The sequence below is a fragment of the Oncorhynchus keta genome, chromosome 33 (genome assembly GCF_023373465.1).
Source record: "Oncorhynchus keta strain PuntledgeMale-10-30-2019 chromosome 33, Oket_V2, whole genome shotgun sequence".
Taxonomy (NCBI): Eukaryota; Metazoa; Chordata; class Actinopteri; order Salmoniformes; family Salmonidae; genus Oncorhynchus; species Oncorhynchus keta.
Window position 1 is genome coordinate 22824654 of NC_068453.1, and position 69537 is coordinate 22894190.

The window sequence follows — 69537 nt, forward strand, 5'->3', positions numbered from 1 at the left end:
TCACTTTTACCCCTACCTACATATACATATTACCTCGTACCCCTGCACATTGAGTCGGTACAGGTACTCTCCTTGTATATAGCCTTGTTATTTTATTGTCACTGTTTCCTTCATTTTTCCCCTATTTTTTCCTACTTTTTAACTCCGTATTGTTGGGAAAGGGCTTGTAAATAAGCACAGTAAAGCCTACACCTGTTGTATTCGGCGCATTTGACAAATACAATTTGATTTGAAATGCACTTGATTCTATGAAGTTCAGTCAACACAGAGCCACAGATGATCCACAACCAGGACCAACCCAAAACCCAGCACAGAGGTCCTCAGTGAATGTGGTCTGGACTCTGTGGAGGAGGGTCATTGTATCCGAGACGCTGTAGAAGGCCAGAGTCCCTGCCCTGCTGTCCAGATACACTCCTACTCTGGTGGAGCAGGGGACAGGGATATCAGTCCTATTCTTATTGTGCCAATAGGAACAACTCGAGTTGCGACACACCAAACTCCAGGACTGATCATTGGAACCAAAGCAACATTCCAATCCGCCCTTCCTGCTGATGCTTCTGTATGTGATGGCTACCTCACACTCCCCCCTCCTATCCACCTCACAGTAGCGGGTTCCAGACAGATCCTCTTTACACAACACCTGGTAGTGGTCTGTGAATCTGTCTGGGTGGTCAGAATAAGACAGAGCCTTGTCACTCCATGACACTTCTCTATTGCACTCAGACAGACGCAGGTGTTGATACGCCGAGTTGGGATCCAACGTGAGATGGCAGTAGTCTAAGAAAGTGAAAAAATTAAATGAAGGTGAAATATGCATAAGGTGTGTGTGTGTGTGTGTGTGTGTGTGTGTGTGTGTGTGTGTGTGTGTGTGTGTGTGTGTGTGTGTGTGTGTGTGTGTGTGTGTGTGTGTGTGTGTGTGTGTGTGTGTGTGTGTGTGTGTGTGTGTGTATTACTTACTCTCCAAGAACTCCACTCTGGTCTTGGGCTCGTGATGGAAATGTACTTCAGCAGCATCCATTACTATATAGAGTAGGGAGGTATATTAATTAATTCATGTTTAATTAAGAAGCATTCAACACAAATATATACAAAATTAAACCAAGATTAAATATTCATTCATTGTGTGTGTGTATTACTCACATTCTGGTCTTGGCCTGAGGTCACAGACTTCGGAGGCAGCCGTTACTATACAGGATAGGCAGACAAATGGATGTATTCATTTATAATCAAGAAGCATTTAACAGAAAGTTAACCAAATATTTTATCTTCACTATATCTGTAACACTTACCTTTTCCAGGTATCTGGACCATTTCCTCCTTCAATACATCCTCCAGTCGCTCCATCATTCCAGAGATGGAGCTCTTCACTTCCTCAAAGGAGAAGTGCTGGTTGGCAGTGATATAGGGTAAGAGCTCAGATGCAGGAGCCACACAAAGAGACTGGAAAGTCTACAGCGGGAGAGAGAGAGAGATGAAAATATGAAGAATTCTGGAGCTCAGAGGTTATATGTTGTGTAGAAGTAAGGAATCCTGGGTCATGCTTGATGGGCACAAACGGGGAACATATTATGACACAAAAATAAACATTCTTATTGAACAAGCTCGGGTAGTTTCGTGCCTAGCTCTGAACACCGCCCTGGCACTGTGGATAGAAAGACGTCACCTAAATTAATGTTATCCTCTGTTTGTGCGAGCTGCTCCAGATCCTTGTCTCTCCTCTTCAGCTCAGCTATCTCCTGCTCCATTCGCACCAGGAGTCCTTCAGCCTGGCTTACTGACGCCCTCTGGTGGGCACTGATCTGCTCCTTCACCTCACCGCACCTTCTCTCATTGGAGCGGATCAGCTCAGCAAAGACCAGCTCACAGTGCTCCACTGCTGCCTGTGCTGAAAGCTGTTACGAGAGAAGAAGAGAGAGAAGGATGGGGGGGGGGGGCATTTTAACCAGCACATTCACTCTGCTCTCACCTAGACCCATAGAGATAGATAGAGCACTCCTCTTTGCATCGGTGTCAATGTAGTGTCTGTGACAGCATAGGCAGTGCAATTGAGTCAGTCTCCATTTTGAAGTAGTACATTTTCTTCCTCACAATTGGCTAATCCCTCCTGATGACACAGTTGGACATGACTCCAACAAAGTCACCAGGAAGGATCAGCTAATGAAGTTAGAAGTCCCACCCAGTTAACTACATTAAAATAGTGCAAGCCCTTAACGGCGCTGCCCACACTAATTCGGCCTTCTGGCCACTAGAGGCCTCTATCATTCTCTATGCCTAGACCCCAGACAATCTGTCTGTTCCCTATAGTGTGTCCCAGTGGTATTTGGCTCCTCCCTGGTTTTAGTTCAGGAATAGTATGTAACTTTCTGCAAAATAAATGTACATACTCTAAATGGTTAATAAATACTCACTGAAAGGGACATCGCCGCCTGTCTTATGTCCTGCATCTCCTTCCCTCTCACAGATTCTCAGCCCAACTTGCTGCCGTTTCTCCCCCAACTGCCCCCGTAGAGAATAACCATTTCAAATGATTACCAAAATTAAAACAGTTTTCATAATAGACCACGTTATGTTATTGAGTGGGGAAATAGTTATGGAACCACACTTGTCATATTGCAACAAAATTATTATGCTAAACTAATCACTTAGACTAATTTAACTGATAATATATAATACTGATAAATGAGAGCCTTCAAGACTAAAAGGTTACAATAGTTCAGAGTTCATGCCTCTGCAGTGTATGTAAATGAGTGACCTTTGACTTTTGAGGATACGGTCTGGGTGTTATCTGGCCCATCATGCTGTTTTCTGTAATCTACTCCATCCTTCGTTTGTTTTAAAGTGATTTTGTTGTGACAGCCTAGTTTGTCTAACATAGTTGGTTTTTGACTCTATCATCAGTCAATTTGAAAGCAGAATAGAGAATTTACAAATAAGAACCTAATTGTGGATTATGTGATACTGACCCCTGAGTGTATGTCACTGGAACAACTCAACTTTGGAGTTGGCTGGAATTTCCTGCTCTTCCAGTTCCTGGCAAAACAGTAAGCAATAACGAAGCTGATCTCTAAATATAAAACATTATAGATGGCAATATTATGTTCCAGATCCAAAGGCCTACCTGTTTCTCAGTCATCTCTGCATCTCAACAGCAGAATGTTTCAATTCAGAGCAGGTCTTGGGGTGAAGGTCTGTCGGCACTGGGGGCAGCTGTGAATTCTATTTTGGTCATCAAGAGACCAATATTCCTTGATACAGCCTTTGCAGTAGCTGTGTCCACAGGGAATAGTCACTGGATCCTTCAGTAGATCGAACAACTGATCGAGTCCATGGTCTCGACTATTCTGGTGCACACACCAACCAACTGAGTCCCAAGTGGTGAATGCTGAGGATTCGAAGAGAAGGGCTATCACGTGCGCTGCTGTTACGTTCGAAGTGTTTACACTTCCTGTTTGGGTTGGGTCGTGGGTAATCTCGGAAAACACAGATTTGTGTCCGCTTTGACGGAACATTGAGGGGGTTCGATTCATCCTGTCCGGGCGCCCGTGTAGGCGATGCCTTGACAAAATGACCGAGTGGTGGAGATTACTATTCAATTCGAGAATGGAACGCCTCCCTCCCCGCTTTCGCCCAATTACGTTACTGGTTCATACCCGGTGCTCCGCGTTTCAGCATAATCGAATCTGCCCATTGGTAACATTGTAGAATAAGAAACCATGTCTATCTGCGACGTTCGTGGCTCTGTTAGATTGATTGACCCCCCCAAAAAATATCCATGATTATGGACATTTTTAATAGACCAACAGGTAGTAATTTAGTATAGTTTACAACCAACTATGTTAACATCAAAACTATATTTTACAACTTCAGTTAGTTACTTCAGTTATAATATTAATTCATAACATACAGTAGATAATGTTACCCTTATCTTGTCTTCCACTTCTATGCGGATTCATTTTCTTCCTCAAAATCCTTCCTACAAATGGAATTCAAGTCATTACTGATCCTCCATTTTAGTTTTTAATCATTGTTTTTCCCCATCCTAGACAGCTTGGTCTGCTACCAAGAGCTTTCAGCAATTGTTGTTACTGGAACACACTCACACACAGTGGAGAAGTCAACACACAAAACAAGTATTTTATAAAAGCAGTGAATTGAGTCATCCAAGTCCACACAGAAGAGAAACTACACTATTGCCTCAATCAGCACAATGCTTTGTGATCGTCCACTTAGTCCCATATTTAATGTACAGCCTTTGATGTCCTGCTGTTGACGAAGTCTGCTTTTCTAGATCCAGCCTACCAAATGATGAGAGGAAAAGCAACACAGATTCATTAAAAACCATTGTCACCACACAAAATGTTTCTTATCCTTTGAGGTTCTACTGTGTATGGGGCCTTATCTTCCTATAGGCCCTGTGGAGCTCTGAGTGGCTCCACATGCTGTGTAGTAGGATGCAGGCTGCCTGGCCAGCCCTGGGTGGACCAAACCTAAAGGGACACAAGGTTACGGTCATTGGACATAAAATGAACAGCATAAAGCAAGGAGAAGAGGTTTAACAGATTCAAATAAATTCCCTCCAATCCAACTCATAATGTTCAGGAATAACACAGTGCATTTTAAGGCCATCTGCAGTCTTTGCATAGCATCAACCAACAGTGCCACATCGACTGTGCATTCGGGCATCAGATTACTACGTGCAGTATATCATGATGTGGTTAGTGGACATGTTAAATCCAGGCAATGTAGTCAGCCTGGAAGGCAGCCGTGGTCTTCAGAAGCTACCCACTGACCCGTTGTCCTTTGCGCTGATGTTGATGATCTTGGGCAGCGCCCCGTGGTTGACGATGGCCCTGACGTGCTGCATCTCATCCTGGCTCAGGTTGATGAGGATGTGGCACAGGGACACAGTCACCTCTGTAGGCAGGTCTGCGCTCGTGTCGGAGTTGGATAACATGACCACCAGCTGTGGCAACAACTGTTTGACTACAGAGAGAGTGGAAAGCTTCGTGAGTGATTGATTTTCTACAGCAGCAGGTTTATGCTGCTGTGCTTTTACATACACTTACAAGTCCAAAGACAAATACTTTGTGGGACTTATGTAGGACTAAAACAATGCAGTTGATGAGTCAATTCACAGCTCACCAATGTCAGCGTGAAGCTCTCTGTAGCGTGAGATGTTACATAGCAGTGACACAGCAGTCTTCTTAACAACCATCCCTCCTTCCTGGAGCATCTTCATGGCCTGGAGTAGACCATTCTCCCGCTGTACTATGGTGTGGGTGATGGCCTGGGATACCTGCCCAAACAGAGCCATGAGCCCAACATCACCAACTGACAGTCCATATAGTAATGCATAATATAGTAGTCACATCAATTTAATACTTACTATACAGTCAAGTCATGGCAACATAATAGATGTGTGGCTGTATTGTAGTTATTCCAAATCAAACCCATGGGCAAATCAATTCCACACTCCCAGAAGTGTACATAGCCCATAGAAATAGGATCAAAGATCTGTGATATAGCCTTACCAGGCCGTTCCCAGCTGTGATGTTCTGTAGGGCTCCGATGGCAGCCTCCTGGGTGTAGGGACAGATGCTGTGTGCCATGATTGACAGGTACATGCGCACTGTGATGGCGCTCCACAGCCACTATCCCACAGGGACTACCCTTCTCCTCCAGCAGAGCGCACTTTGGTTCAAGACGCTATAGGACCAAAACAACCAAAAAACTTTGAATTAAAGGGCTTCCTGTTAACTCCCAGATACCAGGTTTCACATTCATTTTCAATGAACGTGTATAAGGCTTTTAATAAATACATTTGTCAAAGAAAACCGGGCTTAAAGAGTTAGTTCAAAACATATGCTTTACCACTTACCAAGGCGGATTATCCATAACATAGGAATTGCTCATTTTCTTTAGTGGTAATAACTTATTTATAACCAGATATAAACAGTGCATGTCAAGTACATAAGGGCCACAAAGATGATAACAGCCACGACATAGAGGTCATGGGAGCCTACCTGGGTGATTTTGGCACTGCGGGAGCCGAAACAGCCGGGGGTTTTGGTCTTTGGAGCCAGGTGGAGTCGAGACTCATGGAGGTCGCTGGCATACTTCTGTGGAAGCTCCACCTGGTAGGAGAGATTGTGTAGGATGCACACACAGTTCTCTGTGGACTGTGGGAGGAAAGAAGTGGTTCTGTTCAGGGGACTATGATTTTAAGATCAAACATTCTGCAAATGTCTGTTGCACAAAAATTAAATTGGAGAACAGAGCTGGTTCATGATGTTCTCAATATTTAACACTAAAAGGAGAGATTAATAAGTTGTTTTAGAGACATAAATTAATAAAATATAGGCAAAAACAGTCTTATTTAATTTCCCTGTGTCAATATTTATTCCACCTACAAATGTTCAGTAATGCTTGTACGAAAATAAACAAGTGAACACTTTGCACAAAAGCTTAGTAAATGTTAGTCCTTCACATGCAGTACCTTGTCATCAGGCTTGTAGTCAGCTATGGTCCCGCGGATGTAGTACACCAGGGAGTCAATAAGGTTCTCACACTGCCGCATGGCTTTTCCCCCTTCTGGACCAGTCGAGCTTATGTTTCTGACAACAACAATGACAGGTTGTCATTATCGCCACGAGGCAACAACAAAAGCATTCTTTACCTTCCAGACATTGGCCAAACTGGCTAAACATCTATCCTAGCTGTTGGCCGGATGAGCCAAATGTTTATGTAACGGAGAGATTATTTGGAGTACTTTAAAAAGGTTTTCTGTTGTCTGCAGTTAAAGCCATTAGAATACGTCATTGTAATAAAACGTCTCTATGCGTTGAGAGATAGCAACATGCATTTCAAGCACAAAGGAAACGTAAGAAAAAGAGTAACAAGAGTTCATCTTTCACTTTAATTTCAACCACTTGTAAATGAGTCAACTGTTCCACTTCCTTTTAGATGAAGTCAGCACGTAGAGAAAACAAACATGACAGTTGCCTCAATACATGTGACCAAATGGTCATTATTTATTCCTAAAAATTCTGCAGTGTTTTTGTTAACGTCAAGCCAAATACAGTAACATTAGTGATGACCCAAGGTTATGGCTGTGAGTTGGAGTGTTGGAGCGTTGGACTAGTAACCGGAAGGTTGCAAGTTCAAACCCCCGAGCTGACAAGGTACAAATCTGTCGTTCTGCCCCTGAACGTTAACCCACTGTTCCTAGGCTGTCATTGAAAATAAGAATTTGTTCTTAATGACTTGCCTAGTTAAATAAAAAAAGTTTTTGTTTTAAATCATGCCAAAGACTGAGGAATTCCTCAGTGTTACACAAGTCAATGGTTGCCAGGGCTTGATAGCACCAGCCAAAATGGATTCAGAGGTTTCAACTCTACTAGAGCCACTAAGAGGGAGAGGGCTCCATTAATAATTTAGTCCCGGACTGTTTTCAGTTGTATCAGTTGCTAGGCAAAAGCAAAACACTCCTTGTTGTACCATGTTGTGTTTGTCAGGTGGTATACTTGTGCCAAAATAAAATCAATGGCAGTTGGTTCAACAGGAACACAAGGTATGCAGGATATTGTTTCCAGAGCATTGGTGCTCCATCGAGGTGATGCTGCCAAGGCAGAAGTCCTCATGCCTGTTTTGCCAGGTAGAAAGGAGTAACAGGATGACGATGGCCTTGGAGGAACCTCACAGTTCTCACTCATGGCGAGGAGGCTGTCAGAGATAAATATAATCATCTTCACAAAGCCTTGTGAGATGTAACACTGTGGTGAGAGATGGATTGGACATGAACCACCTGGGTCACCGTATAATAATCAGCGCCTTAAGTATTCACACCCCTTGACTCTTCCCACATTTTGTTGAGTTTGAATTCATTTTAAATTTAGTCTATTGAGATTGTCACTGATCTACACACAATACCCTGTAATGTTAAAGTGGAATTATGTTTTTAGCAATGTTTATAAATGAATTCAAAATGAAAAGCTGAAATGTCTTGAGTCAATAAGTATTCAACCCTTTAACGGCAAGCCTAAATAAGTTCAAGAGTACAATGTGCTTAAGTCACATAATAAAGTAGCATGGACTCACTGTGTGCAATAATATTGATTAACATGATTTTTTGAATGACTACACCTTCTCTGTACCCCACACATACAACTATCTGTATGGTCCCGCAGTTGAACAGAGAATTTCAAAGATTGAACGAAAAAGACCAGGAAAGTTGCTTTTTGTTGCCAATGCCTCGCGAAGAGCACCTATTGGTAGATGGGTAAAAAAAGACATTGAATATCACTTTGAGCATGTTGAAGTTATTAATTACACTATGGATGGTTCTTGAGTGGCCTAGTTACAGTTTTGACTTAAATCAGCTTGAAAATCTATGGCGAGACTAGAAAATGGCTGTCTAGCAATCATCAACAACCAATTTGACAGAGCTTGAAGATTTTTTTTCCATTAATAAGTAGGCAAATATTGTACAATGCAGGTGTGCAAAGCTCTTAAGAGATTTACAGACACCTTCCGGAGACACCTGAAACCCCACCTCTTTAAGGAATACCTAGGATAGGATGAGTAATCCTTCTCACCCCCCTTTAAGATTTAGATGCACTATTGTAAAGTGGCTGTTCCACTGGATGTCATAAGGTGAATGCACCAATTTGTAAGTCGCTCTGGATAAGAGCGTCTGCTAAATGACTTAAATGTAAATGTAAATGTAATTTGATTGTCTCAGATTTACATTTACTATGTTACATATAGCCTGAGACCAGGCTGCTCTATTGAAGAAAATGAGCAGAATTGCATTAAATGAGTTATACAATTGCAAAATCTTCTCTCTGGCCCATGGCAAAATGTGTAGAATTGCAGGAAATGAATTCAAACTTCAATTTTCTCTTTGCTGTCAAGAGGGGGGGCTGATAAAATGTTTTGCTTGCAAGGTGGGGGGGAGGGGCAACTTCACATAAGACCCCCAAAATGCTAGAGCCGGCACTGACTGCACTTGTAGGTTAACAAACCAGCGAGCCACTGCGGCCCCTCATGAGTGCCAAATGTATTCATTCTGTTTTTTGTGACGGCCCCACCCCCATCAACATTGCCCATCCCTGTTGTAGATCAGTGGTTCCCAACCTTTTTCGGTCAGTATACCACCAACTGAATTTTGCTGTGCCCGAAGTACCCCTGAAATACCCCCTCATGCATTTTAACAGTAGGCCTATGGTTTCTGTGTATTCTCAAGTACCCCCTGTGGATAGGCCAAGTACCTCCAGGGCTCCTAGTACCCCTGATTGGGAACCACTGTTGTAAATTATGCAACATTTCTGGATGAGGTATTTTTTTTGCCATTGTTTCCATTTATTATCCAATCATTTCTGATATGCAACACCTGTATCACACCTGTCAATTACTAATACCATTTGAATCTCACAAAGTCACACTTTATGATTTCTATACCAAAGTTGGGTAGTTCTGTGTCATAATCAAGCAAAAGTTTTGTTTATGCCTGAAGAGCAAGCAGGCAGGCATGTACCCGAAAAGGAATGTAATGCTCCTGAGCATGTGATGTGTCTGTTGTGTGTCAAGTTGGGTACTGTGACAAATATCAAGAATATTAGTGCAAATGGATAAAACAAGTATTTTATTAAACTAATGCACATTAGTAGTAACAAGTGTTAGAGGCAAGACCATTCACCTCACTGTGTAATGGCTCTCTACATTTTCATTAAAGGAGGTGTTCCCAGTGCAGTATGGTACTAAGTATGACACAGCACTGCAGATTCTGGTGTGGGAGTTCTTCTCCAGGCTGGAAGAGTTGCTGACAGGGCCCAGTTTTACACAGGTTCTGATATGACTGCATCTTCATCCTATCAATTCAAATGTGAAAAATGTTGCGTTTACAGTTATGAATGAATGAACCCCCTTTAATAAATGAATCAATGGATTGAACATTCACACATTTCCAGTGGGTAGGAGCTAGGGGTTGATTTGGTATTGGACTGCACTCTCCTTTTCCATTTTAACTTGAAGTTTGCCTCTCTCACCCTCAGACAGCATCTTGTCTCAGCCTTGCCTTCTCTGACCTGGATGATTGTGTTCAGTCTGTCTCTGACCCTGAGCACCTGAAGACACTGCTACAGCATCAAAGACACCTGGGACACCTAAACAGAGGTAGGTAGTCTTCAGGTTATCCATCCTGAACAAAAATATAAATGCAACAATTTCACAGATTTACAGTTCATATCAGGATATCAGTCAATTGAAATAAATTCATTAGGCACTACATCTATGAATTTCACATGACTGGGAATACAGATATGAATCTGTTGGTCACAGATACCTTCAAAAAAAAGTAGGGGCGTGGATCAGAAAACCAGACCACCATTTGCCTCATGCAGTGTGACATCTCCTTTGCATAAAGTTGATCAGACTGTTGATTGTGGCCTGTGGAATGGTGTCTCACTCCTCTTCAATGGCTGTGTGAAGTGGCTGGATATTGGCGGAAACTGGAATACGCTGCCATACATGTCGATCCAGAGCATCCCAAACATGCTCAATGGGTGACATGTCTGATGAAGATGCAGGCCATGGAAGAACTGGGCTATGTTCAGCTTCCAGGAATTGAGTACAGATCCTTGCGACATAGGGCTGTGTATTATAATTCTGAAGCATGAGATGAATGGCGATAAAATGCTATTTTATTTATTGCCTGTAGCTTATGCCTGCCCATACCCTAACACAAGGGGAGCCAACGTACTTTAATCCGTCCCGCAAAACATAAAAAAAAATATATATATATATATATATACACTGCTCCAAAAAATAAAGGGAACACTAAAATAACACATCCTAGATCTGAATGAATGAAATATTCTTATTAAATACTTTTTTCTTTACATAGTTGAATGTGCTGACAACAAAATCAAACAAAAATGATCAATGGAAATCAAATTTATCAACCCATGGAGGTCTGGATTTGGAGTCACACTCAAAATTAAAGTGGAAAACTACACTACAGGCTGATCCAACTTTGATGTAATGTCCTTAAAACAAGTCAAAATGAGGCTCAGTAGTGTGTGTGGCCTCCACGTGCCTGTATGACCTCCCTACAATGCCTGGGCATGCTCCTGATGAGGTGGCGGATGGTCTCCTGAGGGATCTCCTCCCAGACCTGGACTAAAGCATCCGCCAACTCCTGGACAGTCTGTGGCGCAACGTGGCGTTGGTAGATGGAGCGAGACATGATGTCCCAGATGTGCTCAATTGGATTCATGTCTGGGGAACGGGCGGGCCAGTCCATAGCATCAATTCCTTCCTCTTGCAGGAACTGCTGACACACTCCAGCCACATGAGGTCTAGCATTGTCTTGCATTAGGAGGAACCCAGGGCCAACCGCACCAGCATATGGTCTCACAAGGGGTCTGAGGATCTCATCTCGGTACCTAATGACAGTCAGGCTACCTCTGGCAAGCACATGGAGGGCTATGCGGCCCCCCAAAGAAATGCCACAATTTTGTTTCTGGTGTCCTTTGACAGCTCTTTGGTCTTGGCCATAGTGGAGTTTGGAGTGTGACTGTTTGAGGTTGTGGACAGGTGTCTTTTATACTGATAACAAGTTCAAACAGGTGCCGTTAATACAGGTAACGAGTGGAGGACAGAGGAGCCTCTTAAAGAAGAAGTTACAGGTCTGTGAGAGCCAGAAATCTTGCTTGTTTGTAGGTGATCAAGCCCGTACGGGAGTTGTAGCGATGAGACAAGATAGTAGCTACTACAACAATTGGATACCACGAAATTGGGGAGAAAAAGGGGTAAAAATTAAAAAACTAAAGAACAAAAACAAAAATGTGATTTTCTGTAGAAAATAAATCTCATTTTGTCTGTCATAGTTGAAGTGTACCTATGATGAAAATTACAGGCCTCTCTCATATTTTTAAGTGGGAGAACTTGCACAATTGGTGGCTGACTAAATACTTTTTTGCCCCACTGTACAGTTGAAGTCGGAAGTTTACATACACTTAGGTTGGAGTCATTAAAACTCGTTTTTTAACCACTCCATAATTTCTTGTTAGCAAACTATAGTTTTGGCAAGTCGGTTAGGACATCTACTTTGTGCATGACACAAGTAATTTTTCCAACAATTGTTTACAGACAGATTATTTCACTTATCATTCACTGTATCACAATTCCAGTGGGTCAGAAGTTTACATACACTAATTTGACTGTGCCTTTAAACAGCTTGGAAAAGGAGATGCATTCAGTCTCCTAGAGATGAACGTATTTTGGTGGGAAAAGTGAAAATCAATCCCAGAATAACAGCAAAGGACCTTGTGAAGATGCTGGAGGAAACGGGTACAGAAGTATCTATATCCACAGTAAAACAAGTCTTATATCGACATAACCTGAAAGGCCGCTCAGCAAGGAAGAAGCCACTGCTCCAAAACCGCCATAAAAAAGCCAGACTACAGTTTGCAACTGCTCATGGGGACAAAGATCATACTTTTTTGGAGAAATGTCCTCTGGTCTGATGAAAAAAAAATAGAACTCTTTGGCCATAATGATCATCGTTATGTTTGGAGGAAAAAGGGGGAGGCTTGCAAGCCGAAGAACACCATCCCAACCGTGAAGCACGGTGGTGGCAGCATCATGTTGTGGGGGTGCTTTGCTGCAGGAAGGACTGGTGCACTTCACAAAATAGATGTCATCATGAGGATAAAACTATGTGGAGATATTGAAGCAACATCTCAAGACATCAGTCAGGAAGTTAAAGCTTGGTCGCAAATGAGTCTTCCAAATGGACAATGACCCCAAGCATACTTCCAAAGTTGTGGTAAAATGGCTTAAGGACAACAAAGTCAAGGTATTGGAGTGGCCATCACAAAGCCCTGACCTCAATCCTATAGAACTTTTGTGGGCAGCACTGAAAAAGCTTGTGCGAGCAAGGAGGCCTACAAACCTGACTCAGTTACACCAGCTCTGTCAGGAGGAATGGGACAAAATTCACCCAACTTATTGTGGGAAGCTTGTGGAAGGCTCACCGAAACGTTTGACCCAAGTTCAACAATTTAAGGGAATGCTACCAAATACTAATTTAGTGTATGTAAACTTCTGACCCACTGGGAATGTGATGAAAGAAATAAAAGCTGAAATAACTGTTTTTCTGACATTTAACATTCTTAAAATAAAGTGGTGATCCCAACTGACCTAGAACAGGACATTTTTACTAGGATTAAATGTCAGGAATTGTGAAAAACTGAGTTTAAATGTGTTTGGCAAAGGTGTACGTAACCTTCCGACTTGAACTGTATTTCTTTTTTTTACCCCTTTTTTCTCCACAATTTCATGGTATCCAATTGGTAGTTACAGTCTTGTCCCATCGCTGCAACTCCCGTACGGTAGAGAGCCGTGTGTCCTCTGAAACATGACCCAGCCAAGCCCCACTGCTTCTTCTTGGCACAATGTCCTCTTAACCCGGAAGCACCAATGTGTAAGAGGAAACACCGTACACCTGGCGACCGTGTCAGTGTGCATGCGCCTGGCCCGCCACAGGAGTCACTAGAGCGGAATGGGACAAGGAAATCTCGGCCTGCCAAACCCTCTCCTAAACCGGACGACGCTGAGCCAATTGTTCACAGCCTTATGGGTCTCCCAGTAATGGCCAGCTGTGACACAGCCTGGGATCAAACCCAGATCTGTAGTGACGCCTTAAGCACTGCGATGCAGTGTCTTAGACCATTGCGCCACACGGAAGGCCCCCGATTTGCACATTAAATTCTCTGGCAACAGCTCTGGTGGACATTCCTGCAGTCAGCATGTCAATTGCACACTCCTTCAAAACTTGAGACATCTGTGGCATTGTGTTGTGACAAAACTGCACATTTTAGAGTGGCCTTTTATTGTCCCCGGCACAAGGTGCACCTGTGTAATGATCATGCTGTTTAATCAGCTTCTGATATGCCACACCTGTCAGGTTGATGGATTATCTCCGCAAAGGAGAAATGGTCACTAACAGGGATGTTATCTTTTTGTGCGTATAACATTTCTGGGATATTCTTCGGCTCATGAAACATGGGACCAACACTTTACATGTTGTGTTTATATTTTTGTTCAGTGTACATGGTCATCTTGAGTCCCTTTCCATGCAGAATCATTGTGGACTTCCTGTTCTATACTGTCTTTTTAAACAAATACAAAGTAACACCTGACCCCACCCACTAACACCTCCCTCACACAACCATGCACCAACAACCTACCAAAAGACTGGGAAAACACTGAACAAAATGAGTAGATACAGTACAGACATTACAGACAGAATGGAGTCAAGTAATTCCCTTTTAATTCATTATTATTCCAAACAGAATAGTCTTCAATCTACTTTATCCAATTTCACTGTTCATATGGTCATAAAGGAAATTCTGTTTGCATTGATAAACAAGTGAGTTCTATAAGACACCTTAGTGCGAGAGTGCCTGGAACAAAGTTGATCAGCACACATTCACAGCAGTCCCCCACCCATTCATTATACAGGGACTGTTTAGTGTCAGTAATAAGGGACCATGGGGGTAATTAATTCAAAATAAAACTACAGCTGCTGTACATTTTCCACTTTTCCCCTGCAAATGTTTTAAAAAAGAAGGTAAAATTCAGAACAAATAGCATTAATGTCCTTACATTCCTTCCTGAATGTAGTGTACCAGTATGCATCAATCCAATCTCCATAAATTGTTATATCCATAAAAAATACAACTGATTCAAGGTGATAGTTTCATGAATAACCATGTTGTTTTGAAATCCTTAGAACATTACCAAATGTACCAATTATTATTATCATGTATTAGACATGGCTAGAGTAAGTAGATTTTGACTTTATCATTCTGCCTGGCCAATTATACCAAACATTTGTAATTTGGCACAGGATCGATATTTATTTGTCACACAGACACAATGTATGCAACAAACAACACATGTAGTCTGGCCAAGTGGCAGACATTATCCAATGACAGGTTTTATAGAAAGACTGGACCAGCCAGATGACTGTCCAATCAGACAGGCCGGTGAAATCTTTTCATGCAACAGATTTTAAGAAGGGTCAATATCAAACTCACAATAGACCCCACCTTCATCTTTTAACACTTTCTTGGGTTATTTACTTGCTCCTAAATACTGCCTCCCAAAAAACTGCTTTGATGAAGCATGAGCTCAAATTAAAACAAGCATTTTCCACAAGGGCAGACCCTGGTCAAGTACACTTGTAAAATACAGTGCTCTTGATTTAGCTTACCTAGTAAAATTGAACCAATGGAATAATCCCAAAAGTACAAACTCCGCCCACCCAGCAATACCTCAAGTATTTGAAAGTTGACATACTGGTATGTATTTGACCATGTCTGCCTCAGAGGGGTATTCTTGTGATAAAATGAATGCTGGGAGTCTGGGTGAGATAGTGGTTGAGTGATAAGATTAAAAAGTGAAACCACTTATGTTTGTGTGATCTCCAGTAAAACACTACAATTTCTCAACTACAATATCTCACATCCAAGTCCATGGTAAGAACATTTCCATGTTCAGCCTAACCATCAGTGTCGTTCCACCATGAATCTAACACGGAAAGCACTCATTTCCATCCATTCCCTCTCTATTTCAGACTACTTCCCTATTCGTTGTTCCATGTCATCTCATCTCTGTTCTCAGGTGGAACTGAAAGGAGGAAAAGGTTTACTGTCACACCTTCACTACATGGCACAGCATTTTCTCCATGAAACACTTTTTTTTTTTTTTTACATCAATAGAAAAACAATTGCAAATATGAAAGTTAATATGGTTGCATTTCTGTTAACCAGACACACAACTCTACACTTCTCTGCAGCAGAGTATTTACAGGTCCCCTGTGTGGGGGGGTTCAATGCTCATTCAGCAGTCAGACAAGATGCTCAACTGTGGATTAAGGTACATTATCTCAGCATTGAGGAGACATCATTTCTGGAAATTTTATGAAATATAGATATTATTATATTAAAGAGGGCCTGCCATCAACTAGTAAAGATACTCTTTTGAAGTTTGACCAGATCATATATGGGGCGGGGGTTAAAAATTAAATTAGTATATCAAATTATTGTTATTTATGATGATGATAGATGGAGAAACTGATGACAATCAAGGCAACACAATTCAAGGCAATTAAATGTGAAATTCTCCATATAAGAAATTCTAAATATGTTGTTTTTACAGCTAAACTTGAAGAAGAGCACCAATTACTGAGGTGAACGGGGAGGGACAATAGTGAGCCCTTGTCTTCTGCCCACACAGTATGGTACTACTTGAAGTAGGTAAACAGTCATATTTTTGAGCTGTAGTTTGTTTGTACAGGTTAAACGCCAGCCAAAGGGAATCTGACACCGTGCTGAAACATCCTTCCAGTGCTCGTCCAACTGAGGTAGCATCTCTTTGTTGTCAACACTGCTTCAGCTCCCGAGGTCCAGTGACACTGCCATTTTCCATCCTATTGTCAGCCAATGACCCATTTTCTGTGGCAGCCATGTTGTGTGATTTACTTAATTATGGATGAAAATAATAATACAATTGACCCCAATAGAACATTCTTAAAGACGTTACTGAAAGGCATTCCTTAACTGAATCATCCAGACACAGTTCCAAGTATGGCTTTGGTTTGTCCAAGTATTCAGTAATTTACATACATGTGGCGTGAGCCGTGACTCTGAGGATTTGTATATTCATGCAAAATGTCCGTTTTCAGTGTATCTGTACAGGTAGAAGATAGTTCATAGGCGTGGGAAGGGGCCAGTCCTATCTGCGCGAGGGGCCCAGAACAGATCCTGTCGTGAGGGGGCCGTAACGGGGGAAGTTGTCATTAGGGGGCTGGCTGGGGAGCAGGGAGTTCCCATTAGTTGGAGAGCAGCTGAGATGAAGCCGCTTCAAATACTCAGCGTGGTCCGGCTTGTGGTGCTGCAGGACTTTGATGGCTTCGTCCACTGTGAACCACTCCCGTTTACGACCTGCAGGGGGAGACAGAGACTGAGTGTCAATCATTCCTGCTGTTGACCACAGGGGGGGTCTTTAATACACTCCCAATAACCAATCAGCATTCAGAACTACTGGGGTTTTCCACATGAACTTAGTGTGACATTTGCCCTTTGAGGGATGGGGATCTTCTCACAAAGAAATGGGATCAGGATCAACCCCATGTGTCACTGTCAATAAAATATTCAGGTATCCCCTTACCAATCTGCAAACATGCCCAACGTTTGTCATCTAAACATTCAAATTGCCCCTATTCATTTCAGCCTACCTAAAGTCTTGTGAAGGGTGCTAATAGCCCGTTTGAATACATGTTTCCAGAATAGATGTTATCAGAATACATTGATTATCTCTAACAACAGCTACAGTGTTATTGCGTGAAGATGAGGCCATAGACATGAGCTCATTTAAAGGTCATTCACAGTGGCATGCTTTAACAACATTCTTTTTTAGGAACAAGTTGTAGCCCATGTTTGGTAATCCTGTGTGTTAACGGGAATGAGGACTATTAGTGCAAAGGAACAAATATTGGTGCGGTTAAGTCGGTAAACAAAACCGAAAGAAAGACTGAGGCTGATATTCTGCCTACTGTAAGATCTATAAGGACTGAAAGCTCCAGCCACCCAGGAAAAAGACTGATTAAGTCTAAAGGATGATTAATGGATTTCATCTGCTCGGTAATCCAATCGCACGTTCACATTTTACTCTACCTTTTACCAGCTATTTTAGTCCACCTCTCCAAAGCCAGCAGGCTGGTGTGATTTAGCTGTTAGCAGCATAAGTTGAGTCTTAATCAGCCACTTTGGAATTTATGTGTTATGACTCCAAACTTTAGATTAGGTGATGCCGGATATTATTGGAAAAATATTGAACTTGTTTGTTGCTTGTTTTCTGCAATCCCAGGCCTTTTAGTCAGTGAGTGGGATTTCATTATTTATTATGTGAGGCCTGTTGGAACTGGCAATATCCTTCCTGGAAAAACATATTATTATACTAGACATTGAAGTCCTGATTAGAGGTCGACGGATTATGATTTTTCAATGCCGATACTGATCATTGGAGGACCAAAACCAAAAAAAGACGATACCGATTAATCGGCTGATAATGGCAATGACAACAATACTGAATGAACAATGAACACTTTTATTTTAACTTAATATAATACATAAATAAAATCTATTTAGTCTCAAATAAATAATGAAACATGCTCAATTTGGTTTAAATAATGCAAAAACACAGTGTTGGAGAAGAAAGTAAAAGTGCAATATATGCCGTGTAAAAAAGCTAACGTTTAAGTTCCTTGCTCAGAACATGAGAACATATGAAAGCTGGTGGTTCAATATTCCCAGTTCTTCAATATTCCCAGTTAAGAAGTGTTAGGTTGTAATTATTATAGGAATTATGATGAATCGACTATTTCTCTCTATACCATTTGTATTTCATATACCTTTGACTATTGGATGTTCTAATAGGCACTTTAGTATTGCCAGCCTCATCTCAGGAGTTGATAGGCTTGAAGTCATAAACAGAACTGCGAAGAAAGCATTGCTAAGAGCAGCTGGAAAACACAGTAAAGTTTGAATGAAAGCTTACAAGCCTGCTGCCGCCTACCACCGCTCAGTCAGACTGCTCAATCAAATCGTAGACTTAATTATAATATAATAAACACAGGAATTCAAGTCATTAATATGGTAAAATCCAGAAACTATCATTTCGAAAACAAAACGTTTATTCTTTCAGTGAAATACAGAACCCTTCTGTATTCAACCCTAAGTCTTAATATTCCTGTTACATTGTACAACCTTCAATGTTACGTCATAATTACGTAAAATTCTGGCAAATTAGTTTGCAACCAGCCAGGCAGCCCAAACTGTTGCTTATACCGACTCTGTGTGCAATGACCGCAAGAGAAGTGACACAATTTCCCTAGTTAATATTGCCTGCTAACATTAATTTTTTAAAACTAAATATGCAGGTTTAAAAATATATACTTCTGTGTATTGATTTTTAAAAAGTTATTGATGTTTATGGTTAGGTACATTCGTGCAACGATTGTGCTTTTTTTCACGAATGCGCTTTTGTTAAATCATCCCCCGTTTGGCAAAGTAGGCTGTGATTCAATAAATAATGTACAGACACCACATTGATTATACGCAACGCAGGACAAGCTAGTTAACCTAGTAATATCATCAACCATGTGTAGTTAACTAGTAACTATGTGAAGATTGATTTTTTTTTTAATGCTAGCTAGAAACTTACCTTGGCTCCTTGCTGCACTCGCATAACAGGTGGTCAGCCTGTCACGCAGTTTCCTCGTGGAATGCAATGTAATCGGCCATAATCGGCGTCCAAAAATACAGATGACCGATTGTTATGAATACTTGAAACTGGCCCTAATGAATCAGCCATGCCTATTAATCGGTCGACCTCTAGTCCTGATGTCATGTGACCATAAACTCACCTATGTTGACCGAGTCCTCCCATGCTTCCAATGTCTCCGTCACGGTCAATACGTAAACGTATGTTCGGTGCTTTCGGTCTTGATTCTGCTGTAAAGTTGAAAAGAAAACTACATTTCAAAATTCAGGTTGGAAGAATCTCTACCTGTGGCACCTCAAGAAAAAACAGCTGTTTTCAGAGGGGGCACATGCTTTAGGGTAGTTTATCAACCCTTGACTAGGCATCAACCAAATCGACTGATTTTTTATTCTTGAATTCCATTCATGTGACAATTTACACAAGAGAGCAATGAGTTTTTCAGGGAGTAAAAATGTAACCGTCTTATAATTACTGTCAGCCCAGAGTCACACCTTACCTCAAACACACCTAGGAGACGTCCCAACTTGCCTTTCACTCCTGCCTGGTGGGAGAGAGGAGAGAGGCATTAGGGGGATGTGAGATGAAGTATTGGGCCTATGGCTATTTGACAAACCAAAACACTTGTGTTAGATTAAAAAGGAAAGTAGAGAAATCCCAATACTTGACAATACTGTGTGGGGGTTTAGAATGAAAACCTTTGACTGGAGTTAGGAGTGTGTTGAGATGTGAAGATAGAGAGAGAGTGTGTGTGTGTGTGTGTGTGTGTGTGTGTGTGTGTGTGTGTGTGTGTGTGTGTGTGTGTGTGTGTGTGTGTGTGTGTGTGTGTGTGTGTGTGTGTGTGTGTGTGTGTGTGTGTGTGTGTGTGTGTGTGTGTGTGATCAGAACACGTTGACCAATATAACATGATTGAATATCACAACACAAACCCAGTCCTGCTGTATATTTAGAGGTCAAAATCAGAGGTTACGGTTTCCAAAAAAACACATGACCCATCCCCTATTCCCCTTGCTGCCCATTTATCAAGCTTCACAAAGAATCTGCCCACGTCCACTGGACAGGCTTTAGGACCTGTGAATGTGCTGGAATCCAGCAGGGAGCCAAGTTTAGCCTGCTGACGTACCCAAGTACGTTAGGTTTCCCACCAGCTGGACCTTTGGAATACCACGAGCTCCTCAGTCCTTTCTCTACAAACTCACTTTGGACCCACCAAAATGTACCTCCCAATTGTGTCATGTCATAAGTGAGTTCCCGTCACCCACTATCATTGCATACATCAAGTCTCTCAGAATGGAACCCTTTTTAGCTGTGAAGCCACTTTGGAGAGGACATGCTGTGAAGTGCCAGTGAGATATCCCAGGAGATCGACAAGGTCAGTCACATGCCACAAGGAAGGCAGTGGTGAATTATAGAGTGTCTCTCTCTCTCTATCTCTCTCATAGTGTATATGAGAAAATGTAGGGTCTGCACGTTGCCTTTAAATGACCAATCAGGGGCCAGCAATACTTTTGATACTCATATAGATGACATGATCACTACATGACTTGAAGCCAGAGTTTACAACTAACACATTACAATGGTCTCACCCATCACTAAAAGGCATGTTCTTTACAGACAAATCAATGAATGACCATCAGATCAATGTGTGTTTTGTGCGTGCATATAGCTATTAGTTACACACCCACTTTGGGATTCTTTTCAATTTCATCATCACTGATGATTATGGTGATGATTGATTGGATTCAAGTAAAGATCCAATCATTCTGAATGTGATATTGTTTTTGTGCATCTCTGAGCGATGCTCTATCGACTCCCAGGTCATTCTTTAATTTTTATGTGTATCTGAAAAGGTTTTGCATCATATGAAAACATGAAATGACCCCGGGAATTGACAGAACATCGCTCAGAGATGCACAAAAACAATATAACTTTCAGAATGATTGGATCTTTCCTGTATATGATGATGATGATGATGACAGGTGAACTCACCTCCTCAAACACTTCTCTGACCGCTGCGCCACAGGGCTCCTCCTCAGGCTCCATCCCTCCACCTGGGACAATCCACTGGTCCGGGTGCCGACTGCTGCTCACCAGCAAGACCTGGAACAGAAAACACAATAGTTCTGTGAGTCCAGCTCCACCACAGGGCCCTCTGCTCCACCACAGGGCCCTCTGCTCCACCACAGGGCCCTCTGCTCCACCTTTGCTAATCGATTGACCCAGATCAGGTCCTTTTGGGAGCATCAAAGCAGGTGCCTGAGCTTAAATTACACGACAGTCTGCCGTGTACAACAATCCGAACAGATTGAATGAGCCTATATCTGCATTTTCATGATGCAATACACACACATGACCTAAACACACACACACACACTCATGAACTATGGGGCTCATAGTTGCTCAGTTGTCTCTTTCACCATGCTGAGGAAACATCCAACTCAAGTCAGTCGAATACGACATATGACAGTGATGCAGCGTCAGCTGCAGCTAATGTGGCTTTCACCTTCCATCTTTTCCCCATCCAGACCCCTCTATACGGGACCAGTGTGTCAGCCTGACAGCCATGTAATATCAGCTAGCAGCTCCGCTTTGACACTCCTCTGTGCTGCTCTAATGGGATTGTGGGATTGCTGGAGCAGACCCGTTTTTGCCTGAGCCAGGAGCCAGGTAGTGACAAGTCAAGTGGCCAAGAGAGGCCATCCAGTGGATACGGCACGTGTCACCCTTCCACTCTGGGTCACCATGTCATGTTCCCGGGCCTTAACTGAGCCAACATCTCACCTGGCTCGTCCCGGGCTAAGAGGGGATGGAGGGTGGACAGGGAGTGGGACGGTTAGCGATATTTACGGGCGCCACATACAGATGAGGGGATCCAACTGAAGCAGCGACGTAGACCAGACTGTCTGCTTAGTTTTATAAAGCCTTAAACCATGGAGATAGAATGAACCTACTAACCTATTTATAACAGACTGCTAACGCTTCAGAATGTGAGTGTACATGTGTGTACACAAGTGTTTGTGTGTGTGTTGGGGGGGTACTGTCTGTGTTTAAATATGGGGGTGGGGCACCGTTGTGTGCCTTTTGCAAATATATTTTTGGGGGAGCAAGGCTTTAAGCTGCTCAGGGATGTCACTGTGTTTGACAGTGTCTGCTGTGGAGTTTACAAAACAAACCTAGTTATACATCCTGCCAGTGTTATTTTTGCCTCACTTTATGTCCTATTTTTTCTATTTCTTGCTCAAAATGTGGTTGGATATGAAATGTTACGAATTTAACTAATTCCAGGAAAGACATAAGGCTTGTCGGCACCTCATATAAATTCATGCAATATACAAATGTTCATGTCATTTATGTCAACAGCTTAGGCTAACAAGGTATGTCCCACTGAAAAATCATGCCACTGAGGAACACTCGGCACAGTGAGGAGCAAAACCCCACACCAACATATTAGTTAGGTCAAAGGTCAGGTGCAGATGGGGGGGGGCAAAGGGAATAGAGCAGGGTCTCCCAGCGAGATTCCAGTGTGTTTTGTAAGCCTGCTAAACGGGCCAGGAATCTCAGGGGGGAAATAAACACCTACTTTCTCGGAGGAGCAACACTGTGGCTGTCGAATAAACCAGTCTCCCACATGCCAGCCTAAGGAGGTCTGAAGTTTTAGACAGGAGTATTGGCATAGACAGTATCGGCCACTCAGGAGCCACAGAGGCTTTTCTCCTATTCAGGCTTAACGAGTTCATGCAAATACGACAGAGTAGCTGGACAGTCCCAGAGCAAACTCTGTAAAGATGTTCCTGGGGATGGGCTCTATACATTACAACAGCTCAGTATAACAGTTGAACAGACACAGGCGAAGCATTTCTTGACCTAACAATATCCTTGACCAGAGACACAAGTGGGTGATTGAAGATGGTCTCCATTTGTTCCACCACAGGTATCTTAAATATTAAAACAAGCTAAGATATTACACAAAGGTTTACTTGTTTTATAGCATCACAAATGAAATATCAGCAACACGATTGCATGAATGTTAATAAACATTTCCCAAGTAAAAATCAAAAGGGAGATTGGGATGCAGTATTGAGACTGAGATTGGGCAGTCTCATTAATATAACTCAGTGAGAAAGCCTTCCAGCTACCCAGCTGCCCTACCACAATGCAATGTGCCTATGGCATGGAACACACTGACACACAGCAAACTGATATATCTCTATTCCTTGTTCCTGAAAGAACCGGCTATACATGAGGGAGGGACAACAGTTTCTCCTTCAGGCCACCTCTCTCTGTGTGTGTGTGTGTGTGTGTGTGTGTGTGTGTGTGTGTGTGTGTGTGTGTGTGTGTGTGTGTGTGTGTGTGTGTGTGTGTGTGTGTGTGTGTGTGTGTGTGTGTGTGTGTGTGTGTGTGTGTGTGTGTGTGGTACAAATACTTGAGTGCTCTGATAGAGTTCTTCATGACAGACAGATAAAGTCTGCAGCTTATTTATTGCATAACAGTGGTGCAGGGAAGTCAGAGGCTGCAGTGTCTTGAACTGTCTGATACAGATTTGGATTTCTATCAGACAGTACAAATCCAAATGTAGGAGCTGTTCATAAACAAGGCGTGTGGCTCAGTAAGAGATGAAAAGCATAGCCACTTTTACAATAATGACCCGCCTTAATAGTATTCTCGATTTTAGTTCATGCACTGAAAAATGACATAATTTGCTTACTAAGTCTCCTATGACAACAAATCAAATCAATCAAATTGTATTTGTCACATGCGCAGAATACAACTGGTGTAGACTTTACCGTGAAATGCTTGCTTACAAGCCCTACCCAACAATGCAGTTTAAATAAAAATAGTAACACATCACAATGGAATAGGTCCACAGATTTTGGTTATGATAAAGTGGGCCAATTTAACTTGTTACGGTAGAAGATATAAGTCATATCTGTATAAATTGTGCCTTTAAACATTTAAATAGACCTAGGCAGAAACAATTGGAACATGCTATATTGACTGAAAGGACACATGCACAACAATATAGCCAATTACATGGACATAATTGCTTCCGATTTAATCAAATGTTTAAAAAAAATAAAACATGTGTGAAACGAGTCCTATATGTTGTTATAATTTCGGGGAAATTGACTTGGGGTAGATAGTCCATTTTGTCAAACCATAGACAGTGAACGCTTGCATCATGGTGGTACGTAGGCTATGGTGAAGCCCGTTAAAAATCAGAAACTATTACGAGGAATATGTCTAGGTCTACAGCAGTTTGTTAAGAATATTCTCTCAAACCAGAAATATAAAAGCAAAGCCTTGATTGAGACTACTTTTCAGTAGACTACCTTTGGTTTCAGCCTAGGATACTTGAAAACCTGTCTTACAAAATGGCCACTTCATCAATAACGCATTTTCATTTCATTTTTATGAGGCAGCAGAGATTATAAGGTGTAAAATGATGGCGGTGATATTGTTACTAGTATTTAAACTCGTATGCATTAGTACAGTGGTATCGTCATACAATGTAGCAATGGCTGGACTGATGTCCCGCCCGTCAAATGAAACATGCAACAGAGCGCCTCGACCCCCTTGCATTTCTCTCAAACTAGCCCAAACTGGATAGCCGCGGGCAGTCACACAACACCACTGAGGATGTATTCCAAAAGGCATGGAACGTAGGCTAAAAAGCGTATAAATAGACTATAACACTCCTGGGTTTTTTTTGGCGGGGGGGTTGTTAACCATCAAGCCTACTTCTCTAATCATTAGGTTTGAAAAACCCGCAGAAGCATTTATTTCAGACACGGGCAAGACAGCCCCCCGCACGACAGTAATTAAGTGGTAAAACCACAATAAAAACATATTTAAGTCTATTACAATTGGCAAATATAGATAAAATATTAACAAATGTAGGATATAGCCGAGAACAGTGGTTTGGTTTTAAAGACAGGACAGTATCGGTCCCCTGAACTGTCATAGAGAAATATAACCATCTAACGTTATACCTCTTCTTCACGTTCGTTCTTGAAGCACAAGCATGCCGCTCGTTTCCTGAAGCCCTCGCCATCATAAGTTCTGGTCTGGTTCGGCTTGAACTTCATTATGTAGGTTACTCCTCACCGGGCAGGCAACGAAATCCAGAAAATGAACGAACGAAGAGTGAGTCACCAAACCAAGATTCTGGATGGCGAAGAGAAAACCGGCATATGTGTATCACTGAGGTACAAGAACGCGATATACCGGCAATCTACCCATTGACGGTGTATTTTCCCATTCACTCCAATTGCATTTAGTGCATTCGTGTCAGGGAATTCCCTCCGTGATGTCGGGTTAATGGATGCAGTTCAGTCCCCCATAACCTCCACTTCTATGTGCAATCTCTTATTTAAGTAGAGTAAGTCGATAATGTACCCTCCTCCGAAGTCCTCCCACCTTAGGTAGTAGCCTACAAGCTAGGCTTTGCGCAGTCGCTGACTGTAAATAGACGGAAGGCAACCTAGCGGAGCGCTGTTACGCACCGCACCATACGTCTGATAACTGTTGGAGGATAGGATAAAAAAAGAAAAAGTAGGACAAATCTAGCTGTGATTGAACACCTATGCACTGCTCACTCCATCTGACTTTATGCTTTCTTAAAAAGTAGCCTATCCTGTTTGTATCATGGGCCCACCCATATAGATAAGCAATCTAGAAGATAGTACGGTTACAATTTTTAACCCTTAAGCCTATAACTTCATCAGAGTATTTTCTCAATATAAGATGTAATGTGACGTATTGCCCTGAAATGTCAGTAATCAACGTCTTTAAAAGACTCCTTATAATAGCCTCCACTATAAACGTCTGTCTTGGGATTGAGGGTGGTGGAAAAGACGGTTTCTGACCTTCCACTTTTTCTGTATTCACATCAGAATAATAATTTCACAAATAAAGCACTGTCAATTTTATAGCCTACCATAGCTACTCTGTGACGACTATTCATGCTATTGACTGAAAGCAAGTTGGGGGTATAGATCCAGTCTAGGGTTGTTCTGTTTATAGCCTATAAAGGAAGGTGGGCCCACATGAAGAGGTCTAGTTTTGTGTGTTAATGTATAGCTTTTACGTTATAGAAGACAGGTCAGACAGGTCTGTCTACCTTACCCTCATAGAAAAAAGGTTCTATATAGAACCTTTTGGGGGTTCCATAGATGAAGCAAGCGATATAACTCTTATTTTTTAAGTGTATACACATACAAAGACATGTTGTATAGGAGTTCCTCTATCTTAGTCACTGCATTTCACTGTTAGTCTACAGCTGTTGTTTACGACGCATGTGACAAGCAGTTGCTGAGGGTGTTGTCAAAGTAGAAAATAGTTATTATTGAGTCAATGTTTTAGCAACTGTAAATGCAAGTTTGTTTTGTTACTTACTGAAACTAGTATTGCATAGCAGTAGATAAATTGTACAGACTATACATTCAAACACATCTCTACCGGAACCTGAATATTACATTTGTCATTGCTGCTACAGGGTTCCTTTAGTTGGTATTGAAATACAAAGTCTCCTGAACAACACTGTTTTTCCTCTGCAGAATCTTTTATCAATGTTTCGATCGGAGACCTTTGTCAAGACAACGTGAGATTCACACAAACATACACATATATGGTATATATATACACACCTCTGAGTTCATTCATTACACCTGTGTGTTGGTGCTGTAACTCTCTGCACCACAAGCGAGAAAAGCATATAATTGTAAGTGTTAACCCTTCACCTCTAAAGGTTTTGCTCTACCAGTAAGGCCAGTGTAGTCATCGGTCAAACCTGTGTTCTTGTCAAAATTTGAATTCAACGACTGAATCAAAAGAGGCTGTTAACTTGATTGACTTTTCTAACTGGCTGCCAGCAGGACAAGCATCCTACCTCACACTCTTCATCAAAGAGATTGTCACTTACAGAGTATCAGAGTTTTGGAACTGACAACCAGTGTATCATGATGTGATTGTTTTTAAGAGAGGATGGATTGAACTTCTTAAAGAGAGAAACATTGATTAGGTTATGGGGTGAGATAGCCTGCTTTTTCTTAATATAATTGATCGTTACAGTTTGAAATGACTAGTCAAAATCTTATTAGGGTCTTACGTCAGATTGAGCAATGATTCCGCCTGCACTGAGAGAGGAGCGTTGAGTGACGAAAAGCAACGGGGTAGCCTTTAATGTGTAAAAATATGAGCGGAATTGCAAAGATGTCAGACTGTGTTGTGGAACACCAAAATAACATATGCCTCGATGTTATCTTCCCGGTCTCAATGGATCTCTACCATCTTTCCATAACTTGAATTGGTCTCTAAAATCACTTTTACCAAAATAATAACTTCTTTCTACCCTCTTCTCTTACACAAAGTACTGCATATCTCTGTCATTATCTTAGAATAGACAGGGTCTCAAAGTCAACACTCCCAAAGTATAGACAAAAAGTCAATATCGTCATCTAACCCAAAAGCAGTCATCTACAGCATCATCTTGCCCAAAGTAGAAAGGATATCAACAACCCATAATATTAGCTGCAGTCCAAGTGAGAAGGAGAAGGGGGATTTGATTTCACATGCTTTAAGGATGACAGAAAGATTTGTATGAAGGTACCAGATTTGAACCTCTGCCCATTCCTGTCACCACTCTAATGATAGTGCCGCAGTCTAACACATCTGTTCTCTGCTATCGCCAAGGCAATCTCAAAACACACACAGAACACACACAGCTAGGCTAATCCGACTGTTCTTCATCTATTCTGTCACTTTCCTCGTTTGCTAATGATCCACTCTCTCAGCACAGCCGGCTCGGATTGCCCTTTGTGCCAATTAGAGTTTGAGATGATCAAGTCACTTGCTGTAAGTTCCTTTTCAACAGTATTAAAGGGGAGGTGCTTTGGTCTTTGAATCTCCCAGAATCATGAGGGCATGGCCCATTGCCAGTTAATTCTAAGAGCAGCAGGCTCTTGAGCAGCAATAGCACAGCCCCCACCACGACCCATAAACCTTTCCCCAAAATGTCACTTTAGGATATTTATATATGGCTTGTTAACCAGCATGGGGTGTAATGTATAGGTCACTACTACTGCCTGGATGGGTTAGCGAAAGCTAATGGTCCTTTAAGCATAATTTATCCTATATCACACATCCACACTCTCTCTCAAGCACGCACGCGCACACACAAACACACACAAATGCTGCAACCAGACTCTTATTTACTATTGCTAATACTGCTAAATTTAAACACTTGTCCCCCAATGCTCCCTTCTCTGATAAATGTGTACATTTTGGACTATAAATTGTATTCTATTCTACTGAGACATTTACTGTATGTTCCTATTCTTATCTTCTATTATTTATTATTGTTGTTGATTGTCGAGAAGGAGACTGTAAGTAAGCATTTTATTGGACAGTGTATACCATGTGTATCCTCTACATACGTCTAATAAAAACTTAAAACGTGAAAATGAAACTATATATCATGCGTACATCTAGATATTTGAAGTGTGTGTAATTTGAAATAATACCACTATTACTACGAAGAATAATAACAGTAATCAAAATATCATTGTTATATCTATTCTTTCAAATATTTCTACATGTTTTAATGTTGAGACTGTTGTTTTTTTCTCTCTAGAGAAATCAAATCAAATCAAATTGTATTTGTCACAAGCGCCAAATACAACAACCTTACAGTGAAATACTTACTTACAAGCCCTTAACCAACAATGCAGTTTAAAAAAGATATCTACAAAAAAAATAAGAATAAGAAATAAAAGTAACACATTATTAAAGAGCTGTAGTAAAATAACAATAGTGAGACTATTTCTGAGCAATAATAGATATCCATCCACTTGATGCGAGTTTTTCTTGATGTCATACTCTGACAGTGTGTCCTCATTGAGAGACAAATAACGGATGATTAAGTGTTTCGACGGCCATGATGGATCTAATGTTGCTGTTGTCACTATTGAATATAGAACTCCCCTCTATCTGTGTGAAACAGAATCCTCTGCCTCCATATCAGTATTTACCAATGAATGATCAGTGACCCAAAAATAGAACCACAAAGAGCAAAATCATGCAGCGTCATTCTAGGTTACCATATAAGGCTCTTAAAAAGCCTTTATAAGCATTACATGAAACATTTATACACATGTACTCACAGCAATTGTCATACCTGATCACCAGGAAGCCTGGTAGATGTTCTATACCATACCAAACAAATGGCTGTTGGCTTAATTTGATATCTATTTTCTTTCTTCCCTGACCCTAAGGTCAATAGTACATTGCCCTCTGACCCTAACTCTATAAATTGAAGGGTCAAACAAGCAAACAAGCAAAATGATAGGATTAGGGAATGTCACAAGGTAAAGGAAACAGAGCAACTATTTGACAGGGAATGAGGCCATAAGTAAACACAGCTTTCACAATCCTTATATCATCACAATAACCTGCTCTTAAAGATATAAGACGAACAATGGGTGTTTATCACAGCCAGGTCTTTCTCATGGCCTTTCATTAGGATAGGGAAAACATCACTTAGACACAGACCACCTGACATTATAAGCTACGCTATTATGTGTGTGTCTTTCTGTGTGGGTATATGTGTGCATATGTGTGTGTTTATGTGCCTCACTGCCTCTCTGGGGGTGTCTCTGTGTGAGTGGGTGTGTGTGTGTGCGTGCGTGCATGTGTGCGCATGTATGTGTAATGGTATTATATTACCAACTACAGTTACTTATAGGCCTGTTTTACCTCCCCCTGCGGAAAACAACCTAGTCCTCTGTTGTGTTGCACTTACAGTGATAGCACTGTCTCCTTGAGCTGGAACAAACATGGACATGCTGTAATCATGGGCAGAACAGTGTGCTGAGACATAAACAAGGCCAGGGAGCGACAGTGTAATTGCTAGATTGTGGGAAAGTTCTCTGAATCAAAATACACAGCATGGACAGGGGATATTGTGGAGAACAGTCTGACCTCCTCCAGGTAGACAAAGGCAGTTCACTTCATTCTTTGAATGGGCAGTGGATTAATATGTGTTTTATTATACTTAGGGCTTCTGAAGTAGACTTGAACTGAAAAAGCAACTTTTATGGTGTGGTGTCTTGTGGGGTAGAAACTTAACGGGTAACTTTAGACATGTAGTCAGCCTGGAACGCTCATGCTGGGGTAGTCTACTAAACTATATGGATTTTTTTTTTAAAGGTCATACCAAAGATAAAATTCCAAATCAAATAGCTAAATTAAAACTCCTTGAAGTATAAAAATAATATTTGATGAAAAAAATGTTTTGGCCTTACTGCTATTAGCCCATTCAAACGCATTGAATAACAGATTCACTACATGGAACAACAGGTAGTCCCCCCACCAAAATAAAATCTAAAGAAGTTTGTTCTGAAGTGTCTGTCCTATATCTGAGAGATACCCCTTATTTTTGGCACTAAACATTCTCCATATATACTTAAATATTTTAAACTGGTACCGGGGACCTTCAGACACGTCTTGAGAGGCCTGTGGGTGTCCTAGAGTAGAACAACCGAAATGTACAGTACGTGTTGGTGAGATCATAATATTTGGACTCTACAGAAGATTTTGTGAGAAGAACGATTTTCGGGATGTCTCATGGTCTGACAAACACCACTTTAGCTCTGTCACCCTTCACCCTGCAGATGCGGAAGTGCGAAATCGGCGAATAGAGACTCATCCAATGCAACAAAAAAAAACAGATCTCTCTTAAACTAACAGATTTTACGGGATTTTTAAAATTACGCTAGTTTGATTTATGCGGGGGCTCATTGAGGGCTTGATGATTAGTTGACAAGTTGATCAGGTGTGCTCACAAAAAAATGTGAGCTGTTGAGGGTACTGAAGGACGAGTTGGGAAAAACTGGTTTAGAGGAGAGGACTGAGAGCAGGTAGCTCTGTTCGCATGTTTGTGTTGCTGAATATTTACATTTTATTCATTATTGATTCTTTAGGTTGTAAACTTCATAGGCAATAAAGCTATTTTGTTTTGACTTTACCCTGTCTCATGAGCCTCTGTAGTGGAAGCCTAGATCTGGTCAGTGGCAGCACTTCTCTCCCCATGCTGACACAATGGCTTTAACCTGGCTTTATAGCTTTGAAAAAATGAAACTAAACAGAAATTATTTTCAATCTATGACAAATTTGACCATGAATAACACTAAGCAGAATGACACATCAAATGTGACTGCAGAGGGGGTTTAGACGGACAGTGGAATCTTGAGCAGGTTATATTATAGAGCAGTACACTATGGCTAAAAGCCTGAGTGAACAGATGATACACCTGAAGGACAGCATCATCCATCTAAGAGTAATATTTTCCACCATTGTGACTCAATTTGACCTCGGAACGGAATGCTCTCAAGGGGACTGTCTGCAGGCCTGCCTGCCTGGTCAGCCACAGAACTCGCAAGATGAAGAGGTGACAATATAAGAGGCTCCATGACATTAATTGTAGCCCTCCCTCTAGTGTTCAGAGTACCTTGCTACTTATGTAATGCCCCATTCATAAATCAACATCAGCCTGCTGGGAAATGAGATGCGGACTCAGTTCTGGATTTGGAAGTGTAAAAGGGGTCCTTGCTAAAATTGTTAAGGCAAGGGTAAAGGTTTGGATTAGGGTTTGGCAAGGGTTATGATTAAGGTTAGGGGTTATGGTTTAGGACGGGGATGGCCCAAGGATATTGGATTGTTTTGTATTTTTTTGTATGTTTTATAGGGCAGTCGGAAAACAGGAATTCACTGCAGTTTGTAAATCTGTCTTTCTCCCAACAAATCCTAGCATTGCTTGTGTGTTGCTAGCAATTAGCTAAGAGTCATACTAATTTCTCTCCACTTTTAAAGCAGATTATTCCTCCTCTGTTGACATTGTTGGGCAATGTCACCCATACTAGCTACCTAATCTCTGTCCTCTGAGACTTGTGGACTGGGTTTGGGTGTTCCATAAGCGCTGATCTACAACATATTCAAATAGTGTCATATAGCTATTATCTAATCACTCACAAAGCTCGCCTACTGAGTAATATCATATTCCAATAGATGTCACAACACTTTGACCCTAAATGTCCAACCCCTGCAATCAGTACGTCTACACGAAAAAAAAGTAATCAATTCTATTTGAATGTAACAGGACAGGTAATTAATCACTGCTATAGTTGTTATTGTAACGGCTGTCGTGGGAACCCCCCCCCCAAAGGTGCGGACTCCGGCCGCGAAACCTAAACCTATAGTGGAGGGTCTGGGTGGGTGTCTGTCCGCGGTGGCGGCTCTGGCGTGGGACGTGGACCCCACTCCACCATAGTCCTTCTCCGCCTCTCTACCCGCCTCCGTGGCCTCTTTAACGCGGCGACCCTCGCCTCCGACCTCGGACTGAGGACCCAAGCCACGGATCCCGAATGGACGGGAGATTCCGGCAGCACCGGACGGCAACTCCGGAGTGAAGGGCAGCTCCGGCAGCTCCTGGCTGACCGGCGACTCCGGCAGCTCCGGACTGACCGGAGACTCTGGCAGCTCCGGACAGGAGGGAGACTCCGCAGACTCCGGCAGCTCCAGACAGGCGGGAGACTCCTGCAGCTCCGGACAGGCGGGAGACTCCGGCAACTCCGGACAGGCGGGAGACTCCGGCAGCTCGGGACAGGCGGGAGACTCCGGCAGCTCGGGACAGGCGGGAGACTCCGGCAGCTCAGGACAGGCGGGAGACTCCGGCAGCTCGGGACAGGCGGGAGACTCCGGCAGCTCGGGACAGACGGGAGACTCCGGCAGCTCGGGACAGGCGGGAGACTCCAGCAGCTCGGGACAGGCGCGGGAGACTCCAGCAGCTCGGGACAGATGGGAGACTCCGGCAGCTCGGGACAGACGGGAGACTCTGGCAGCGCTGGGCAGGAGGAAGACTCTGGCAGTGCTGGACAAGCGGGAGCACCTGTAGGGAGGAGACGGAGAGACAGCCTGGTGCGGGGGGGCTGCCACCGGAGGGCTGTTGCGTGGAGGCGGCACAGGATAGACCGGACCGTGGAGGCGGCACCGGATAGACCGGACCGTGGAAGCGCACTGGAGGTCTCGAGCACCGAGCCTGCCCAACCCTACTTGGCTGAATGCTCCCCGTAGCCAGGCCAGTGCGGCGAGGTGGAATAGCCCGCACTGGGCTGTGCTGGTGAACCGGGGACACCATGCGTAGGGCTGGTGCCATGTACACCGGCCGGAGGAGATGCACTGGAGACCAGATGCGCTGAGCCGGCTTTATGGCACCTGGCTCAATGCCCACTCTAGCCCGGCCGATACGAGGCGCTGCAATGTACCGCACCGGGCTCTGCACACGCACTGGGGAAACCGTGCGCCTCACGGAATAACATGGTGCCTGCCCGGTCCCTCCATCTCCATGGTAAGCACGGGGAGTTGGCTCAGGTCTCCTACCTGACTTTTTGGGGCTGCCTCTCGCCGCCGTGCAGCCTCCTCATACCACCACCTCTCGGCTTTCGCTGCCTCCAGCTCAGCCTTGGGGCGGCGATATATTCTCCAGCCTGTCCCCAGGGTCCCTTGCCGTCCAGAATCTCCTCCCATGTCCAGGAGTCCTGCGATCGCTGCTGCTGTCCGTTACCACCCTGCTTGGTCCTTTGGTGGTGGGTGGTTCTGTAACGGCTGTCGTGAGAAGAAGGTGAGGACCAAAGCGCAGCGTGGTGAGTGTTCATCTTACCCCCCCCCCCCTTAAAAGATTTAGATGCACTATTGTAAAGTGGCTGTTCCACTGGATGTCATAAGGTGAATGCACCAATTTGTAAGTCGCTCTGGATAAGAGCGTCTGCTAAATGACTTAAATGTAAATGTAAATGTAATTTAATGAAAACTGAACACTGAATAACAAAACAACAAAGAAACAACCGGAACAGTTCTGTCTGGTGTCGACACACAAAGACTGAAAACAACCACTCACAAAACACAATGGAAAACAGGCTACCTAAATATGGTTCTCAATCCGGGACAACGATTGACAGCTGCCTCTGATTGAGAACCATACCAGGCCAAACACAGAAATAGAAAATCATAGAAAAACTAACATAGACAACCCACCCAACTCACGCCCTGACCATACTAAAACAAAAGAAAAAACAAAGGAACTAAGGTCAGAACGTGACAGTTATGATGTATATAGTGCTATTTCTATTGTTTTAATTACCATTTTCATTATTTTATTTCACTAGTTTTACCACTGAGCTGTGGTTTATTTCACCAGTGGTTTTACCACTGAGCTGTGGCTTGTTTTCTTCCTGATAACACATTCAGTATTTCACAACCTAATTTCAAAACGTACAATATCTACAGGAACAGAGGATATGAATCATTGGCATTGAACACAATTGTGTGTGTGCTTCTTCTGTACCTTTGTTTGTGTCTGCTGTACATTCTGATAATATAATGCAGTGAATCGCTGTTCATACTGCATCACACCCATGTCATCCTCGTATCTTGTCACACCAACACCAAATAAGACATCTTGCACCATTATTCCATACAGCACTCTTGGAGGCCATGCACTACCACCCTTTCCCTGCAGTCTCCACCTTGGCTGGTTATATGTAAAGGTCAGCAAAGGAGAACCCTGACACAGCAGTCTGTTATCCCACTGCAGATGAAATATTCACAGGAAGAGATCCCCCCCCACCCCTCCCTGTCATGTGGAGAGTGGATCTCCAGGCAGTGCAGATATTCATAGTCACAATTGACTCTCATACTGACTGCAGAAGGTGAGGAATCCCATCACAACAAACAAATACTTCATTATGACTTCAGATCAAAAACAGTTATTACCATGCAACCACTAAGACTCGAGCATCACACCACAAATAATGTATTTCTACAAGTGAACAAGCAGAAAGTGTTATATTTCCGTGACACATTGATGACGCGACATCCAAAACATACTGTCTACTGTGAGTGGCCAGACAGTGTTCTACCTTGTGCCGTAAGCACCTGGTGATGAGTAATGTTCACCTGTCAGGTCAATAAATCAATGCCTGTCACAAAGGTTCTGTTTATATTTGGAAGTTTCTGAGCTGTCAGCAGTAAGTCACCTTATAACAACAGATCGCCTACCCTGTAACAACGCCCTGTAACAATGGATAATCTAATATTCCCCCTCCATGACTTACTTTGAGGAAAAATGTACTTACTATGACTGGGATGTGGTTGTCCCACCGAGCCATCTTAAGATGAATGCACTAACTGTAAGTCGGTGTGGTTACGAGTGTCTGCTAACGGACTAAAGTGTACAAATAAAAAATAATAATAAAGTGATGGACTAATTTCACTGACAAATCTGTATTGCTCTAAGGTTAGTTAATGTTTAGTCTCTAAAAGATAAGACAAGGAATAAAATCCTGCATTTATATTCTGAGGATTAGTTCCTACACTGAGTGACTCACTGTTGCCATATAAACGAAGACAGGACCATAATACAAGGAATCATTTCCTGCATTTACATTCCGAGGATTGGCACATGGGTCATTCTATGAAAATGGTGGCTTTCCTTTCCTCACCTTAAGCACCAGGGAAAACACTTAAGTGTCAGATAATGACACAAAATGTTTGTTTTAATTTAAGTGTTTTGTGTTAATAGACAGTATATACAGGGCGTTCTGAAAGTATTCAGACCCCTTGACTTTTTCCACATTTTGTTAATTTACAGCCTTATTCTAAAATGGATTAAATCCATTTTTCTCCTCATCAATGTAGTTTGATGGGGGGAAACAAACTATTTAATGCATTTTAGAATAAGGCTGTAACATAACTAAATGTGGGAAAAGTCAAGGGGTCTGAATACTTTCAGAATGCTCTGTATATAGTACAACATGCTCAATACCATGAAATTGGCTTGTCCTACTCCCTAGGGTCATCAATGAGTTGTGGTTTAGTGACATATTTTGAGTAAAAATATATATTTCTCTCGCACCTTAAAATATAATATAAAAGTATTTAGTGGACTACTTCAACTAAAATATCAACTAAATAGTATAATTTACAAGGAATAGCTGTCCCTCAATTTCATGTCACTTGTGTTACCCCGTTATAGATGACCACTTTGAAAACAATTCAACATCTTTGCCAACTTCTTCCTGGGTCAAAGGTTCATTGGAGGCAGGGCTGTTTTGAAAGGAACATGGTGGGTCTTCACTCTCTCTCATTTGAGCAATTTTAAGATTGATATGGTAATTTCATGCTAAACCTTAAAGACATGGTCCGGAACTTTGGCAACTAGCATGTTTTTTTTGTAACCTCCCGCTTTGGCCAATGTGGCCAGTTTATACATGCATAATCCAGGAGCAGAATTACAGTCTCACCTTGATTTGCCACAAAATCTCTAGTTGAAAGTGACTGTTTCTGGAAACTGTGCAACAACATTTTCTCTTTTCCCCCATGCAATTCGAGTTTCAGGCAATGAGATTCAGCCCCTCGCCATTTGAGTGACAGCTAGCAAGATGCACACAGCAGGTCGAGAGAGCAATGACACATCGGGGACCGCTTTTGGCTAATGAGTGCTACTTTCAGAACTACTACCAAATAAGTACCGGAGTGTTACACTGTTTATAGTAAAGGGAAAGGAAAGTTGATTACAATAATTTACAAACACAGCTGTAGCTCGGCCACCTTCCACCGCAGATGTGGAAGGCCGACATAGGTGGATGCCGTAGATTGAAACGCAGCCCATGAAAAAAGCCAGATATCTACAGTGCCTTGCGAAAGTATTCGGCCCCCTTGAACTTTGCGACCTTTTGCCACATTTCAGGCTTCAAACATAAAGATATAAAACTGTATTTTTTTGTGAAGAATCAACAGCAAGTGGGACACAATCATGAAGTGGAACGACATTTATTGGATATTTCAAACTTTTTTAACAAATCAAAAACTGAAAAATTGGGCGTGCAAAATTATTCAGCCCCTTTACTTTCAGTGCAGCAAACTCTCTCCAGAAGTTCAGTGAGGATCTCTGAATGATCCAATGTTTACCTAAATGACTAATGATGATAAATACAATCCACCTGTGTGTAATCAAGTCTCCGTATAAATGCACCTGCACTGTGATAGTCTCAGAGGTCCGTTAAAAGCGCAGAGAGCATCATGAAGAACAAGGAACACACCAGGCAGGTCCAAGATACTGTTGTGAAGAAGTTTAAAGCCGGATTTGGATACAAAAATATTTCCCAAGCTTTAAACATCCCAAGGAGCACTGTGCAAGCGATAATATTGAAATGGAAGGAGTATCAGACCACTGCAAATCTACCAAGACCTGGCCGTCCCTCTAAACTTTCAGCTCATACAAGGAGAAGACTGATCAGAGATGTAGCCAAGAGGCCCATGATCACTCTGGATGAACTGCAGAGATCTACACCTGAGGTGGGAGACTCTGTCCATAGGACAACAATCAGTCATGTATTGCACAAATCTGGCCTTTATGGAAGAGTGGCAAGAAGAAAGCCATTTCTTAAAGATATCCATAAAAAGTGTTGTTTAAAGTTTGCCACAAGCCACCTGGGAGACACACCAAACATGTGGAAGAAGGTGCTCTGGTCAGATGAAACCAAAATTGAACTTTTTGGCAACAATGCAAAACGTTATGTTTGGCGTAAAAGCAACACAGCTCATCACCCTGAACACATCATCCCCACTGTCAAACATGGTGGTGGCAGCATCATGGTTTGGGCCTGCTTTTCTTCAGCAGGGACAGGGAAGATGGTTCAAATTGATGGGAAGATGGATGGAGCCAAATACAGGACCATTCTGGAAGAAAACCTGATGGAGTCTGCAAAAGACCTGAGACTGGGACAGAGATTTGTCTTCCAACAAGACAATGATCCAAAACATAAAGCAAAATCTACAATGGAATGGTTCAAAAATAAACATATCCAGGTGTTAGAATGGCCAATCAAAGTCCAGACCTGAATCCAATCGAGAATCTGTGGAAAGAACTGAAAACTGCTGTTCACAAATGCTCTCCATCCAACCTCACTGAGCTCGAGCTGTTTTGCAAGGAGGAATGGGGAAAAATGTCAGTCTCTCGATGTGCAAAACTGATAGAGACATACCCCAAGCGACTTACAGCTGTAATCGCAGCAAAAGGTGGCACTACAAAGTATTAACTTAAGGGGGCTGAATAATTTTGCACGCCCAATTTTTCAGATTTGTTAAAAAAGTTAAAAATATCCAATAAATGTCGTTCCACTTCATGATTGTGTCCCACTTGTTGATTCTTCACAAAAAAATACAGTTTTATATCTTTATGTTTGAAGCCTGAAATGTGGCAAAAGGTCGCAAAGTTCAAGGGGGCCGAATACTTTCGCAAGGCATTGTATCTTAAATTGACAGATTTTGATGGGGATTTTTTTTGTTACTTAGATTGATGCACAAGTGCGTCAATAGAAACTTAAGAATTACGTGATTTAATAACAATTGAAGAAGTGTGGTTTGAGCTACTGTGGCCGACAGCTATTCCATCTGGCCTGCAAATTTGTCACTGGTGTTATTATAAAAGAATATATATAGTTTAAAGTAAATTACTAATCAAAACATATTCTTAATATTATCATTAACCTTATGTCTGATTATATATGCAAATTAAATAGTCAATTTACATGGAAAGCCCGAGTTGTAATTAAAATATATGTAACACCAGTGACAAAAAGGGAAGGCATAATTTTCAGGGAAATGTAACAAATTAAAATGCATTAAGCTGTCATTTATGGTGATTTACAATGTTACGGGGTGTTAACTATTATCTGACTAAGTTTTGGTTAAAAACATTTTTATTTTTAATTGCTGGTCAAAAGCCATTATTTTCATGGAACGACCCCCACTGAGTGGCTCACTGTTGCCATATAAACAAAGACTGAACAATAAAACCATTGTGACATACTGGCCCCTAAAGACAAGCATGGCCCTGACATACAGGTATCCATCTACTCCGACAGAGCAAGGGTGTCAATAAACAAAACAAGTGTGTCGTGTCCCCTCCCCAGATACACAACAGCACAGACACATTCACAGGAGTCTTACTCAACTTGTTTTATTTACAGGAGCCACATATGCAAATGCATTGTTTTTTCCCCCCATATAATTTCAGACACCGGTAATACACAATTATCTTTGCCTTTTTCACATGAAGAGTTGACTAACCAGAGACATGGAAGCCATTCTCAATCTAAAGGCCAGACGCTTGGATGACGAATCATTGATATTTCATTCCAAATCCCTTAGAGAAGGTAACAAATAAATTGGAACATTCTCTGACTTTCTCCCCTCTTTCAGGATGTTGGTTGAATTAAACATGAATACACTAGCAGTAGAGAATTGTAGAAAAGATAAGGGTGAGGACAGAGTTTGGGAAAATAAATGAAACACCACCTACCAGAATATGTAGCTAGCAAGAAAGAGATCAAACAAAATGGCACAACAAAAATATTTTTACTACAACATAACATTTACAGAAAAGCAGTACAGAAGCAACACAAGCCTGTGAGGATCTCAGCAATGAAGTGACGATGATAGTATTTCGTGCCTCGTTGTTTCATGTCAGAATTGGGTGTACATTTCCCCCCCATCAACACCCCAAAAGTGATACTTCTCAATATCAATACGGATCAAACTAGTTAGAACAGTCATGTTCTGAGCTTGGTTAAGTACATGCTTTATATGAAGTATCATAGAATGGGGAAAAAAAGAGACATCTGAAAAAAAAAATAGAATAAAAATCGACATTAAAAGAAAATGAAAAGAACGCCATTATCCCCAGAAGGGCGTCGTAACAGACACCCGTACCTCCCTAATCTGAGCTTCTGCCAAGGACTTGCAAACACAGGGCTTCCGAACCCACAACTTCAACTGTCTGAGGGAAACAAAGGTTACGGTAAATTCAACAAGAGACTAGGCGGCAAAACCTCAAGTGGACATTTTTCAAATGGGTGGGTATTTGGTGGCTGTGTCACAAACTCCCTCAATTTATTGACCTTTGAATAAACTGACCCATTGTATGACTGTGGGTCCAGGGCGATTTTCTATGTTTGTAACCCCTCGGGGGTGTGCCGAGACTTGTCACCCCCCCCCCGCAGAAAAACAGAAAGCATCAGCCTCTGTCCATGCATTCGAGCAGTGAGCCGGGACAAAAACAAAACACATTGCCATGTGTCATAAAATCACCAGAGGGCTGCAGTAGTCTTGTTTTCTTTTAAATATATTCTTTACCGTTATTTTTTTGCTTGCTTTTATCTTGTTTTTTTGTGTTTTAAAGACTGTGTCCTTTAAATGCAAATAAAGGAGATCATCTTAGGTTGTGATAACATCCAGTGCCCGTCTTTTCTTCTATACCTCAATGCTGTTTCCCGCGTAAAGCCTGGTCCATGTCCGAGCTGCAAGGTGCACAGAGAGGGGGTTCATTAACTACAGGTATTAGCATTCTTCTTGAAGGAATGTCTTGCTATCTCTGAATTGATTTGACCTGCAGTGGCACTTTAGGAGGCTGAAGTGAAGAGCACTACAAGAGCAGTAAGTAATTGGTTCCTTCTCACAATCACTGCCTCTGTTTAAAACAAGGCTTTGTTCACATTCAGAGATAGGTACTCTTGATCAGGATGCAAAATCATTTAAATGCCAAGGGGTGAGAATTTAAACTGAGTTCACTTCAAAACATGACACGTGCGTGAGCTGTCTCACCTGTCTCAATGGCTTGGGCTTCGTTTGATTTCCACTGCTCTGCAACATCGTTTGCAAGTGGGTCATCAGGGTTAGGAGCGCTTAATAATGCTTGGATTGATAGCAGCACTGTGCGGATCTGCAAAGCGGGGGACCACTTATCTGTGAGAGAAAAAGAAAACGGTGGAGGAAGGAGTCATACTTTGAGTCAGGACATGACTGTGACCAATGATAACTGAATCCTGATAACTCACCTTTCAAGATGTCTAGGCATATCCTACCCAGCTTGTCCACATTGGGATGGTAGATTTTGGTCATGAATCGCACTTTGGGAGCTGCCATGGGATATTCTTCTGGCAGAAAGAGTTCAAGTTTAAAGGTGCCTCCTTCGAAAGGGGAGTCCTGGGGTCCTGAAATCACCACATGGAAGTAGCGTGCATTCGCCTCATCGGGCTCTGCCTTTATTCCAGGAACGGGTTCGGCCAGCAAGCGCTGAGTCTCCTGAACACAGACAGAGATACAGATTGAGACATGCAGGTAGCTAGACAAACACATGCAAACAGAAACGTGTCATGTTCATGTTTGAAGTGAACCCAGTTTAAATTGTCTCAAGCAGAATGCGACACATGTAGCGAGACTGATAAGCACCAACAACCAGATGTCAGGTCAGGGTCAATAGTTACCAAGGTTTTGGACAACTATGTTTAGGTGCAAGGACAGCCATCCATACATTCAAGGTCAGGTTTGACATTCTGTTTCTGAACTTTCTGGGGGCAAAGAACATCCACTCGGTCTTGTCTCTTTCAAGAGCACAAAATGGTCACTCGCCCAGTGTTTTTAAATCCTCAGCTAAGAGCTCATAGGATATATTATATTGCAGTTTAATTAAAGGTGAAATAAAAAATATATAATAATTACATGCCTGGATGTGAACTTGCTGCAAAGTCTGTTTTTTGTGAATTATTCTGAAGCCTAGTGAGAACCAACATGTAACATCTTCATGGTATGACCGTCACTCTGATGTAAATAGATTTATTAACAATAACTTTCAAATAGAACTCTAATAGCCCCATGTAAACTATAACACCCACTGTAAAACGTTTGTCTTCTCGGTTTTTGTATTCAACAACTAGGCAAGTCAGTAAATTAGGCCAGTTGAGTAGGCTGATAATTGAATGTTTCTGTCAAACATTTGTTTTTGTAGCCACCTAGTTAGTATGTGTGACAAACTATTGTCCCATGTCTCTTCATTCATTTCTGACACAGAACTCCTGCAAGACAAACAAGATCTCCTGATCATTGGGCCTAGACACAGTTTGAGAGAAATACCTGCACTGCCACCGGTTTCTATACTACAGCCAAGTTAGCTTCATACACAGTAAATCAAGCAAGTAAATGTGAGTTTATAATGCATACTCCGGAGTCCAGTAGTACAGCAAGTTCTACCAATATCTAACTAGCTAAATCTGCTAGCTGTATGTACGTTGCTAATGTTAGCTAGCAGTGCCAGTCGAGTGTCACTGTTGAGATCGTTAACTTGAGACCATAGCAAGGTTACTTCAATACATATATATACCAAGAAAATTATTAATTTCAACACAAACAGACAATTAAGCAGACTTGGGCCTATTCAGCAGGAAGGATAATACATTTGACCAAACATTCCTCTGACTGGGGGCTGAGCCTGAGACACAGTACAGAGCTAACGGAAGTAACGTTAGCTAGCAAATACATGGCAATGCACGTGCCTAGTCGTATTTTTCTTCGCAACTCAAAGGGGACCGAACTACGGCTTGTGAAGCATTTATCACATGTGTTTTTTGGAATTACCTTTATAATCCTGCGGGGTAGTCCTGCCATCTTGTTTTACTGTATACAGTATTTTTGTATGTTCACTCCGTCGCCGACAAAAATACGCCTTCCGGTGAATGGTGTTGGCCTCTGACGGGATTGTGAATGCTGGGAAATGTATTTTGGTCAACGACCAGCGCGAACATATTTCAATTAAACGACCTTAATGTTCCAGTAGTAGGTGCTTTCGAAATCTTAGAAAATACTATAAATATGAACGTACTCTTTATTGTAATTTCTTTGAATCACAAAAACCTTAAAGATATGGACTGAATTGAAATGAACGTAAAAATGGACAGTTCTCACAATCAATGTAATATTGTTCTGCACCGTATGAGCCAAAGTTTGAGTCCCAGTTGCAGCTTTGTCTTTCTCCCGTTACACTGGTCCCCATTGCAGTGCTCTCCTTCCACAATAACATGCAAATACCCTAACCATGTCTCAGAATTTCATGAAATACAAGGTATTCAGCAAATAGAGAAAATATATATTTCACTGACAGTTTTGGTAATCTGCTTCAAAACAAGTGCGCAACTTCAGATATGTTAATTTTATTTTACAGCACAATTAATTACACCCAAAAACAGTTTGGTATTTGGAGGGTGAGCCAAGCTAATAATTATGTAAGGTATCAATGATTCTGAAGGTAAGAAACTCCTTAACAACTATCGGTCTTTTGGGGGATCTCTCTTTCTGCGTCGTGTATGGTACCTAAGAAAAAAAAGGAACAAAAGTTCAAATGTTCAACATACAGTGGATTCCGAAAGTAAGTACAGCCTTATTCTAAAATGTATTAAGCGATATTCTCTCGATCTATACACAAAATACCCCATAATGACAAAGCAAAAACAGGTTATTTGAAATGTAAAAAATCTGAAATATCACATTTACATAAGTATTCAGACCCTTTACTCTGTACTTTGTTGAAGCACCTTTGGCAGCGATTATAGCTTCGAGTCTACTTAAATATGACGCTATAAGCTTGGCACACCTGTATTTGGGGAGTTTCTCCCATTCTTCTCTGCAGATCCTCTCAAGCTCTGTCAGGTTGGATAGGGAGTGTTGTTGCACAGCGATGTTCAGGTCTCTCCAGAGATGTTCGGTAGTGTTCAAGTCCGGGCTCTGGCTGGCCACTCAAGGACATTCAGAGACTTGTCCTGATGCCACTCCTGCATGGTCTTGGCTGTGTGCTTAAGGTCGTTGTCCTGTTGGAAGGTGAACCTTCACCCCAGTCTGAGGTCCCGAGTGCTCTGGAGCAGGTTTTCATCAAGGATCTCTGTACTTTGCTCCGTTCATCTTTCCCTCAATCCTGACTAGTCTCCCAGTCGCTGCAAAACATCCATACAGTATGAACCTGCCACCACCATGCGTCACCGTAGGCATGGTGCCAGGTTTCCTCCATACGTGACGCTTGCCATTCAGTCCAAAGAGTTCAATCTTGGTTTTATCAGACCAGAGAATCTTGTTTATCATGGCCTAAGAATCCTTTAGGTGCCTTTTGGCAAACTCCAAGCAGACTGACTGTCATGTGCATTTTACTGAGGAGTGGCTTCCGTCTGGCCACCACCATAAAGCCCTGATTGGTGGAGTACTGCCAAGATGGTTGTCCTTCTGAAAGGTTCTCCTTTCTCCAGAGGAACTCTGGAGCTCTGGCAGAGTGACCATTGGGTTATTGGTCACCTACCTGACCAAGGCCCTTCTCCCCCGATTGCTCAGTTTGGCCGAGCAACTAGCTCTAGGAAGAGTCTTGGTGGTTCCAAACTTGTTCCATTTAAGAATGATGGAAGCCACTGTGTTCTTGAGGACCTTCAATTCTGCAGAAATGTGTTGGTACCCTTCCCCAGATCTGTGCCTCTACAGAATCCTGTCTCGAAGCTCTATGGACAATTACTTTGACCTCATGTCTTGGTTTTTGCTCTGACTTGCACTGTCAACTGTGAGACCTTATCTAGACAGGTGTGTGCCTTTCCAAATCATGTCCAATCAATTGAATCTACCACAAGTGGACTCCAATCAAGTTGTAGAAACATCAAGGATGATCAATGGAAACCGAATGCTCCTGAGCTCAATTTCTAGTCTCATAGCAAAGGGTCTTATTTACATAAGGTTTCTGTTTTTTAATAAAAATGCTAACATTTTTAAAAACCTGTTTTCGCTTTGTCATTATGTGGTATTGTGTGTAGATGGATATAATGTTTTTTCCTCAATTTTAGAATAAGGCTAACGTAACAAAATGTGGAAAAGGGGAAGGGGTCTGAATAGCTGCAAATGCACTGTATAGGTGATTTTAAAAAGGACTGAGTGAGGATTGTACCCACCTTCATGCAAGTTTCTCACTCAATACATTCATTTACAAATTAGCAACATAAGGTACATTTTGAATACTTAAAAAGCCCAATGCAAACATTATCTCAATATCAAATCATTTCTGGGTAACAATTAAGTACCTTACTGGGATTATTTTCAATCAAAATTGTCAAAAACAAACAAAAATAGCTTCTTAGCAAGAGCAATTTCTCAAGCAAGAATTTTGCTAGAACTGTCGGAGTGGGGAGGGGAAAACCGAAGCCTCGTTATTGGCAGAGACGTTTGGAACTCTTTCATATTGGTCTATTAACTAATTTACCACCTGGTGATGTAACCAAGCAGGCCAAAACAGGCTGAAATTTCAGGTGACCTTTTCAAACCGCTCTCTTACACAAAAAGAGCATTATCATTTTCACAGCATTCTTCCAACCTCAACATGGAAATATATATAAAACACAGGAAATTACATTTTTGACTGCACTGGGCCTTTAATTCCAAGGAAGTGCCATGTGAGTTCAGTACCAATATTTAATATGGAACAGGTGTGGCTTTATCTATTGCCCTGCTTTGAGCAGTCAACAACATAATTTTCCCCTTCTGAGCATCTTTATAATTTAGACAGTGCCCAGTTAGTACTGACTATCACTAAAGTGATTCAATCATAGAAGGTGTACTTACTGTCCCACTGGGTACCAGCGGTGCTTGGTGGTGTGAAACATTTTGCTCAGCTCCTCGATGGTGGGGGCCTGTTTGTTCTGCAGCACCTCCCTGCCGAGGTGGGCCTTCAGCACCTGGTCATGTGTCTCTGCCGGATTGGTCAGGGGGTCTGGCCGTAGAATGGGCTACAGTGTCACAAATACATAAGCCCAAAACAATCAAGGACCATTTATGCTGTTTTTCAACCTAAGTCGCAGGGCTTATTTTGCCATTTAATAGCCGCCATGATGAGAAAAGGGGCATATTGCTGGCAGGGAAATCGCGGTCTTCCTCAGACATCATGATTTTACAGATCAACCTGCAGGGCTTATTGTGTTTGCAAGTGCAGTATTTACAGTATTTAAGTGGTTTCCTTTTCCTCATCAGCTCTGTTAACGTCAGTATCGGCAAATCCAAGTTCTAATTTCTTACCTGGGTAAGTTCATAAGGAACATCCTCAGAGGGATGGTAGCACACTATGGTCTTCCCATCAGATGTCACACCAATTTCCACCTTACTGCAATGAAGGTGACAAGAAATTAACAAAGTCATCACAATACACACAGTTACAAAATTATGATTTACTGTAACTAAGGCAACATAGCAAGCTATCTACTTACCAATCATCATCAATGGAAGGTCCACGGATAGTTGACTTGTGAAGGACAGGCACAACGCCTGTTGTGGATATATTGGTTTACATAAATCAAAAGGTACAGTATGATGTGATTAATAACAGCCAAGCTAAAGTCACAAGATTGCTAGCTAGCTGGGTTTTCTGCCTCAGAAATGCTTACTAATATATGTGCGCTAACAATAACTATATAGCTAGCTGACAAAATCATATCAGCACTTGAGATTGTGTTCACAAAACGTGTTCCCCAATCTTGCAAGTTTTAAAATAGACAGTACTCACTCACCTGTGCAGTGTTTCAGTTGAGTTACAGTTGAAAACCGTGTAAATAAACAACTCAACCTATTTAAATGACCTGTAGCAGCCATGCTCAACAGAAATGTTGCATTTGTGTATGTACTACACGGAAATAATTCCGTGTGAAAACGTAAATCCTACATTCAGTTCCGCCATACAAACCTTTACGAACAAATCATTTTTCTTTAGCAAAGCCAAAGTAAAAATACAAAAATAAAACAACTGGGGCAGTTTAACTGTCAAATTTATTTTGGGAAACGTATTTATCACATTTGTAGAAATATCTTTTTAGAATTGGAATAGAGTAAACTGAGAAATAATGGAATTTTAACATTTTGCTAATTCGTTAACATGAAACTCCAGTTGCAGCATTGCTCTTAACCTCCATATAATGGCAACTGAACATCGAAAGGGTTACCGATGTGACGTCTTACTGGAACCCTCAGTATTCCACAGCCAATGGAGGGGAAGTCAAATGTATCAGTGAAACTTCAGCCAGAGGTTTTTAACCCATTCACCCAGTCTCCTCTGCTAGAACAGACAATCCTTGATGTTCTTGTTGACTGGGTGCAAAACAAACGGCTCTTTTCACCCACTGCAGCCAGAGGAATGGTCATCACTGACGTAACCCATGAGGTTGCATACTGTTACAGACTGGAAACATTTACAGAGCACAGGTCTGTGTGCTTAAGATTTGAACCGCAATGCAAAACTTCCAAAGCAACAGTGTCTCCAAAATCAGCAGGGGAAGTACAGGAGCCACAACCCTGGCCAAGATGTTCCACAACCATGTGTGAAATTACAGGCTGATTCACACAGACCGAGTGACCGGGTGCTCTTACTGCCAGGAGCAGAAGTGGGTTATGTGCAAGGCCTGCTGTGCCTCTACTAGGGTGAGCTTCCCTGTGTGCCATGGGCGAGGCAGGGGCACCAAAAACCCCTGCAGAGTGCAAGGGTGAGAAGATGGTGCCCTGCATGTCCCTGGGCCGGGTTTGCTGTGAGATGTGCGTGGGAAAGGGCCAGATGTGCTACTTCAAAGAGCTGCAGGTGGACTACCATTGTCATCTCGACAGATACCTGCTAGGTGTCCCAGGCAGCATCCCAGAAGAGAGGATTTCCCATGCCAAAGGGGAGATCCTCCACAATGGCTTGGGCCAAAAGGTGTGCCCCATTAGTACCTTCTCTGTGGAAGAGGTCAACGCAGCCTCATGGAGGATGGTGCGGTCGTCCCACTCCAGCTGCCCCCAGTGCCGCATCATTCAACAGAGACATCCACTGAGTCCAGTATCGCTGGAGGGATACTTCTAGAAGTGTGTTTATTTTTGTAGTAGACCACTCCATCTACTGGCCAGGCTACCCAGAGAGGAGGATCCGTCTCTGGTTATAGAACTGGTAATGCTCAAATCCCAGATAAAAGCTTCCACAAACACATGCGTATGATAACAAACAGATTTTCATCCTTTCCTTTTCAAATATCAGATTTACTACAGTACCAGTCAAAAGTTTGTACACATACTTATTCAAGGATTTTTCTTTATTTTTTATATTTTTTACATTGTAGAATAATAGTGAAGACATCACAATTATATAATAAAACATATGGAATCATGTAGTAACCAAAAATGTGTTAAACCAATCAAAATATGTCTTATATTTTAGATTCTTCAAAGTAGCCACCCTTTGCCTTGACAGCTTTGCACACTCTTGGCATTCTCAAAACCAGCTTCACCTGGAATGCTTTTCCAACAGTCTTGAAGGAGTTCCCACATATGCTGAGCACTTGTTGGCTGCTTTTCCTTCACTCTGCGGTCCAACTCATCCCAAACGATCTCAGCTGGGTCGAGGTCATTTGATTGTGGAGGGCAAGTCATCTGATGCAGCACTCCATCACTCTCCTTCTTGGTCAAATAGCCCTTACACAGCCTGGAGGTGTGTTGAGTCAATGTCCTGTTGAAAAACAAATGATAGTCCCACTAAGAGATAACCAGATGGGATGGTGTATCATTGCAGAATGCTTTGGTAGCTATGCTGGTTAAGTGTGCCTTGAATAGTAAATAAATCACAATGTCACCAGCAAAGCACCCCCACACATTCTCCTCCATGCTTCACGGTAGGAACCACACATGCAGATAATCCGTTCACCTACTCTGCGTCTCAAAGACAAGGCGGTTTGAACCAAAAATCTTAGATTTGGACCAAAGGACAGATTACTCATGTTTCTTGGTCCAAGCAAGTCTCTTGTTCTTTTTGGTGTCCTTTAGTAGTGGTTTCTTTGCAGCAATTCGACTATGAAGGCCTGATTCGCAGTCTCCTCTGAACAGTTGATGTTGAGATGTGTCTGTTCCTTAAACTCAGTGAAGCATTTATTTGGACTGCAATTACTGAGGTGCAGTTAACTCTAATGAACTCATCCTTTGCAGCAGAGGTAACTCTGGGTCTTTCTTTCCTGTGGCTGTCCTCATGAGAGCCAGTTTCATCATAGCGCTTGATGGTTCTTGAGACTGCACTTGAAAAAGAAGTTCTTGAAATTTTCCACATTGACTGACCTTCATGTCTTAAAAGAATGGACTGTCGTTTCTCTTTGCTTATTTGAGCTGTTCTTGCCATAATATTAACTTGGTCTTTTATCAAATAGGGCCATCTTCTGTACACCCCTACCTTGTCACAACACAACTATTTGGCTCAAATGCAGTAAGGAAAGAAATTCCATGTTAAACTTTAAACAAGGCACACCTGTTAATTGAAATGCATTCCAGGTGACTACCTCATGAAGCTGGTTGAGAATACCAAGAGTGTACAAAGCTGTTAAGGCAAAGGGTGGCTATTTTGAAGAATCTCAAATACAAAATAGATTTTGATTTGTTAAACTCTTTGTTTGGTTACCACATGATTCCATATGTGCCATTTCATAATTTTGATGTCGTCACAATTATTCTACAATGTAGAAAATAGTAAAAACAAAGAAAACCCTGGAATGAGTAGGTGTGTCCAAACTTTTGACTGGTACTGTAAATGTTTCACAAGTTGGTAAAATCCTTATTTCTTTACAATTTTTCCCTGATGGGCCTTTCAGTAAATGTTTGAGGAGGTATTTCAGATTTCACACATTTCTCTTTGAACCAATGCAGGAATGTCAATGACACAATACATAGTTTATTCTGAGGGAGAAGAGAAAAAAAATCATCTCAGGATTTCAGGCCAAGATCAGCAAATTCCTACACATATAATCATTGATGACATTAAACCAGATACCTGTGCCTTCAAAATCACATTTCAATAGTTATTCCATTGATTGTTAGTCAAAAACAAATATCTATTGAAATATTTAGACATACATTCAGATAAATATTCACCTTCCTTGTTGCAACGACATTTTAGCTCACAAAAACAAATATTTATGTGGTGCTTAATTATTAGGAGATGTTTTAGAAGAAAAGTTTGAAGAGAGAAAGTCTATCCACAGTTCTGGCAATGTTCTTCAAGTGCCTTCTTGGCCTCGGGTTGACAGAAAGTCTTTGGCTATGTGGATCTCTCTGTGTGAGTCCAAGGTGTCGCTCTATGTTGATTGGAAGTTGGTCCAGAGTGGCTCACTAGGAAAGCTCCATATCTGCTGTGGAGGAAGTGCTGCTGGATGCCTCAGGCGCTGTGGTTGCCACCAACCGCTCCCGATTGCCAAACACCTCAGCGACTGGAGACAGCACATACATGGATGGCACGCGAAGTCAGTGAACATACTCGGTCACGTACACACAAAACACACCATGTTGATAACCATCAGCTACTAATCTAACACCTCAGTGGCCAAGCAGACACACAGATATACAAACCCATGACTCTACTACCAAGCAGGAGAGATGATAGCTATATAAACATAACAGTCAAAGCCCATAATAAATAGATGTTCAATACAGAGGGAGAGAGATACTATCCCTCTATTGAACAGGTAGTTTTTTCATAGCCACTGTGCTTCTACATCTGCACTGCTTGCTGTTTGGGGTTTTAGGCTGGGTTTATTTGTGACATCTGCTAATGTAAAAAGGGCTTTATAAAATACATTTGGTTAATTGATTAAAAAAGTGTAAAGGCTAGTTGCCATATTCTAAATATATATATTTTTTCTTGAACAAAAAGAAAATACATGATAGACTCGGCTCCTTGTCAGGCCTAGAGCAGAAGGTAATAACATTGAAACTGTACCTGCTGCCACATCACTTATGTCCCAAACCCGCAGGCCATCCCTCTGTCCTCCAAATGCATATACAAAGGGCATGTCAGGACAGCACGCTGCACAGAACAGCACCCCCTATCAACAGAAAGGGAGCATTTCACCGGAACAGCCACATATACAGCACACATTCAAACATTCGCTGTTAGACTGAAACGTGACGGATCTTAATGGCAATGATTACAGCGGCAGAGAAACCATCTTTACCATTTTCATGTCCCGGGTGTGAACCAGATTGGGCTTGTTCCCCAAGATGTCCCAAATCTTGACGTGTTTATCTGCTGACGAGGTGACCAAGCATCCCCGGATCTGGCTGCTAAGGTCCAAGCCTATAGGGTCAGAGACAACCGATTTCAATTCTGTTTCCCTGACTTTGAATGCCATGTTTGTGTACCAGTACTCATCCAGTATTTTAAAGTCTGAATATGAAGGGGTAGGGGCTAGAGGAACTGGGGGCAGAAATTGGCCTGTCTCCACACCCACCTGACACCTCTCCGTCATGTGCCCTTAGTGTAAACACAGGCTTGTCCGAGCGTGCGTCCAGACAGTAAACAAAGCCGTCCTCTGTGCTCGCCTAAAACACAGCCAACCATCAGTGAGAGTGGAAACAGGAAAGTGCACCAAGCATTTTCCATGTGAAAGTTAGCCAATGTGCAATGCTATGTGAGAGGTGACGAGAGGGCAGCTTACCAGGAAGTTGCAGGGCGAGAAGTGGTTCCAGGCGACCCTTTCCACCTGCCCGCTAAACCTCCAAGTGCGATGGCTACTGTCCGGGCTGCGGCAGTCATACAGGATTGCCGACCTGGCCAGAGGAAGAAGACACAGGTTAAGACTTATTAGTTTTGTACAGTCACAATCCCAACCTCCTATATACAGGAGAAGACTTTTTTATTTTATTTTTTACAATTTTAGAGGTTGTAATAGATTAAGATTGGACATACTTATCGTATGATCCTGATATCAGGGTCTGAGCTTCAAAGGGGTGGAACATCAACGTCTGGACCTAAAAGGGACATGACTTTAATGTTTGAGATCAACATTACAAGTAAGCAGGCGAGGCTACATCCAAAATCAATTTCACATTTTATTTTTATTATTTATTTAGAGTAGGCCCATTATGGGAAGTTAAACAGGCTGCGATAACTGGATACACGTACCTTGTCAGTGTGTCTGCACAGTGTTGTGGCCGGCTTTCCCTGTGCCAGATCCCACAGGATCACTGTTTTGTCGGCTGACCCACTGGCCAAGACGTTGCTGTGGAAAAGAGAAGCAACACACAGAACCTCAGAGTAAAGGTGGAGGGTAGGTTTGTGACAACGCAAGTGACATTGTGATTGTGTGGTTACACTGACATGAGTGGAAAGGTCTGGGGCTAGGGGTGAGGGGTAACGGGTACCACTCCAATATGACTCACCGGACCAGTTTGTTCCAGGATAAGTCGAGTACAGCATCTGTATGACCTTCCACTGGCTCTGCTGCAGCCTAAAAATTCAAATTGCATGTTAGGATTTGGGCCACAGTGAGGAGACACCAACACCATAAACATAACAGTAGAAACTACCACATCCAAGTCCTTGTGGGAGAATGACCTTTTTGCTTTTCTTTTTCTTCTTGGAGGCCTTCTTGCTCCCCAGAGTGAAGGCAGGCTCTAGGCAGTCCACCACATCCAGGTCCCACACGTCAATCTGCGGTGTCATGTTGCCTACAGCCGCATAATTGCCTGTACAAACAGATGGGATTAATGTGAAGTCAAAAAAATACATGTTATACACTAAGAAAACACTTAATTGAATGTCGCAGAGTCGGGTTGAGATAAACTGCTGTTTGAGTTTAACTCAAAGTCAAATCTGAGAATCCATTCAACACTATAAAAAGTGAAAACACTCACCTGTGCCTTCTGGACTAGGGTCAAAGTTAAGCCACTCCACACACAGTGGATAGGCTGGCAGGAGTATGTCATGGTGAACATAGAGGGATTCCTCCTCAGCATTGTATACTGTGCAGAGGCAAATAAATATGTATTAAAAACAACATTTGTTTTTACACTGGCATGTACACAGAGTATACCAAACATTAGGAAAACCTTCCTAATATTGAGTTGCAAACCAAGCAGTGTTGCAGGTCTTGACACAAACCATTGCGCCTGCTACCATACCCTGTACAAAAGCATTTAAATATTTTGTCTTCCCCATTCATCTGATTGGCACACATTCACAATCCATGTCTCAAGGCTTGAAAATCCTTCTTTAACCCGTCTCCTCCCCTTCATATACACTGACTGAAGTGGATTTGACATCAGTTGAAAGCTATGGGTCACATGTTGGTCAATCTATGTCATGGAAAGAAACATTTTCTGTACAGTCACTATGTCTACACTGATACACAAACTCCCGCTTCACAGCATCAAATAGTAAGTCTAAGCTGAGAGTCAAATTGCCAGTTAGAACAACAGTCTCTGCAACTCACCGTGAATCTCCAGGTTGCAGCAGTCTTTCTCTGCTCTGCCTGAAATTACGAGGTTATCATTGGGCTTGATTTGAAAGTCCTCTCGCTCATACTGGTCCTGGAGAGACAAAGAAAAGATACCAACAACTATGTCTGAATGATACAGAATTACCAGAAATTAAGAGCTGGGACGATAAACCGAAAATGATCAGTACGACCATTTATCGCAAGCATTTTGCTGATATCGTTCATCATGAGAAGTAGCCTAAACTAGAGAAATGTGAAGGTTGAAATTAAATAAGTTGGTTTAATGGGACAATTGATGGCTACAACCATCGAACTAGTAATAGTTTTTTAAAGGATAATAAATCAATAAAATACTGTCGTGCACATTATAAACTTATTGTTACTATTTATCGGTATCGCAACAATTAGGTCATTTTTCACAATATGGATTTTTTTAGGTGGCAGGTAGCCTAGTAGTTAGAAGGTTGGGCCAGTAACCGAAAAGTCGCTGGATCGAATACCCGAGCAGACATGGTGAAAAATCTATCGATGGCCCTTAAGCAAGACACTTGACCCCAATTTGCTTCAGGTGCGCCGTACTACTATGGCGGACCCTGTAAAACAACACATTTCACTGCACCTATCCGGTGTGTGAGAAAATATATTTTGTGTGATATGTATGGCATGTACTACTAGTTGGTACCAAACCAGACTGGTGAGATGTTTCATCACTCTGAACTGGCACACAGCCCTGGACTCACTGTGTCTTTGATGGTAATGTAAGGATCCTCCTCATTGGTGCTGAACACTGTGAGGCCGGCAAGGCTGTCACCAAGGTTGGCAGTCACTGTGCCAGAAAAAAGAGATGAACAGTAAGTGAGTTCTTTGGGGGGGGACAGTGATTAATACAGTCCTCTTGGCATATTAACAGACAGACAAAGATAACCTATTAATTTAAGATCAGACATAATCTGAAAGCAAACGCAGAAACTATATTTACCAGAGTCTTCCTCGTCATATCTATCCAAACCATACTCTGCTAGTTCATCAGCTTCCTCCCTTCCTGCTTCATTTTCATCTTGCTCTGGCTCCTGTCCCTGTACAGCTTCTGCCTCATCACTCTGTTCCTGCCCGCTGGCCATGCCTTCATCATCCTCCTCTTCACCTACGCGTTCACTGAGCAAACACAAATACCTGAATTGCTAATCCTGAAAATGTATAATGTTGGGGTCAATTCCATTTTTAACTTATTTGATGAAACCCCCACCCCCCATTGAGAAAATGATTTCTTAGTCACGTCGCTGGTCCAGAAATAATGAGTATTTCAACCATTTAGCTACACATTTCAATTCATTTCCTATATTGACTGGGTTTAAATAGCAGTTTCGGTCTCATACTCTCACTCAGGTCAGTGTTATTTTCTAAAGCCCTCCAAACAAACAAAACAAGTTATATGTCAAGTAAGTCATCCAAAAACTCCACCAACCCCAATTGTTCTTTTGCCTCTGCTATAATGCGTTGCAATTCTTCTTTGCTCAACTCCACCTGTAACAAAATGTGGTAGCAGGTTAAAACAGACATTACCTAGCTGGTGCCATTAATTTTATTTGAATGAATTAGGCTGTTTATTAACTATAAATGCTGTAATTCCAAACTAAGGTATTAGCGAGCTTGCTAGCTGGGGTGTATTCATTAATTGGATTCCGTTGCGAAATGTTTATCTGTTGCAAAACATTTTGAAACCGTTTGTTCCAAACTTAAAACGTTTTGCAACGAAAATACTTATATTCACTGCAGCCGAGGTGAGTAAGACATTTAAACGTGTTAACCCTCGCAAGGCTGCAGGCCCAGACGGCATCCCCAGCCGCGCCCTCAGAGCATGCGCAGACCAGCTGGCCGGTGTGTTTACGGACATATTCAATCAATCCCTATACCAGTCTGCTGTTCCCACATGCTTCAAGAGGGCCACCATTGTTCCTGTTCCCAAGAAAGCTAAGGTAACTGAGTTAAACAACTACCGCCCCGTAGCACTCACTTCCGTCATCATGAGGTGCTTTGAGAGACTAGTCAAGGACCATATCACCTCCACCCTACCTGACACCCTAGACCCACTCCAATTTGCTTACCGCCCAAATAGGTCCACAGACGATGCAATCTCAACCACACTGCACACTGCCCTAACCCACCTGGACAAGAGGAATACCTATGTGAGAATGCTGTTCATCGACTACAGCTCGGCATTCAACACCATAGTACCCTCCAAGCTCGTCATCAAGCTCGAGACCCTGGGTCTCGACCCCGCCCTGTGCAACTGGGTACTGGACTTCCTGACGGGCCGCCCCCAGGTGGTGAGGGTAGGCAACAACATCTCCTCCCCGCTGATCCTCAACACGGGGGCCCCACAAGGGTGCGTTCTGAGCCCTCTCCTGTACTCCCTGTTCACCCACGACTGCGTGGCCACGCACGCTCCAACTCAATCATCAAGTTTATGGACGACACAACAGTGGTAGGCTTGATTACCAACAACGACGAGACGGCCTACAGAGAGGAGGTGAGGGCCCTCGGAGTGTGGTGTCAGGAAAATAACCTCACACTCAACGTCAACAAAACTAAGGAGATGATTGTGGACTTCAGGAAACAGCAGAGGGAACACCCCCTATCCACATCGATGGAACAGTAGTGGAGAGGGTAGCAAGTTTTAAGTTCCTCGGCATACACATCACAGACAAACTGAATTGGTCCACTCACACTGACAGCGTCGTGAAGAAGGCGCAGCAGCGCCTCTTCAACCTCAGGAGGCTGAAGAAATTCGGCTTGTCACCAAAAGCACTCACAAACTTCTACAGATGCACAATCGAGAGCATCCTGGCGGGCTGTATCACCGCCTGGTACGGCAACTGCTCCGCCTCAACCGTAAGGCTCTCCAGAGGGTAGTGAGGTCTGCACAACGCATCACCGGGGGCAAACTACCTGCCCTCCAGGACACCTACACCACCCGATGTTACAGGAAGGCCATAAAGATCATCAAGGACATCAACCACCCGAACCACTGCCTGTTCACCCCGCTATCACCCAGAAGGCGAGGTCAGTACAGGTGCATCAAAGCTGGGACCGAGAGACTGAAAAACAGCTTCTATCTCAAGGCCATCAGACTGTTAAACAGCCACCACTAACATTGAGTGGCTGCTGCCAACACACTGTCATTGACACTGACCCAACTCCAGCCACTTTAATAATGGGAATTGATGGGAATGATGTAAATATATCACTAGCCACTTTAAACAATGCTACCTTATATAATGTTACTTACCCTACATTATTCATCTCATATGCATACGTATATACTGTACTCTACATCATCGACTGCATCCTTATGTAATACATGTATCACTAGCCACTTTAACTATGCCACTTTGTTTACTTTGTCTACATACTCATCTCATATGTATATACTGTACTCGATACCATCTACTGTATGCTGCTCTGTACCATCACTCATTCATATATCCTTATGTACATATTCTTTATCCCCTTACACTGTGTATAAGACAGTAGTTTTGGAATTGTTAGTTAGATTACTTGTTGGTTATCACTGCATTGTCGGAACTAGAAGCACAAGCATTTCGCTACACTCGCATTAACATCTGCTAACCATGTGTATGTGACAAATAAAACAAATTGATTGATTTGATTTGATATTTGTCAAATTACGGTAAGTCCCTCCCCGTCTCGTTTGCTTCAGTTAGGTTCCTAGTATAAATTATAAACGGTTTCGGTTTTGCAACGTAATACTACTAATGAAAACACCACAGATGTATTTTCTGTCTTGTTGACAATTTAGATTCTTACCTTATCTGGTGTTTCCTTCGAAACGCCTCGCTTTACCCATCCAACACAAGTGATCTGAGAACTCATTATTGACAACGTACCAGTTTTCTAGTAATGCACACGAAATTCAATGTAATGTACAACTTTAAAGTGTACAAAACAGTTCGTAAAGATCCAGAAGTTACATAAAAATGGCACACATTGACATGTGAGTTGAGTCCTACTCTGTCGAGAGAGGCAGTGTCGCAGACTGATGACGTCCTTCTTCTTTTGAGTTTTTAGGGCCGGATCATACACTTACGGTACTTACCGTACTGGAGGAGTGTGAGGCCGGTCACGACCTGTCTATACCACTATATCCAAATCAAATTTTATTGGTCACATTCAAGTGTTTAGAAAACGTTGTTGCGGGTGTAGCGAAATGCTTGTGTTTCGAGCTTCGATAGTGCAGTAATATCTAACAAGTAATATCTAAAAATTTCACAACATATACCCAATACACACATCTAGTAAATTAATGGAATTAAGAATATATAAATATATGGACAAGTCATTTCAGAGCAACATAGACTTAGATACAGTAGAATAGTATAGAATACAGTATATATATTAGATGAGTAATGCAAGTTATGTAAACATTATAAAAAGTCACTAGTACAATTTGGGTTACGTGCCTTCCTCAAGGGCACATCAACAGACTAACCTTGTCAGTTTCGGGAGTCGAATTAGCAACCTTTCAGTCACTGGCCTAACGCTCTAACCGCTAGACATGGTTCCGGAGGGAATAGCTGCCGTTTATGGGCTCCTAACCAACCGTGCTATTTTGTTTGTTTTTTCCCATTGTTTGTAACTTATTGCGTACCTAATGTTGCTGATACCGTCTCTTATGAACGAAAAGAGCTTCTGGACATAAGAACAGCAATTACCTGATTACTGACAACGACGAGACAGTTTATAGGGAGGAGGTCAGAGGCCTGGCCGTGTGGTGCCAGGACAACAACCTCTCCCTCAACGTGATCAAGACAAAGAAGATGATCGTCTACGACAGGAAAAGGCGGGCCGAACAGGCCCCCATTAACATCGATGGGGCTGTAGTCCACATCACCAACACACTATCATGGTTCAAACACACCAAGACAGTCGTGAAGAGGGCACGACAAAACATTTCCCCCTCAGGAGACTGAAAAGATTTGGCATAAATCCTCAAATCCTCAAAAAGTTCTACAGCTGCACCATCGAGAACATCCTCACCGATTGCAGGACGACACTGGGCCAATTGTGCACCGCTCTATGGGACTCCCAATCATGGCCGGTTGTGATACAGCCTGGAATCAAACCAGGGTCTGTGATGCCTCTAGCACTGAGATGCAGTGCCTTAGACTGCTGCACCACTCAGGAGCCCTGTTGTCATAGAGATAGATAGAGGACTCATCATGGATATAACCCGTTTTAACATGGACATTGAGAGCTTCCACCATTTTAAAGTCGTCAATTGGGTGGGGATTCCTATGAGTTAGGAGAAATCAGCCAAAGAAAACAAACTACTTTAAAATGCAGTCACAGACGCAGTCACAGACTTCTGTAGCTCAGTTGGTAGAGCATGGCGCTTGTAACGCCAGGGTACTGGGTTCGATCCCCGGGACCACCCATACGTAGAATGTATGCACACATGACTGTAAGTCGCTTTGGATAAAAGCGTCTGCTAAATGGCATATATTATTATTATTATAATAGCACAGATATGCAATTATAGCATCATTACACGTGTAGTTTTTTGGAAAGATGAGCTGTATCTGACCTGAATATTGAAATGACGACCAACACAATCACAGTTCTATATAAAATACAAAGAATTTTGATTTTATTTGGAATAACATACAAATTACAATACACTTGACAAAATACTTGAATGACAAATATTGTACAGGGGCAGATTGTTAGTTCGTATATTTACATTTACATTTAAGTCATTTAGCAGACGCTCTTATCCAGAGCGACTTACAAATTGGTGCATACACCTTATGACAACCAGTGGAACTTGCATCTAAATCTTGTTGGGGGTGAGAAGGATTACTTACCCTATACCTTGAGTTTAAAACACATCACAATATAATACAGCAACATGTATTAAGAGTGTCACCCCTGACCTTAGTATTCTTTGTTTTCTTTATTATTTTGGTTAGGTCAGGGTGTGACATGGCTGATGTATGTGTTTTTGTTCCTGTCTAGGGGTTTTGTATGTCTATGGTTAGTTGCCTGTGTCTGCACTTGTTTATATATAGCGTCACGTTCGTTTTTGTTTTTTTGTATAGTTTGTTTAGTGTTTCTCCGTTAATAAATAGAAGAATGTATTCACATCACGCTGCGCCTTGGTCTCCTCCATTCAACGAACGTGACAGAATAACCCACCAAACAAGGACCAAGCAGCGTGAAAGGGAGGAACAGCACTTTGTGGAAGAATGGACCCGAGAGAAGGATGAGTGGGTAACAACCTGGGAGGAGATCGAGAGGTGGTCGATCGATCCAGGGAGAGTACCAAAGCCCGCTTGGGATTCTATGGAACAGTGCGCGGAGGGATACAGGAGAATGGAGGAACGGCGACGATATAAGGGTACACGGCTTGCACGGAAGCCCGAGGGGCTAAGGGGTAGGAGACCTAAGCCAACTCCTCCTTACCGTGGGGAGCGTGTTACTGTTCTGGCACTGTGTTATGCGGTGGAACGCACGGTGTCTCCAGTGCGCATTTCTAGCCCGGTGCGCTCTATTCCAGCTCCTCGCATTTTTCCGGGCTAGAATGGACATCCAGCAAGGAAGGAGGGTGCCGGCTCAGCGCTCCTGGTCTCCAGTATACCTCCATGGACCAGGTTATACCGCGCCGGCTCTGCGTACTGTGAGTCTGCACAGCCCTGTGCGTCCTGTGCCAGCGCCCTGCATTTGCAGGGCAAGTATAAACATCCAGCCAGGATGGGTTGTGTCAGCTCTACACTCCAGACCTCCAGTACGCCTCCACAGCTCAGTACGTCCTGTGCCTGCTCCCCAGCCCAGTACCAGTGCCAACACCACGCACCAGGCTTCCTGTGCGTCTCCAGAGCCCTGTACACCCTGTTCCTCCTTCCCGCACTCACCCTGAGGTGCGTGTCCTCAGCCCGGTACCACCAGTGCCGGTACCACGCACCAGGCATATAGTGCTCCTCGGCAGTCCAGTACGCCCTGTTCCTCCTCCCCGCACTCTCCATGAGGTGCGTGTCCCCAGCCCGGTAACACCAGTGCCGGCACCACGCCTACAGTGCACCTCGCCAGTTCAGAGCGTCCGGCGACAGTACCCAGTCCAGAGCGTCCAGGCGACAGTACCCAATCCAGAGCGTCCGGCGATAGTACCCAGTCCAGAGCGTCCGGCGACAGTACCCAGTCCAGAGCGTCCGGCAACAGTACCCAGTCCAGAGCGTCCGGCGACAGTCTACAGACCGGAACCTCCTACGACGGGTCACAGTCCGGATCCGCCAGTCTCCCTACAGTCCAGATCCGCCAGAATCTCCCTCCAATCCAGAGGCGCCACTCACTCCAGACTCGACCATCAGTCCAGTGGCATCCTCTAGTCCGTGGTCGGCGGTGAGGGTTCCCGCTCCAGAGACATTAAGTAAGTGTGCCAAGCCAGAACCGCACCTCGGAGTTATGCCCCCCAGACCCCCCCATATAGGCTTAGGTGTGCGGCCGGGAGTCCGCACCTTTGGGGGTACTATCACGCCCTGACCTTAGTATTCTTTGTTTTCTTTATTATTTTGGTTAGGTCAGGGTGTGACATGGGTGATGTATGTGTTTTTGTTCCTGTCTAGGGGTTTTGTATGTTGCCTGTGTCTGCACTTGTTTTTGTTGTTTTGTATAGTTTGTTTAGTGTTTGTTTAGTGTAATAAATAGAAGAATGTATTCACATCACGCTGCGCCTTGGTCTCCTCCATTCAACGAACGTGACAGAGAGGTTATATAAGAGGTTAGTCTATGGCGATAGACTTCTATCAAAATGCTTAAAATCAAATACATATGTCAAAAATGTTCATGTAAATACTTGAGGTGACCATAAGTTTGTATGGAAGCCCATTCCTGCCACCAAAAAATAAAATCTGACTCAGAGTTATGACATAGTAAGTCATAATTATATGATAGTAAGTCATTATCATGAGATACATTCAGGCGATCTGTATCATATAAATCCAATGTACACTTTGCATCAGGCCCTCAATTTAAGATAACTTTATGCATATCCTAGTCAATCACACATTGTGTGTGTGTGTGTAAGAAAGATAGATTGTGGTGATATTGTTCAATATTAACGTATTGAAAAGTTTTGTTGATGTGAGTTGGTGCCTGTTTGATGACATCTGGTTGACATTATAGTTAATTAATATGTACAAAACATTAGGAACACCTTCCTAATATTGAGTTGCACTCCCTTTTGCCCTCAGAACAGCCTCAATTTGTTGGGTCATGGACTCTACAAGGTGTCGAAAGCGGTCCACAGGGATGCTGGCCCATGTTGACTTCAATGCTTTCCACAGTTGTGTCAAGTTGGCTGGATGTCCTTTGGGTGATGCGCCATTCTTGATACACGCGGGAAACTGTTGAGTGTGAAAAACCTTGTAGCGTTGAAGTTCTGCACCTGGCACCTACTACCATTCAAAGGCACTTAAATATTTTGTCTTGCCCATTCACCCTCTGAATGGCACACATACACAATCCATGACTCAAAAATCTTTCTTTAACCTGTCTCTTCCCCTTCATCTACACTGATTGAAGTGGAAGATCAATAAGGAATCATAGCTTTCACCTGGATTCACCTGGTCATGGAAATATGTTTTGTACACTCAGTTTTGTACACTGTAACTTAGAAATGAGTTACCCAATCAGAACCCAAAATATAAGATTGGTTTACTCTATTGTGCGTAAACAATGTAATTGTAAACAACACAGTATTGCTTCAAAACATGGTTAAAAATATAATTTGTATCTGATGGATGGTCAGTCCTGCATCCATATGTGAGTCCTTGTTTCTATGTATTTGAGATTGGTTACATTTCTCCTGCCCCATTCCTCAGCTGTGGTGGGAGAAGCTTTGTTATTGTGTGAATCCCAGATTGCCCCTTTAAAAGGGGTCGACCTGCAGGACTATTCAATGTCCATGATCCAGACATTCTATCTCATAATTATGACTTTCTATCTCATAATTATACCTTAGTATCTCATAACTCGTAGTCAGATATTTTTTCCTGGGTGGCGGGAACGAGCTTCCATACTTGATGGCTTGCCTGGTTCATGCAATTTGAGCTTTTGGAATTATTCCTGACTAAATCCAGCACACCTTGAGTATTAGACATTTTTGGATAGGCCTAGGCCACAAATTGTATAAAAATCTGTATGCTTTGTTTAAAGAAGAAAAGTATTGTTGTCATTCATAGTCTTCCATATGGCATTGAATCTGAATTTTAACATTACAAGACACATTAAATGTAACAGTGTATACATGTGCTGTATGTAACACCCAGGCACTGTTGTGTTCCTCCCAGAAGTGTCTAAGTTAAGACCTCCAAAAAATGTCATCATTGTAAAAATACAAGACACATTAAATGTAACAGTGTACATGTAACAATCAGTGACATAAAAGTGCTAAATATGCAATAGATCCAGAGATTTGAGCAACAGAGCTGAGCTTCATGGCTGGTTTGGTTAGTCGTAGTCCCCACCAAGCTATTAAGCTACTAATAATATTAATTCATATTAATTAAAGCTATTAAAACATGTATTGAATACATCTTTAGCTGCTCAACAATACTTGGAAATATGGTAGGTCCTGACAAAGGCAGATTAAAAGTAAAGGTCCATAATCTCCTCCTCCTTGTCCTCATTGTGTTTAAGTATCTTATCACCGACAGGCTTTAAGCGTTTGGTCACCAGTTTGAGGTTGGTCTCGTGAAGGATGACCTGGCTCAAGTACTTCTCTCGTTTGATCTGTTCCCTCACTGTGTAAGGCACGTCCGGGATCACGTAGGACAGAACGAACTTGGTCAGGTATACAATGTGCTGAGGGGACAAGGGTATAAGGGTCGGAAGGAGGGAAAACATTATTAGGATTTCTTGAAAGGCTAGAAAATGTCCATCTGGCATTAGACTATACAGTAGAAAGAAAAATCAGGTCAAAGCAACGTTTCAGAGAAATTTCTACTCACCTCTACAACTATTATGAAAGCCATCTTGGCAGCTATCACATGCCAGTAGTAGATACTGTATTCATATTGTCTGTGGTGTCCTGGTGGGTATCTGAAATCTCGATATCTAAAGTATGACAGAGAGACTGCATGAAATATTTCAATGTCTAACACGATTTCATTGAAACCCCTCTCATATACATTCACATTACCTGCAGGTGGTGCTGTTATTGAACCAGTAAGGTGTTTGCAAGGGCCGGCTCTGGTTGGAGAAGTCCTGGATGTCGAACACAGAGAGGGTGTTGTTGATGTAGCCCTGCATGGTGTGACTGGAATGGTCTCCATAGGGATACACAGAGAAAGACCAGTAGTAAACCAATCGTGGGATCATGTCTGATGTGAAGGCAATGATCATGGCCTGGCAGAGAGAGAGGGAAGTGGAGGAGACAGTGCACTTTAAACTGGTGCTCATCATAATAGATGAATTATAATCTATCTAAGAATGTCACTACATCAGCATGGTAACAATCAAATCATATGACTGACATCCAGTGATGGGATTATGCAATGGAGAATAAACCAAGATAAATACGTCATCTTAAAAAATATATGTATGTTTCATAATACTTCATAATCCAATGGAGGAGCCATCACTCACATTTGATGCCACAGCCAAAATGGCGACACCTTGGAGAATGGGTTGCCACGCCCCGATGTCTTGGGCCTTCTCTGGAACCATGCGGCGGAACTGGGTGATGATCTTCCAGGCGTCCACCCGGATCTCAAAGAGGTTATTGACCAGAGCCAGGACAGGAGCCAGGGGGAAGGAGGCCACAAACAGAGTCACAAAACCAAACTGGATCACTGTAGGAAAAAGCCACGCAGACACAAAGCCAAATTTGATCACTGCAGAAAAAAAGCCTTTACATCAATAGATCTGGGAACCTGATACTATGATAGTAGCTGATAGGCTAGCTAGGGGCAACCTGATACTATGATAGTTAGTAGCTCAGAGGTTAGCCAGGCGGGAACCTGATACTATGATAGTAGTTGATAGGCTAGCTAGGCGGGAATCTGACACTATGATAGTAGCTGATAGGCTAGCTAGAGGGGAACCTGGTACTATGATAGTTAGTAGCTGATAGGCTAGCTAGGAGGAACCTGATACTATGATAGTAGCTGATAGGCTAGCTAGGGGCAACCTGATACTGTGATAGTATCAGGTTCCCCTCTAGCTAGCCTATGATAGCTAGTAGCTAATAGGCTAGCTAGGGGGGAATCTGATATTATAATAATAATAATAATAATATAATATATTATGATAGTATCTAGGGGGGATTTGCACCATATAGCTTATGTCCATCCAACCCTTCTAGATTAAGTAAGTGCCTTGGGGATAGGGGCTATAGGTGGGTTCTGGACAGTCCAAAAAAAATAGCAGGATCAGCTTAAAAAACTACCCGAGCATACGCATATAGCTACCACCATATTGTGTCCACACCTATCCAATCCTCTCAGATCTACGGAGGTTCCAGGGGATAGGGGCTAGGGTGGGAGAGAGGGAGAGAGTTTGCCTCATTCTTCATATCTTACCCATCTCCAGGTATTCATAGAAGAGGCCCAGCTTCCCAATGGGCTGCAGCTGATAGTCCTGCTCCCAGCGAGGAATCACCTTTTCAGACCCCACACGTGTGCAGTAGCGGAATATCAAATTCTTCATCCACCTGATGAGAAACATGTCAATCGCAGAATCATGATGCTTATAACAAGGTAATAGAGCTCGCCAGCTTGTAGTCCTAAAAAAAACGGAAATGAGTTAGCATTTTCTAAGGGGAAAATCCTAAAAAACTAACATTTGTTAGCATTTCCTATGGGGAAAATTAATAGGGAAAGAATGGGGTTTTGGGATAAACGCTCAAAAATAAAGGTCTGAGGTTGAAATAGGATTAGGATATATTATATGTTTTGTCCAATGAGATAATATCAGTCAGTTAACATGACCTTAATGAATTATGAAGCCTTTATGTGCTTTATGTTTTTGTTTTGATTACATAAATGCTTTAAAAATCACAAAAAGCGATGTTAGCTGATGAAGATGATCTCATAGAACAAAACGTATCAGATCTCTTAAGCCTGTGTTTTTGGCATTTATCCAGAAACCGAACAAAAAAACATTCATTTCCCCATAGGCTTTGGCCAATAAGCCATGGGGGAGTTAGTCTCCGTTAGTGCCAACAAAAAGACACCTTTATGTTTGCTCTCTGAATCAGATGATAATGATGTCTGAATACAGATACACTTGAAGATAAGGGGGTATTCCATTTTGAGTTGGGATGGAATAAACCATTGAACCAACCCTGATCCAATGTAACTGGGAAACTTTACGGTTGCTGGGCTCCTAGAGAGCTGATGTGGTTGGCCATTTTGTTCTTCCATTGAACCAACCCTGATCCAATGTAACTGGGAAACTTTACAGTTGCTGGGCTCCTAGAGAGCTGATGGGGTTGGCCATTTTGTTTTTCCATTGAACCAACCCTGATCTAATGTAACTGAGAAACTGTATGGTTGCTGGGCTCCTAGAGAGCTGATGTGGTTGGCCATTTTGTTCTTCCATTGAACCAACCCTGATCCAATGTAACTGAGAAACTTTACGGTTGCTGGGCTCCTAGAGAGCTGATGTGGTTGGCCATTTTGTTCTTGCATTGATCCAAAAACTTACGGCAGCAACACCTCCTGAATGTTATTCCAGATGGCTTTACCACCCATGATGACAGTAAGCTGGGTTGTCAATTCAATCAGGCATCCTCCTGGATCACACTGGTAAGGATGAAACACAAACAATGCATCAACCAATGTCGGCCATCTTGTAGTATTACATGATTAAGCACCTCCATTCAAACAACTTGTATTTAGTGGAAGATTTCCAGGTTCATTCATTTTAGATATGAAGGTTTCTTTTAGTCAAACACAAAGGCCACAGAATGCAACAGCTAATAATTTGGCAACGAAGTTAGAACACAAGCGAAGTGGAAAATTAAAACACTGTCATACAGAATATGTGATAACACAGTACCAAGCACCAATCTCCAATCAACTGAGCCTTCAATCAACTGATCTTTCAGTCAACTGATAGGTGTACGTACCTCCTCATTCCTGTACTTGCCCAGCAGGTAAACAGGTTGTCCAGGGTAACCAACCACTTTCCCTTTGGCAAAGGCAATGTAGAAGCAGGAGGAGTAGTAGTTGACAAACTGGAACAGGAACATCTTCAGAGTCAGACTGTTCTCATAATCCGTCTTGGTCCTTGGTAGCTCTTTAAAATGAAGTAAGGTATCTTCTCAGTCTCATCAAAAAAACATCAGGCTTAAATCAAGCTTTTGCTGTGTCCATATTCTGCAAGTGACTCTGGATAAGGACATCAGCTAAGGGCTATTGTGGTGGTGCTAATTTCTGTATAAATCTGTTGGCATACATATATTTGGATTACTTCAGACATATTGGCGTGCAATATTTACTCATACCATGGTATAATTGCAGAATGTTTGAGGCACTGCATAAACCTTGCTACGGCATGTTTTAGTGAATATTAGCCCTTGTCTGAAAGCAGTTTGAGAAACAGCATAGTTCTGTATAGCAAACAACATATTTCCTGTTTGACAATGTTTGACATTGGGGCGTCTCACCAAAGTCAGTGATCCAGATGGCAACCCTCTCATACAGGATGTTGAGCACCATGATTACTACGAAGCTGATGATAGAGGCAGTGACGGAGGTGGCCATTTGGGCGGTCACATACTCCTTAAACGGTTCGAGCTCCTTTAGGTCAGACTGGAGTCTCGTCGAAAATGAGAAGAACACTGCCAGTCGGTATACGATGATGGCCACCACTGACGCTAGGATCAACACAATCTGAACACAAGCACAAACACAAGAATTGGAGGGGTCAGACCTGAATCAAAGGTTAGGGTTATATAAAACATGTTTTTCTGTTGGAGTGCATATGAATTGGCCTATTCAGAACAAGATAACAGTAGAGAAATCCAAAAGTTTTTACCCAGAATAAGACAGTCCCAATTCCTAAAGACACTCTTATACACCGTCCACAGGCTGTATAAGGTACTTTCTCTTTTGCCTAAATGAAGAATAACATGTTTTAGAATGAAGTAATGATACAGGTATTACTGTCCTTTTAAAACAAGTATATAACATTACTATCATCGGTTGTGGAGTGTTCTTCTGGCCTTCTGAGTTTGACGCTATGGAATCACCATAGGGACTGTGTAACGAATACATCTCTTCCTTACCCGTGTGACAGGGTTGATTCTCTCGTGGTTACACTTGGCCTCATACTCGGGACGAGGTTGCTCCTCCTGCTCCAGGAACTCCACGGTGTCCCACTCATACTCCAGCTCTGCCTGGTAGCGCTTCCAGAACTCCAGAAACACGGTCACTAGAACCAGGATGGGAACAAGAGTGTAAAGCTTTATTTTACTTGCCTGGTCCTAGACTGTAGCATGTGCTGAGGGAAACTCTAATATCGATAAAATAATGCAGTTTATGAAACCTCTACATTTGAACATTTGATAAGTTTAATGAATTAAATGACTCACCCCAAATGGCCATAAAGACAGCAAACACGAGCGTCCCATAGTTATCAAATATGCACAGTTTCTGAGGAAGGCAAGGTCTCATGAAATACTTAGCTTTTCACATAATTTTTTCTCTCCATCCATGACTCTTTGTAAATATATACGAAAACAAACCCTGTTCAAAAAGGTTTAATATGACTTGTAGCATGTCTCATGGGCCAAAGAGCCTAAGAAAACAGTCTGACATAAAAAGCATTGGCAAATAGAATTTTAAGGGACTCACTATCCATATAAGTCACTTTCATAATCATAATCACTCTGAATTGACCATGTGAGTGAATGAGAAAAAATGTGTACAGCCATGGACCGGAATTAGTGAACCCTAATATTTGCAATACTTACTTTAGAAGATTCACAGGTGCTGTTGAGCCTCCAGTATGTGCACTCCTTATCACACTGCGGACACATCACAATATTTCCTCCAATCAAAGGGTCGCACACCTCTTTGCTGTCCAATAAATGAACAGAGCAGATGGGTTAAACTTCACCAAAAACTCAACAACAAAATGCAACAAAGTTGTTAATCATTGGGTTTTCACACTGTTAGCGTGTCAGGGAACAAACAGCATGGAAGGAACATCAAGCAACTTATATTTACTCTACTTAACCTTGTGTCCTGTCCTGCACTAATTGATCTTAATCTGTTATACACTAGATTTAGCAACTTGTAATATATTTATATGGTGTTGTGGGTTTCTGAAATACTTTCTTTGAGTTTTAAACTTACCTCCAGGTGCTTGTTTCTTGAATCGTGTACCCATAAATGAAACAGCCAAGTCCAACAATAGCAGCGAGGGCGAGCATGGCTGTATAGAAGCCCAGCCAAGCAAAGTAAATGCCAATCTTCTCCCCATAATACTTTCTGTGAGAAAATGAAAGAAAATATTATTTCCCTCCCTTATTTGCTATAATTACAATGATTAGGCCTCCAAGCACATTCTGTTCGGAAGAATAATTTTCAACACCTTATTAAACTAAAGCAGTGATGTATGTGCATGCAATGCGCATTTTTGGCAAAAGTAGATTAAAGTATGAACCTTATGAGATCAAGTGGCTGCATCTTATAGAAACTTTTAGGGTGAGCCCACTCGTAATACAGGAGGTATCTCTCATTGGGGCACTCATCTTCCTTCGACCTGACGTTGAATCTGCACTAAAGTAAGTTCACAGAAAACAAAACTAAAAAGTCCATAAAAACACTGCTCAGTCTTTTCACAGATTGATTGGTGTTTAATGTACTATGTTGTCAGTTACTAGTGCCACCCCACTCTTCATCCCCACTCACATCATGCAGGGGATAAGCAGCCTTGTACACCCCCCCATCGAGCAGCTTGGTGACACCAAACTTCTTGATGT

The 69537-nt window shown here is 42.3% G+C and overlaps 7 protein-coding genes across 9 annotated transcripts in view; all 7 read right to left on the minus strand.

The window, feature by feature from the left end:
• Nucleotides 1–3462, minus strand: part of LOC118366408 (tripartite motif-containing protein 16-like) — a 3893-nt gene extending 431 nt beyond the window's left edge. Inside the window, exons 1-8 of the mRNA XM_035749054.2 lie at nt 3119–3462; nt 2964–3030; nt 2409–2496; nt 1664–1892; nt 1290–1449; nt 1141–1185; nt 958–1020; nt 1–777 (exon numbers count right to left, since the gene is read on the minus strand). The exon at nt 1–777 is cut by the window's left edge and continues 431 nt beyond it. Of these exons, the coding sequence (XP_035604947.2) occupies nt 260–777; nt 958–1020; nt 1141–1185; nt 1290–1347 (684 nt within the window). The 5' untranslated portion in view covers nt 1348–1449; nt 1664–1892; nt 2409–2496; nt 2964–3030; nt 3119–3462 and the 3' untranslated portion in view covers nt 1–259. The remainder of the gene's footprint in view (nt 778–957; nt 1021–1140; nt 1186–1289; nt 1450–1663; nt 1893–2408; nt 2497–2963; nt 3031–3118) is intronic.
• Nucleotides 3463–4151: 689 nt separating this feature from the next.
• Nucleotides 4152–6819, minus strand: LOC127914573 (plakophilin-2-like). Its single transcript, XM_052491625.1, is given in 9 exon segments — nt 4152–4284; nt 4383–4487; nt 4791–4983; nt 5143–5296; nt 5532–5652; nt 5654–5706; nt 6024–6179; nt 6497–6614; nt 6815–6819. Coding segments are annotated over 9 exon segments (951 nt in total). The 3' UTR covers nt 4152–4238.
• A 7494-nt stretch (nt 6820–14313) lies between these two features.
• LOC118366409 (diphosphoinositol polyphosphate phosphohydrolase 3-beta-like) lies at nt 14314–25790 on the minus strand. The gene is made up of 5 exons (XM_052492495.1): nt 25341–25790; nt 21340–21450; nt 19850–19894; nt 19496–19583; nt 14314–17012 (listed from the first exon to the last, which is right to left on the minus strand). The coding sequence occupies exons 1-5, from the start codon at nt 25434–25436 to the stop codon at nt 16804–16806; spliced, it is 549 nt and encodes a 182-aa protein (XP_052348455.1). The 5' UTR covers nt 25437–25790; the 3' UTR covers nt 14314–16803.
• Nucleotides 25791–39408: 13618 nt separating this feature from the next.
• Nucleotides 39409–43027, minus strand: LOC118366410 (ubiquitin-conjugating enzyme E2 N-like). Its single transcript, XM_035749056.2, has 4 exons — nt 42877–43027; nt 41301–41547; nt 41068–41208; nt 39409–40763 (listed from the first exon to the last, which is right to left on the minus strand). Exons 1-4 carry the CDS (start codon nt 42904–42906, stop codon nt 40717–40719), a joined length of 465 nt encoding a protein of 154 aa, XP_035604949.1. The 5' UTR covers nt 42907–43027; the 3' UTR covers nt 39409–40716.
• Nucleotides 43028–43428: 401 nt separating this feature from the next.
• Nucleotides 43429–46973, minus strand: LOC118366411 (39S ribosomal protein L42, mitochondrial-like). The gene is made up of 5 exons (XM_035749057.2): nt 46821–46973; nt 46521–46578; nt 46333–46417; nt 45883–46046; nt 43429–43608 (listed from the first exon to the last, which is right to left on the minus strand). Exons 1-5 carry the CDS (start codon nt 46900–46902, stop codon nt 43563–43565), a joined length of 435 nt encoding a protein of 144 aa, XP_035604950.2. The 5' UTR covers nt 46903–46973; the 3' UTR covers nt 43429–43562.
• A 2989-nt stretch (nt 46974–49962) lies between these two features.
• On the minus strand, nt 49963–58404 carry LOC118366412 (periodic tryptophan protein 1 homolog). Of its 2 annotated transcripts, none has more exons than XM_052492498.1 (15): nt 58262–58404; nt 54994–55052; nt 54508–54683; nt 54269–54354; nt 53523–53619; nt 52945–53052; nt 52646–52776; nt 52471–52538; nt 52214–52310; nt 51998–52059; nt 51747–51858; nt 51540–51630; nt 51264–51385; nt 51029–51134; nt 49963–50519 (listed from the first exon to the last, which is right to left on the minus strand). In XM_052492498.1, the coding sequence occupies exons 3-15, from the start codon at nt 54647–54649 to the stop codon at nt 50422–50424; spliced, it is 1320 nt and encodes a 439-aa protein (XP_052348458.1). In that variant the 5' UTR covers nt 54650–54683; nt 54994–55052; nt 58262–58404; the 3' UTR covers nt 49963–50421. The 2 variants fall into 2 exon arrangements, with proteins under 2 accessions (XP_052348458.1, XP_035604951.1); XM_035749058.2 differs by lacking the exon at nt 58262–58404 and adding an exon at nt 57357–57595.
• Nucleotides 58405–62241: 3837 nt separating this feature from the next.
• LOC118366413 (anoctamin-6-like) overlaps nt 62242–69537 on the minus strand; it is an 18692-nt gene continuing 11396 nt past the window's right edge. Inside the window, exons 6-20 of one of the 2 annotated variants that reach the window (XM_052492497.1) lie at nt 69467–69537; nt 69219–69334; nt 68909–69043; nt 68524–68629; nt 68143–68203; nt 67837–67982; nt 67587–67664; nt 67216–67441; nt 66676–66845; nt 66252–66349; nt 65126–65256; nt 64191–64396; nt 63745–63950; nt 63554–63659; nt 62242–63407 (exon numbers count right to left, since the gene is read on the minus strand). The exon at nt 69467–69537 is cut by the window's right edge and continues 43 nt beyond it. In XM_052492497.1, the coding sequence (XP_052348457.1) occupies nt 63192–63407; nt 63554–63659; nt 63745–63950; nt 64191–64396; nt 65126–65256; nt 66252–66349; nt 66676–66845; nt 67216–67441; nt 67587–67664; nt 67837–67982; nt 68143–68203; nt 68524–68629; nt 68909–69043; nt 69219–69334; nt 69467–69537 (2072 nt within the window). In that variant the 3' untranslated portion in view covers nt 62242–63191. The remainder of the gene's footprint in view (nt 63408–63553; nt 63660–63744; nt 63951–64190; nt 64397–65125; nt 65257–66251; nt 66350–66675; nt 66846–67215; nt 67442–67586; nt 67665–67836; nt 67983–68142; nt 68204–68523; nt 68630–68908; nt 69044–69218; nt 69335–69466) is intronic. The other variant, XR_008089242.1, reaches the window with a different exon arrangement.

What these genes read in the sequence shown, in the direction of transcription:
- LOC118366412 (XM_035749058.2), bottom strand. Translation starts at nt 57,422, where the DNA reads ATGAGTTCTCAGATCACTTGTGTTGGATGGGTAAAGCGAGGCGTTTCG. An exon ending in CGAAGGAAACACCAGATAAG is followed by an intron (nt 55,053 to 57,356) that starts GTAAGAATCTAA and finishes ATTTTGTTACAG; the next exon opens with GTGGAGTTGAGCAAAGAAGA. An exon ending in TCTCGCCCTGCAACTTCCTG is followed by an intron (nt 51,631 to 51,746) that starts GTAAGCTGCCCT and finishes GCTGTGTTTTAG; the next exon opens with GCGAGCACAGAGGACGGCTT.
- LOC118366409 (XM_052492495.1), bottom strand. Translation starts at nt 25,436, where the DNA reads ATGAAGTTCAAGCCGAACCAGACCAGAACTTATGATGGCGAGGGCTTC. An exon ending in TCAGAGAAGTGTTTGAGGAG is followed by an intron (nt 19,895 to 21,339) that starts GTGAGTTCACCT and finishes CTCTCCCACCAG; the next exon opens with GCAGGAGTGAAAGGCAAGTT. An exon ending in GGAGGACTCGGTCAACATAG is followed by an intron (nt 17,013 to 19,495) that starts GTGAGTTTATGG and finishes CTCCCCCTGCAG; the next exon opens with GTCGTAAACGGGAGTGGTTC.
- LOC118366411 (XM_035749057.2), bottom strand. Translation starts at nt 46,902, where the DNA reads ATGGCTGCTACAGGTCATTTAAATAGGTTGAGTTGTTTATTTACACGG. An exon ending in CCTTCCATTGATGATGATTG is followed by an intron (nt 46,418 to 46,520) that starts GTAAGTAGATAG and finishes CCTTCATTGCAG; the next exon opens with TAAGGTGGAAATTGGTGTGA. An exon ending in CGCTGGTACCCAGTGGGACA is followed by an intron (nt 43,609 to 45,882) that starts GTAAGTACACCT and finishes TTTTTTTCTTAG; the next exon opens with GTACCATACACGACGCAGAA.
- LOC118366410 (XM_035749056.2), bottom strand. Translation starts at nt 42,906, where the DNA reads ATGGCAGGACTACCCCGCAGGATTATAAAG. An exon ending in TACCCCGCAGGATTATAAAG is followed by an intron (nt 41,548 to 42,876) that starts GTAATTCCAAAA and finishes GTCTGTGTTCAG; the next exon opens with GAGACTCAGCGCTTGCTGGC. An exon ending in AGCCCAAGCCATTGAGACAG is followed by an intron (nt 40,764 to 41,067) that starts GTGAGACAGCTC and finishes TGCACCTTGCAG; the next exon opens with CTCGGACATGGACCAGGCTT.